At 34.0% G+C, this 72,089-nt stretch overlaps 3 protein-coding genes and 1 long non-coding RNA gene across 9 annotated transcripts in view; 1 reads left to right on the top strand and 3 right to left on the bottom strand.

The window, feature by feature from the left end:
- The window catches only part of LOC120089216 (fatty acyl-CoA reductase 3-like), a 20,920-nt gene extending 14,125 nt beyond the window's left edge, over positions 1-6,795 (top strand). The window contains exons 7-10 of the mRNA XM_039046626.1: positions 4,679-4,760; positions 4,895-5,164; positions 6,086-6,213; positions 6,492-6,795. Of these exons, the coding sequence (XP_038902554.1) occupies positions 4,679-4,760; positions 4,895-5,164; positions 6,086-6,213; positions 6,492-6,645 (634 nt within the window). The 3' untranslated portion in view covers positions 6,646-6,795. The remainder of the gene's footprint in view (positions 1-4,678; positions 4,761-4,894; positions 5,165-6,085; positions 6,214-6,491) is intronic.
- A 23,708-nt stretch (positions 6,796-30,503) lies between these two features.
- LOC120087968 (protein HIRA) lies at positions 30,504-38,495 on the bottom strand. 3 transcript variants are annotated; one of them, XM_039044990.1, is made up of 11 exons: positions 38,342-38,495; positions 37,594-37,766; positions 36,438-36,713; positions 35,880-36,131; positions 35,383-35,780; positions 34,285-35,305; positions 33,333-33,543; positions 32,917-33,157; positions 32,535-32,657; positions 32,003-32,120; positions 31,108-31,464 (listed from the first exon to the last, which is right to left on the bottom strand). In XM_039044990.1, exons 2-11 carry the CDS (start codon positions 37,699-37,701, stop codon positions 31,108-31,110), a joined length of 3,105 nt encoding a protein of 1,034 aa, XP_038900918.1. In that variant the 5' UTR covers positions 37,702-37,766; positions 38,342-38,495. The 3 variants fall into 3 exon arrangements, with proteins under 3 accessions (XP_038900919.1, XP_038900920.1, XP_038900918.1); XM_039044991.1 differs by having other exon boundaries at positions 30,504-31,464; positions 37,594-38,481; XM_039044992.1 differs by lacking the exons at positions 37,594-37,766; positions 38,342-38,495 and having other exon boundaries at positions 30,504-31,464; positions 35,880-36,134; positions 36,438-36,579.
- Positions 38,496-40,707: 2,212 nt separating this feature from the next.
- LOC120087750 (60S ribosomal protein L10a-like) lies at positions 40,708-43,027 on the bottom strand. Its single transcript, XM_039044637.1, has 6 exons — positions 42,922-43,027; positions 42,662-42,702; positions 42,116-42,335; positions 41,571-41,736; positions 41,112-41,317; positions 40,708-40,941 (listed from the first exon to the last, which is right to left on the bottom strand). The coding sequence occupies exons 2-6, from the start codon at positions 42,664-42,666 to the stop codon at positions 40,888-40,890; spliced, it is 651 nt and encodes a 216-aa protein (XP_038900565.1). The 5' UTR covers positions 42,667-42,702; positions 42,922-43,027; the 3' UTR covers positions 40,708-40,887.
- A 2,466-nt stretch (positions 43,028-45,493) lies between these two features.
- LOC120088606 lies at positions 45,494-47,431 on the bottom strand. Of its 4 annotated transcripts, none has more exons than XR_005484981.1 (5): positions 46,938-47,431; positions 46,767-46,843; positions 46,629-46,682; positions 46,434-46,503; positions 45,494-45,666 (listed from the first exon to the last, which is right to left on the bottom strand). It is a non-coding gene; the product is annotated as an uncharacterized LOC120088606 (long non-coding RNA). The 4 variants fall into 4 exon arrangements; XR_005484979.1 differs by lacking the exon at positions 45,494-45,666 and adding an exon at positions 45,976-46,035; XR_005484982.1 differs by lacking the exon at positions 45,494-45,666 and adding an exon at positions 46,051-46,062.
- Between the last annotated feature and the right edge of the window lie 24,658 nt (positions 47,432-72,089).

The following is a 72,089-nucleotide window of genomic DNA, read 5'->3' as shown; positions in this document are numbered from 1 at the left end:
AGTTTTGGAACATACCTTACATTTGTAAGAATTCTAATCATTCCATCATATGTTGTAATTCGAACTGACCCAATTCCTTTACATCACAAGCACCATTATCACCAAGCAAAACTGATCCCCATCATTTTCCTGAAAGTCAATCAAGAAATCTCGATTAGGAGTCATGTGAAACGTGTATCCTGAATCCATGATCCAAGCATTCTGAATGTCCCTGCTAGACACCATCAAGACCTCCGCTGAATCCATTTGTTGCACTAGAATCCCCTGCATGCTTACTACTTGATGTTTCTTTGCTCTTATTCAAAGAGCAATTTTTCTTAAAATGTCCTATGTGACATAGGAAACACTTTTTGGTTTTCCCCTTTGATTTTGACCTGGATCTCGACTCTTTTCCTTTTCCGTTCTTTTTCTCACTTCTGCCTCTAGTCATGAGTAACTCTCCATCTTTGTGCTCCTTTTTAATCTCGAGGTTTCTCGTTCTCAAGCCATCCAACATTATATCCATAAACAATGAATCCCGTCCATATTTAATAGATGCCTTAACTTCTCGATATAATTCAGGCAATGAATTTAGAAGAATAACTGCTTGATTTTCATCCAACATCTTCTCATCGATGTTATTGAGATCAACTATAATCTTCTGGAATTCATCTAGGTTCTCTTCTAAGCCTTTATTAAAGTCCATCTTATATCCAAAAAATTTCTCTTTTAGATATAATTTATTTGGCAAGGACTTAGTCAAATAAAAAACTTTCTAATTTCTTTCATAACTCCGCTGTAGTAGTGGCCTATCTACTAGCCTAAGCAATACAGAATTATCGTCGAATAGGCCATCTCATCCATATCCCTTTTTTCAACTTCTGTAATGGTTGGTGGAAGGTCATTTTCATCTAAGATTTTGGCTACCTTTTGTTGTACCAGAACAGCTCTAATCTTTTTCCTCTATAACCCGAAATCACCTTTCCCATCAAATTTAACAACTTCGAACCGTGTAGACATCGAAGCCATCTGTCAAATTAATCCCAACAAAAAATCCTGAACAAAGAATATGCCAGCACACTACCACACACCCTCCTTAGATCGAATGAAGCTCTGATACCACTTGTGAGATTTTTTTAACCTAACTTAGATGGCCAAACAAAACACAAACAATCAGCAAAATAAATTGAAAGCAATAAAAAACGAACACCAAGATATATAGTGGTTCGACCAATTTTGTCTACATCCACTTTGAGAACCAGCTTAAATTAATTTTCTTATGAGCAATAAGGAATTTACAATTATAGATAATCAATAATAATCACCAATCTATAATTTTAATATCCACTGATACCGAGAGATCCGCACACAACGTCGCCTCTGAAATCGAGAACAACCTGCTGCAAAACTATTAGAGTTAAACAACACGTAGCGGAAGAATCAAGGATTCATAAGCATTCTAGTTCACTAATTTTGACAAAAATTAAAGCATGTTGTTCATAAAAATGGGTTTTCAGAACATACCTTTGAAGAACTCTTCAAGAAAATCGTTTGTATAGCTGTTGTCTTCACTTAATATCAACGTGAACCACCTTAAAGTCTTCCCTGCTATGTTCTTGGAGGTTTAGGCAGAGTTGTGGGACTCAAGAATGGCTTGTAGATGTGAAGAAATAAGGGAAGCTCATAGCAGCAAGTAGAAGAAGACAGCTTCTTCTTCACCACGATTTTTCTCTCAAAAATTATGTATTCATCTTGTATATCATCATCCTTCTCCAACAACTCCAATCTTTTTTATATATCAAGATGAATATGCAAATAGATGGAGTGCATGGCTTGCAGCTCATGCTTGGAGAATCAAGGTAGAGAAGTTCATGGTTTGTGTGTGAGCATAAAAGATGATGATAATGGAAAAACTCTTTTTCCATTATGTGCTAACATGCAAAACGAATTTCATTTCATTTTTAAAATACAAAATGAATTTTAAATCATTTTAATTTAAAAATGAATTTTCTTAAATTAATTTAAAAAATTAATTAATTAAATATTAAATATTAAATTAATTTTTGCACAATAATCATCTTTATATATTTAAATCTTATTTAAATATTTATTCTCTTGTTCCATTTAATTTGAACGTTTCAAATTAATTTCTCAAGTTACCCTAAAGTGTACCCATTTACGAGCTAGTAGGGGATCTCGTAGACCTACAGATTATGGGCTCCAATGATCCGAGATTAATCGGCTAAACTCATTAGACCGATCTAACTCCCATTCGTTAACTAATGAGTGATTCCACTAAAGCCATAGCTGAACTCCTTTCACTGTAGATATATTATGTCCACTCGATATAACCATGATTAGTAAGTTAACCCTTCACAGGTTGCTCATAATAACGGATGGGTCGAATCTCTGTTTTACCCCTAAAATTACCTCTTGTTTCTTAAGTTCCACCGATCCTCTAATGAACAATTGATTTGTAATCCAATCAACAAATCGAATCCCTCTTAGGCCAATGAGAGAGTGAGGCCTCTTGTTCAAGACCCAGAATCAACATTTGAAGGGAACAACTTCTCTACTAACCCTAATCGGGTAAGAGTGAATTCCCTCTTACACCCAATGTTCCCAGCTATTCATCTGGTCTTATCCAGAGGCAATTGGTCTACTCTTACCATTTACAGATCAAAGGATAATCCCGAACAAACAGAAGTTCATAGTTAGCTTAGGATTAAGGTCAAGTTACCTAGGTCATCGCTTTGAAATCGTCAGTCTAAACAGTAAACAACGTTATAAAGTAAGAGTGACAGGTTTCGTGGTCCGATCTCGCACAAAACTCATTTGCACAGGATACCCCCACTCCTCATGTCTCAACATGCACAAATTAGGATCACTTCGTATGTAGCACTTTACAACACTTTATAACAACTACAGAGTAGGTCGCATCCAATAGTGTTACCAGAATAAGGTAGCCAATCTTATTCATATGCTATAGATCATTTTGACTATTTACTCGAACCTAATCCACTTGTATGTCTCTACATAAAGTTCAAGTACTCATATAATAGTCAAGAGAATATTGGATTTCTAAAAAATAATATAGTCAACAATAACTTTATCGAATTCTCAGAATAAGTTCTAATGTTTACAAACTACGAGTTTTAGGACATAAAACCTAACAAAAACAGCCCAAACCAACCTGCATCTGACCGACGAACCACCACACACAGACTCGCAGCGAACTCATGTGCCGAACTAGAACCCACCGAAACCAGCGCTTACTGACCGATGACAGCACGCAGAAACCACTGCAACTTCGAACGACAGCCTGCGAAGTCGATGGACACAAACCCACACCCGCCAACTGTACTGCTGTTGACGTCAAAGCCGGACGAGGTGAACGATCGGTGAACCCCTGCTGCTGACGTTAAAGCTGGACAGAAAAAGGAACGACGACTCCCTCGGTGGTCTGCGTGCGTGAACGACTGTTCTCTCGCTTTTTTCTTCCAGACGGTTACTGCCTATGCTTCTCAAAGAGTCACACGAAAAATTCCAACCCTAATTGGAGAAGATGATATATTTACAAAAATATCATTTGCCCATAATTACCAAAATGCCATTGAACCTTTAATTCACAAAAAAACCCCATAAAACCCACTTAAATACCTTATTATTTTCTATAGTTACGTAAATAGTTGAGTGTCTGTTAATAGCCAGATACGTCCTTTTTGTATTTTACTATTTATTGCTTAGGTAAGTTTTAAGTTGAATTGTGATTTTGGGAATTTTGTGAGATTTTGTAGGATTTTATGTTTTAACTCGAAATTTTAGTTTCTATTTTGTTTGTGAGAACATTAGGGCAAATGGACAAATGAGAGAGAAATGAGAGTATCTTATATGAAAATAAAGATGATACATATATAATTCATTTTAAAATTGGTGCTTTTCGGACTCAAGAAAGCTTAAAACAAACTGATAACTATTCTAACGATATGAGTATCTTTAAACTTTTTTTTTTTTTTTTTTTTTGTAAGACTAAGAGTATCAATACAACTTTTAAAATTTCAATAACATTTTTGAAATGAGTATTAATGTTTGTATTCATAATTAACAATAAAGATATTTTGAAAGAACGTATGTGTTGTTTTAAGTGTTAATTTTTTTTTTAAAAAAAATTAGTCTTTATTTTATATGTATGGTAAATTATGAGAGATCAATACTATTTTGTTGTTTGTGTGTATCATCTCTATCACTTTTTGATTGTGTGGTTTAAAATTGTCTTTTATTTTATTTTATTGTTATCTTTTTAAGTTTAACTATAATATTAACGGTGGAGAAAACTCAACTTTTTCTTGATCCACGTTGTTTAAAGTTCAAAAATATTTTTAAAGTTTAGGGATATTTTTTAAACAAAACATTATCAGATTCCATCCAAAACTAACGATAAATATATTTTTTAATGTTTAAGAATATTTTTTAAACTTCTGAAAGTTCATGAATATTTTTTTATATAAAAACACAAAGTTTAGAAATATTTTGTATAATTTAATATTTTTGTTTTATTGTATTATAAAAGTGGACAACATGGATTAAACTTGACCTAATCATTGCCGTTAATTTCTATCCAAATCATATATAGAAAATATTTTTTTTCGAAACATAAAGAATTCTTCTAACGTCCGAGTTTTTTTTTCCTTTTTTGCAGGACCATCGATAGCTTAATTGTTGGATATGCTAAAGGAAAACTAACATTCTTCTGTTGCGATATTAATTCAATCCTTGATGTGGTAAGATGAAAATTATTTTTTTTTTCTTTTTGAAATTTTGATCTCTCAAATTTATATACATATATATTTTTCTATAATAGAATTTGAAAGAAAAATATTGACAAACTTTAATTAATTAAATATAATGTACTTAGATCCCAGCAGATTTGGTAGTGAATACAATTATCAAGACGATGACAGTGCATAAACTCCAAATATGCAATCAAATAATATATCATGTGGGTTCTTCCATAAGAAATCCAATGAAAATGAGTGATCTACGACGTTTCATGTTTCAATACTTTACTGAAAAACCATGGATTAATGGAGATGGAAATGCCATCAAGGCTAAGAAAGTCAATGTCTTCAACAACTTGGATAGCTTCCATAGATACATCACCATTCGCTACTTATTTTTTCTCAAGGTATGTTGTTCAAATATTCTAAGAAAGTTAAAAAGCCCAACTAAACTAATTAAGAATATTTCAAATATATTTATATTGAAGTATTGATATAATTAACGTTGAAAAAAAAAACTTAGCTTATGTTTGAATTATACCTATCTTTGTACAGTTCAGACAGTTATTCAATAAAAATTTGTCATGTGATATATTTTTAAAAAAAAAAATTAATTGTTTTCCTTTATATGTAAAAGAAAGTGATGCATGCAAATTAGATACAACCTATGTCACACTACTTAATCATTGAAATTATTTAACCCCATCCGTATTTTGGATTCAGTGGTGATTTAAACATGGTATATAAAGATCAAGAAATTTTGTGTTGAAAACACTTTAAAACGTCATTTTTTTTCTTTTATTAATATTAATTTCTACTCCTTGGGTCACCTCTAGTTTTTCAAACCTACAAGTTAGATGAGTACTAAACTATTTTTAGTTTGAATGTAATTTTTCCTAATACTTCTTTTAATGAATTATGACATTTTTGTATTTAAGTTCTTGATAGTTTAACTTTGTTCTCTAAATTCTAACTCCATTTCGTCCATTTAGTCATTTAGCTATAAAAATTTCAATTTCAATCCTATAACTTTGGTTAAAATTTGCATTTGGAATCTACCATAGAATTTTTATGATATCATCCTATGTATGATCTATATTCCTTAGCAATGTTGACACCTTTATAAAATATAAACTAAAAGTGAAATTTAATAGAACTAAAGAAAATATGAAATCTAATAAAACTTTAAAGATTACTTCTAAGACAATGATTTAAAAGGACCAAGATGAAAGGGGAACAAAAATTTTAAAAACAAAAAGTAAATAACACTTTAAGAAACGATATTACAATGAAACTTTTGTTGATCAATGTATTCATAATTTATAAAGGTTTTGGAATGGGTAAACAAAGCATTATGTCACTCTTTTGAAGACAAGTATATTGATCTTAAGAGGAAATTAAGTTGGGTGATGAGACTACTACAACTTTATCGCCCATATCTCTTCTTCAAGGCCAGGTATTTATGTAAAATTATTAGTCCAATTGACTATTTACCCTTCTAATTTCATGGATGTCACACTCTTGAATATTTATATAATTATATTTTTGATAATTTTCCATACTATTATGCCAAACATAAGTAAATTTAGTTCAACGATAATTGACATGATCTTTCTTTCTAAAAGTTGAAGTTTTGATGCATTGATTTAAGCTTTAAAAAGTCTGGAGTATAGGTATCATTCGTAAAATTTGACCAACTTATATTTGTATTATATTTTGTTGTTGTATATACAGATTTGATGACACCAACTTTGAAAAATTGGGAAGGCCTACACGAGACAATGAAACAGATAGAGAGACACTATTTTTGGACCCAAAGGATATCAATTGGGAAAACTACTTCGTCAATGTTCACATTCCTGGTCTCGTTAAATATGTCATCAAATGATTCGATTTAGATCGAAATGGGTAATTTTAACACTTTGGACTATTTTCTCTTGTCATAAAAAAAATTAATAACCATTGATTTTTTTATTAGATCAATCATGACAAAGTGGAGAATCGAAAATTGATTCTTTATCTGAGTAATGTCGAAGAAACCGACAGCAATTGAGATAGAAAGATGTTCTGATTTTAGTTAGTGTAACCTCAAATGAATTGGTTTATATTAATTATTTTGAATCGCTTTGGATTAATTTATAATAACTATCATGAATTTATATTAATACTCTTTTTCTTTGTTATAATATTATTAGAATTAAAACTTCACCCATAATATATGAAGTAAAAGATTTGAATTTCTAGCCTCTTGATCGAAATTCGAAGATATATACCTAAAAAATGGATTAGTAAAAAAATTTATTGGTATATTCTTAGACAAATGCGTGAGTCTCAAAAGTATGATATTTTTTTTAGGCTAAAACACTATTTTGGTCATTGATATTTTGAAATTTGTTCAATATTTTAGTTTTTATATTTTCAAATTTGTATTATTATTGTTTTAGCCTTTTATTCTTAAAAAAAAAAAAAAAAATCCTTTGAAGAAGTAAATTTTAGATTTTTTTATAGTATATAAACTGTTTATTTGTGCTTGAAACACAATCGGAAAAGAGATGAGAGCTTGCTACAGTGCTCTTTCCTCTCCTTCGTTTCCTTTGACATGCGCTGCAGAAGCTCCAAGATTCTTGTGGCAGAGGGTGGGTCCATACAATTCCTTTTGGATATCCCTTACCCCTGAATCTTTGGATTGGCTAAGAACCACCTTCGAAACTTTGATTGCGACACCAAGAATAAATCATTTTTTCCCAGAGAAAAGATATCCAGACCATTGTCTCTGGGTTTGAAAAGCTCACAACAGAAATGCAATATTGCAGAAATTTTTCGTGTTGATGACAGAGGGAGAAAATGTTGCATTCTCAAGGATAGCTTTACTTCTTGCCAAGGCCAAACTAGCAGAGGGTCAAGCTATTCTTCATTTGATAATGACAGCTCCAGGCCCTCCTACGCTAAAGTAGCCTCACCGGGAAGCTCCTCTGGCACAAGCTCTACTAATAGCTCATCCAAAGAAGATGAAATACGCAGAAACAATGCCATCTTGGAGTTGGAAGCAGAAGAGGATTTTGACTGGGATCACTCTATTATCATTACACGGTGTTGTTTTCATGACGATTGGTAGAAGATTTTTGCTAAGCTTAAAGCTCAAGTGGAATCGAACTTCACGTACAAACCTTTTCGTGTTGAAAATGCTTTGATTTCTTTTGATAACGGGGAATGGGTTAAGCTGATCTGCTGCAAAAGATGACGGGTCACAGTTGGCAGATTCTATGTTAAATTTAAAAAATGGCCTCCATGTTTGCATGCAACTCCAAAATTGATACCTAGCTATCGGGGATGGATGTGTTTCAGAGGCATTCCTCTACATGCATGGAACTTAAACACATTCACACAAATTGGTGATGCATGTGGTGGATTCATTGAAGTGGCAAAGGAGACTTGAGAAAGAACTGATCTCATTTAAGCTAAATTGAAGGTACGATACAATTACATAGGTTTCATCCAAGCCACAATAAAGATTATCCAAACAACGACAGAAACAGAAGGTAGGTAGATAACAGAGAGAAATCCCAGAATCCATGGTACATTCCTTAGAAAGGCAGTAACGGAGTTTAATGAATACAACCCTGAATTGGAGCAATACAAGTTCATTGGAAACGTTGCCATTTCACCAAAGAAGTATGAGCAAACTCCAAATAGGAAAACCAGCTCAGCGGAAATGCACAACACGGTTACACGGTTACATGTTCACCAAGGCTCCATTAAGACTCTGACAGTGATATGAAGCTTGAAACCGACACATCAGAAAGGAAAATAATTGACAAAGGGAAAGGAATTATGAAGTGTAATGAGAAGACGACAACCATCAAAGAGGAAAGTTACTTTTCCATCTCCTAAAACAAAACTTTCTATTTTAACCCTGAAAATGCCCCAGATCGACCCATTAAAATTCAAAGTCCAACTGGCCCAAATTCTAGAAGCCCAACTAGGCCTAAAACCTATCAGAATCAGAGGAAGAAGATAGAAGAAAAGCTTGTCTACCGAATTAAAAGCCCAACTCAGACTCCCTTACATGAAAAGACCACCACATCGATCCAAGGAGACAAAGAAACGCCAATTATTGAAAATAAGAAGCAACCTGAATTCACCCTCACGATTGATTTGGGCCACATCTCCCCACTACCTGACACTTTAGTATCCAACCCTGATGTTTTCACCTCTACACCGGTCCAACCCTCCCCAACACAATCTGAAATTGTGAAGGATAGCCTAGGCCCAATGCTTATCAGCGATAAGATGAGAATATAGGGGTTCTGGACTGCAACAAGCGTGAAAAAGCGTTAAAAAAAGAACTCGTAGTCTGACTAAAAGAAAACAATCTCAATCAATGGACCGAGCACTAATTTTGGGAATATCAAAAATGTTGGTGTGGGAAATACAGACTCTTTGTCTCAGGGGCTCCATGTTCTTCAATGAAAGTGCTTATTTGGAATAGTGAAACCTCTACTTCAATTCCTGCCAAACATGGCATGAAAAAAATGCAATTCTTTTGTTAAAAAATGTGGATTGATTGACCCTCCTTTAATGAATGGTAAATACACTTGGTCCAATCTCTGTACTCAACCTTTTCTCTCCAGACTTGATAGGTTCCTGTATACAGGCCAGTAGGAAATAGATTCTCATCCCATTATTCTAGAACTTTTACTAGAATCACTTCAGATCACTTCCATGTTGTCTTGGAAACTTCTAATCTTTGTTGGGGTCCCACTCCTTTTCAATTCAACAATAATCTTTTACATTAGGTAAATTTTGAAAACAATGTAGATGTTTGGTGGGATTCCACAAGCCAAATTAGCCACCCGAGATCCTCTTTCATTCGCAAACTAAAGCAATTATCTCAGTCTATTCATTCTTGGTAGAGAAGGTAAAAGAAGGTAACTAATGAGGATAAAAAGGCTTGGACGAAAGAAATTTGGAGTATTGACTTTGCTTGAAAGTAACAACAACTTGACCGAAATAGACAATGATCGAAGAACTGCCCTGAAAGTTGATCTAAGTACCGAGGCTTTTAGATAGGCCCAATATTGGGCTCAAAGATATGAGAAATTATGGCTTCATGAAGGGGACGAAAATATGGCTCTTTTCCATAAAGTCTATACGGCTAGACAACGACGAAGTTTAATATCCAAAATTTTAGATGAAAATGAGATTAGCTGCAATATAAATGACCCTATTGATAAGGTCATTATTAATCACTTCAACAACATTTACGTTGACAAAAGCAGAGAATTATGATTTATTGAAAATCTTAATTGGGAGCCTATTAACAGATCAAACCAAGAGATGCTTTGTGCTCCTTTCACCGAAGTTGATCTTCTATTTGTCTTGTATTCTTATGATTGCAATAAGGCCCTTGAGCCCGATGGTTTCACCATCAAATTCTTTAAAAATCTCGGAACACCTTTAAACTAACAGTATTGGAAGTATTCCATGATTTTTCTAGAAGCAATATGGTGAAAAAAAAATGTAAATGAAATCTACATTGTGCTTATTGCTAAAAAGGATAAGTGCATTAAAGCCATTGATTATAGGCCTATCACCCTCACCATCTCTTTATACAAGCTGCTTGCAAAAACTCAAGGTGAAAGATTGAAAAAAAGATTTCATCTACTATATCTGATAATCAAATGGCTTTTGTTAAAGAGTGACATATCACTGATGCTATCCTCATGGCAAATGAGGCTGTCGATTTTTGGCCTGTTAAAAAGATGAAAGGCTTTGTGATCAAACTTGATGAGAGAATGTTTTCGACAAGATTAGTTGGAAGTTCATTGGTTACATGTTTTTAAAAAAGAACTACCCAACCAAATGTAGAAGTTGGATTTACGCTTGTATCTCAGATGTTCAGTATTCCATTCTCATCAATGGCAGATCACGTGGACGTCTTACACCTAATAGGGGCGTTCGTTAAGGTGATCCTATGTCCCCTTTTCTGTTCTTGATTGCTACAGATTGCCTAAGCAGGTTACTTCAAAACCTTGAAGAACAAATTTTGATAATTTGATTAAAGGCTTTTTTTTTTAATAATAATTATAATCTGATTCACCTTCTTTTTTTGATGATATATTACTCTTTGTGGAGGACAATGATGAATACCTGACCAATCTGCATAATGTTTTACAAATATTTGAAGTTGCCAACATAAACTTATCCAAATCAACTATTTTCACCATTAATGTTGATAGTGATGAAACCATTGAATGTCCTTGAGCGGAAATGGCGATCAGACCCAAATCTCAATTTTTACAGAATTGAGAATTTTATAGAAACAAGAACCACAAACCATATTCATTTAATTAATTTTTCAGCATGCTAAGGGAAAATAACAAAAGAAAAATGGGTTTAAAAAATTCTTACCTTTGAAGACCAATCTTCAATGGAAATCCCTCAAACGGAACGAACATCACCATCAAAGCTACCTCAGTATTCTCTAGATGAGAATCCAGGAGTTTTGTGGGTTCTGGCTACTTTGGAATAGGGGGATTTTTAGGGAGATGAAAGGAAGAGAAGAATGATGATGAGGAAGAAAATTCAGAACTCTACTGTTCTTCTCCGTCTCCTTTCTATGTAAACATACCAGAAGAAGAAGACCAAAAACAAACTACCCCACTATCACGATTTAGAGAGAAACATGGGAGGGAGTTACAGCTCCCCCTCCCATAAATGATTTTTTAAAATTAAATAAAATAAAATAAATTTATTTTTAATAAATCAATTAATATATATTTATATGATAACTACCTTATCATATAATATAGATATGTTAAAGTGTATGTTATATCAAATATAACATATAACCTATAGTTTCTATATTGTATCAAATACAATAAATCGATAGTTTCAATTCTCTCTCATCAATGGCTTTTAAGATAAATCGCATTTATATTAAATTTATTTATATGAATCCAATTCACATAATCAATATTTGAATCATATTCAAATATTTATTTCCTCTCAAATAAACTCTACCGTTCTTCTCTGCTTCCTTTCTATAAACACACCAGAGAAAGAAGACCAAAAATAAACTACCCTACTATCACGACTTAGAGAGAAAAAGGGGAGGGAGCTCCCATAAATGATTTTTAGAAGTAAATTAAATTAATTTAATTTATTTTTAATAAACCAATTAATATATATTTATATGATTACTACCTTATCATATAATATATATTAAACTATATGTTATATCAAATATAACATGTAACCTCTAGTTTCTATATTGTATCAAATACAATCTAATCTATAGTTTCAATTCTCTTTCACCAATAGTTTTTAATATAGATCACATTTATATTAAATTTAATTTTATGAATCTAATTCACATAATTAATATTTGAATCATATTCAAATATTTACTTCCTCTCAAATAAACGTTATATTATAATGTATCAAATACATTATAGTAATTATATCATATATAATTAGATTAAATTAATTATAACACATGTAATTAATTTCCTCACTTAATTTGAACAATTCAAGTTAAAATTGATTCTCATTAATTCCCATTGAGCTACAGAGAAGACCTCATGACCTGTAACTTAAAGCTTCAACATTACGTGAATACTTAATCAAACTCTTTAATTAAATTATTCACCATTCATTAACTGTTGGGCACTTCACTAAAGAACGATAGTTGCACCCTTCGCACTACAGATATATTTCTGTGTCCATTGGATATAACCAGTCAACAGTACGATGACCCTTCACAAATTACTCGTAAGTACAGTTAGGCCAAAATTACCGTTTTTCCCCTGTAGTTACATCTTACAACTTAAGTACCACTGATCTCTCTAATGAACAATAAATCATAGTCCAACTATGACCAAACCCTCTTGGGCCAAGAGAAGGTGTGGCATGATCATCCTGGTAAAATGTACATCTTCATTATGAACGACGCTATATAATGGGATTAGTCATTTCGTGGTCTGGTCTTATAAAAACTCCTTTGTACAAAATGCCCCCGCTCTTATGTCTTCACATGAATGATCAAGATCAAATCACTTGTAGTACTTTACAACAATTGTAACATCTACAAAGCAGACCGTACTCGTAGTGTCACAAGGATAAAGTATTCAATCATGTTTAAGCTACAAGATAACCTTGGATGTTAGTTTATTAGTTTTTGGATTAATGCAACTAAATGTCAAATAAAACATCACATATTTTATTAAATAAATAAAATATTTGTACAATACAATTACAAACTATATGACCCTACGAGATTTAGGGCATCAACCCCAACTATCTCCCACTTGACCTAAAGCTAGCGGGATGTACAATATAAAAGTCAAACTAATATGTACAATACACAAAATAATAAACTAGGGCATAACACGCTCAGTACAAATCCTCCACTTGCCCTAGTCTAAACGTAGTCTATCCCATAGACCCATATCTGCATGTGGCCCTCAAACACCTTAACCGTGAGGACCTTTATAAACGGATTAGCAATGTTGTGCTCCAAAGCTATCTGTGTGATGATCACATCCCCTTGATGCACAATCTCTCGATGAGATAATACTTCTGCTCTATATGCTTCCCGCGCTTATGACTCATAGGCTCTCGGGAATTAGCCACATCACCACTATTATCATAATAAAGTGTGATGGGTTTTGACATACCTGAAACGACTTCCATACCTGTCAAGAATTTCATGAGCCAAATAGCTTCCTTAGAAGTTTCACAAGCCACTACGTACTTAATCTCCATGGTGGAGTCAATAATGCACTTCTACTTGGTGCTCCTTCGTACTACTGTTCCTTCGTTAAGAGTGAACATTGATCCTAATGTGGAGTTCCTAGAATCCTTATCAGTCTGGAAATCAAAGTCTTTGTATCCTATAACGATCAGATCCTTATAACCATACACGAGCATGTAGTCTTTCGTTCTTCGTAGATACTTGAGGATATTCTTATTGGCGGTTCAGTGATCAAATTCTGGATTAGACTGATATCTACTGATTATCCTCATCGTATAGTAGATGTCAAGTCTAGTACATAACATCGCATACATTAGGCTGCCAACAGTCGACGCATAGAGGATCCGTCTCATTTCCTCAACCTCTTGAGGTGTCTTAGGACACTGTTCTTAGACAATATAACTTCATGCCTGAAAGATAGTAAAGCTCTTTTTGATTTCTGCATCGAATACTTGACAAGTATTTTGTCAATGTACGATGCTTGAGACAGAGATAGTGATTTGTTCTTTCGATCTCTAAAGATTTGAATTCCCATAAATTTAAGTCTCTCCCAAATCTTTCATTTGAAATTGGATCGTTAGCCAGTTCTTAACTTCAGTCAGTAGACCTACATCATTTCCAATGAGTAGGATATCATCTACATACAACACTAGGAAAGCTACTGAACTGTTGATGATCCTCTTGTATACACAAGGCTCATCAACATTCTAATAAAAGCCAAAAGATTTGATTGCATTATAAAATCTTATATTCCAAGATCGAGAAGCTTGTTTCAATCCATATATGGACCGATTAAGTCTACAAATCTTTTGCTCTTGACCTTAGGTTATGAATCCCTCAGGTTACTGCATATAAATAGTCTCCTCAAGATTGCAATTCAGAAAGGCAGTCTTGCGTCCAGTTTTCAGAACTTATAGTCATAATATGAGGCGATGGATAGGAGGATCCAAATAGACTTTAACATAGAAACAGGTGAGAAAGTCTTCTTATAGTCGACTCCCTCAACTTCGATGTAACCCTTTGCCACTAGTCTAGCCTTAAAGGTTTGCACCTTCTTACCAACACCCTGTTTTCTTCTTATAGATTGCAACCTATAGGTTTAATGTTGGGAATGTCTTAAAACTCGCAGTTCATAAATGTTGACAATATAATTTATTTATCATTAAAAATATTATTAAGTTTTTATTGATATTGCATTCTGTTATAAAAATCGAATAAACAAATCCATGACTATAATATGAATACTTTAACTTTATATATGGAGACATAAAAGTGGATCAAGTTTTAGTATATAGCCAAAATTTTCTATAAGTATATGGATGAGATTGGGTACCTCATCCTAGTGACACTATTAAATAAGGCCCACTTTGGATACTGATACAAATGATGTGATCCCAAAATCATTCATATGGAGGCATGCGAGTGGAGGCATCCTATACAATGAGTTTACATAAAGACCAAACCTCGAAATAGTCACTTTTCTTTATAACGACCGTTTACTGTTAAAATCGGCTTTTTCAAATTCAATGACCTAGGGTAATTCGATCTTAATCCTGAGGTAACTATAAACTCTTGTTTAATCGGAATTATCCTCTGATCTGCATAGGTGAGAGTAGTCCAACAACACTGCTCAATAAGTCTCCCATTTGGAGGATAACATCGGATAAATAGTTGGAGACATAATCCTGCAAGATAGAAATCACTCCTACCCAATTTAAGATTAGCAGGCAGGTTGTTCTCTTAAGTACTGATTCCTAGTCTTAAACAACAGGGCCCCGCCCTCTCATGATGAGAGTGTTATGGTTTATTAGTTGGACTATAAACCAATTTTTCAATAGAGGATTAGTGGGAGTTTAAGGAACAAGATAAGATGTATTTACAGGAATAAAATAGTAATTATGACGTAGTTGCAAATACGAACAACCTAGAAGGATCGACTTACTAATTATGATTAAAGTTGACGAAAATATATTTATAGTGAGGAGAGTGCAACTATCGAGCTATAGTGGAGTATCTCGATAGTTAAAAAATATTGATTAATTCGGTCTAAAGAGTTTAGCCAATTAATCTCAAATCGTTGGAACTCATGATCTGTAGGTCCATAAGGTCCCTCAACTAGCTCGTAAAATTATATCTCGGATTAGTGAATTAGGCAGATTTGACATGTTCAAATTCGAAATTAGGATTTTGAATTTGAAGAGTTCAAATTCAATTTAGGATTTGATTAATTGTATTCGATACAATTAAACGTTTAATTTATCGAAATTAAACAAAATTGGAGAGTTCAAAAATATTTAAATAATGATTTAAATATTTGATGAGGTGAAATATAAAATTTAATATTTGATTTTAAATTAAATTAGTTTAATTAATTATCCAATTTAATAAAATTCAATTTTGAAATTTCTATTCAAAATTGTCAATTTGATTAATTGAAATTTTGGTTTTTTTAAAAAAAAATCTAAATTATAAGATTTAATTTTAAAATTGAATTTGAAAATCAATTTTTACATAAATTAAGTTTTACTTAATTTAATCAAATTTCTTTTTAAAATTGGATTAAAACTAGAAAGTGGGAAATTCCAAATTTTGGATTTTTCCCACTCACTAATCCACCTCATGCCACAAGTGGCATCATCTTTGCAAATCTGAATTGCATGGTCTTATACAATAAATTGAAGTAATTGACTTCAATTTGATTTTCATGCAAGTTGAATAGTGGGAGAAATTCTGCTGGTTTTTCTTCTCACAAAAGCCCTCTCCCTTCTCAACCCAATTCACCTTAGAGATTCCACCTTTCAATCCGAGTTAGAGGATAGTAGAGAAGGTTTTTGTGATGGTTTGTTGTGAATTTTAAGATCTAATTCGTAGGGAGAAGCAAGATTTTTAGTGGTTCAACAAATGTATTGTTTTCAGAAACCCTTCTTTTAAAATTTGTATTAATGCATGCATTTAAACTCAAATAAAGTGTAATTAGAGAGCTTATTGATTCCGCTTTCTTCCACTGCATGTTAGTTTATTCTATCATCTAACCCATCAGGTTGATCTACAAGATCCCAAACCGAATTAAAATATATCGAGTCCATTTCGAGGTCCATAGCTTTGATCCATTCATCTTTGTTAACATCCTTCATTGCCTTCTTGTAAGATAATGAATCCTCAACATCTTCGTTCGCTACTATTGCTAGGATTTATGTTAAACCTATGTAACGGACAGACAGGTTCACAACCCTCCCACTGCATTGAGGCTCCCTTAACACTTGACGTGGATTTGACCTACTAGATGATCCAATTTTAACAACTTTTGTTGAGGTGTTGGGTTTTTCAACAACTCTTGTTGAAGTTTTAGTAGTTTCTTTGAAAATTTCATTCAACACTATTTTAGTATGGGGCTTGTGCTCCATTATGTGGTATTCTTTTAGAAAAGTAGCATTTGTCGACACAAACACTCTATTTTCCTTAGAGTCAAAGAAGTAACTACCTCCTGTTCCTTTAGGATAGCTTACAAATAGGTTTGAAAGAGGTTCCAGTTTCTCAAGATTTACCTCAAGCACATATGTTGGGTAACCCCAGATTCTGAAATGACGTAAACTAACTTTACGACCATTCCATAACTCCAAAGGTGCTCTCATAACACTCTTGGATGGAACACAATTCAAAATATACACTACAATCTTTATTGCAAAACCCCAAAACAAATCAAGTAAAGAAGTGTAACTCATCATAGACCAAACCATATCCAATAGGATTCGATTTCTCCTTTCTATACACCATTTTGCTAAGATCTACCAGGTTCTGAGAGTTGGGATACTATTTCATGCTCTATTAAATAGTTTTGAAATGTAAGATCCAAAAACCCTCCACCTCGATCAAATTGAAATGTCTTAATTTTTCTATTTAATGCATTTTCAACTTCCGCCTTAAAGTCTTTGAACTTTTCAAAGGATTCAGACTTATGTTGCATTAAATAAATAATCATCAGTAAAGGTGATGAAATATTCAAACCCTCCTCTTGCTTTTACATTCATCAGACCACAAAGGTCTGAATATACTAGCTCTAAAGGTTCTTTGGCTCTATGATCTTTTTCAGTAAAAGAACTTTTAGTCATTTTGCCTTCAAGGCATGACTCACACAAAGGTAAAAAGTTTTCTTCTAACTCACTTAGAAATCCATTCTTTACCAATTTCTCAATCCTATTAAGATTGATATGCTCTAATCTTAGGTTCCAAAATTAGGCATTTTCTTTTGGAGAAATTTTAAGTCTTTTATTTTGAGTTACCGCAGTTTTAAACATTTCAGTTTCAATGAGGGCTTTAGTTGCTAACGATCTTAGCACAGAAAGATTGTTTTCCAACTTAGCATAATAAATATTAATACCATTCTTTGAAGACACTTTATTTATAGAGAATTGAATACTATAATATTATTTTAATAAACACTTTACAGAAATTAAGTTCCTCCTCAAACCAGAAACAATATATATATTTTCAAGTAAAATATATTTATTCTATAAAGTTAGCCGATAACCTCCCACTATCACAGCTAAGACGACGTGCCTAATTCCAACCCGTATCGTCATCTCTCTAACTTCTAGTTGTCGCCAAGAACTAATTCACTGAAATCAAGAACAAACAAAGTTAGTGGTGCCTAAATCAATTATCCATGCAAAATCATTATTCTTTACTAAACAGGTCTTCAATATAAGTAAATCATATATAGTTTGCTTAGCTTTCTTCTTTTCTGCCAAGTATTTGGTATAGTTCATCTTTCAATGCCTCTCCTGGTTGTAATGAAAACAGATTCCCTTTATAACCTTAACCTTCTTGCCCTTTTGGATAGCAGCTGTGAGTTAGTTTTTTCCCTTTCCACCTTTCTTCTTTTTTCACTTTTGGTGCCAAAAGAAGAAAGCACAGACTTTATCCCAAAGGTCAAACCTCTGAAAAAATTCTTAGAGGATGAAGCAACATTTTTCTCACCCTTTTATTTCTTGGTTTTCATTAAGGACTGAAAGGTCTGTACCTCGTTGAGCATGGTAGTCAGGTTATAGTCAATCATGTTCATAACAGCATTACTATGGAACTGTAGGAAACTTTTAGGTAAAGTTTCCAGGATGAAGCTAACCTGACTGGCTTCATCGATGATGAAGTCATCCATCTCCGCCATGTTGAAGTGGACCATCATGTTAAGAACATGTTCCCTAACAGATGCCCCTTTTTGTATAAGGGCATTGAAGATGAATTTGAGAGTGTCGTGCCTGAGCTATGTGGATGGTTGTCTGAACATTCCCCTCAGAGACTCCATGATCTCACGAGTCGTGAGTATGGGCTCATGCTTCTTGGCAAGACTTCAGAAAGGCTTACCAAGATATATGCTTGGGCCTTCTCATTTGTCTGTGTCCATCATTCATATGCTTCTTGAACATTTTGAGCAGCATTTGGAGCTGGAATAGGAGGACAATCCTCCATTAGGACAAACCGGAGGTCATCGATGATCAAGACAGTGTTGATTGTGTTCAAGTCTTGTAATTATCGTCCGTTAGTTTTTCGGTGACAAGTAAATTAAAAGTCACAAAGTCAAAATGAATAAATTTGCTGAAATCATACAAATTATTTATATTAGTTTATTTACATTAAACCATTAGGAAAAATCAATCAACGTTAGCAAAATAATCTAATGTACCCTAAGTGACATCTATTTTGCAATGATACTTCAATGAGATAGGACAAAAGCCACCATAGGGTGATCAGGTGCCCCTTTCACTGAAATGAGACTATCTCAACAAATAGATAGAACAACTCATTGTTACTATAACTATTAGCCACCATTGTTCGATCCAAATATGATTAAACTAGCTTAACATTTCTTGTAATTGTAACCCCTCGTTTTAGATTCCAGAGTTCCCCCCAATGAGCCGATGTAGGAAAAAATCAATTGGGGCAAAAACTAAAGTAACCCTTATCCATTTTTGGAGTTTGAATAAAGCGTCATGCAAAAATGCCATCCGTAAGGGGGATACTCAAGGTGCCACAAGGTCGTGCATGAGACTTTACTTCAAACTAATGAGAGAGACCGAGGGATGTGTTGTCACACGTCCAGCTCTCACTTACTATAAACACTCTTTCCATTCACCTTGATATTGATCTATACAAACACAATCCATAGAGGGTGCACTCAAGGTGCCTCGAAAATGAGTATGGATCTCATGTTGTGAACTTTTAGGGAGAAACGTGAAAAGGATAAAATGAAATATCATATACCCCATTTTCCTCCTACTGAGCATTTTACCTGGGGTTAATTAACTTAGGAAAATCTGGTTACTGATTTAGCTAAGAAATTATTTAATTTACGCAAAAACAACATTTTTTGGATTGTTAAACAATTTTGATTAAAGTTCATTAAACACTTTAACAAGTTGACCGATAATTGCATGCTTGTAAAAAATCTATTTAATTCACTTTTCCAGGTCAGTTCCCAGGTAGGGTGTTATGTTTTCATCAACTTAAATACCCCAACCTAGGCAAAATTAATCTTAAACAAAAGGTCTCTTATAGATATATTTGTTACAATGTTAATCTTTTAATTAAAACCAATATAATCCTATTAAACCGATTAAAAGATTAAGCTCATTAAAAATGTGATATTAGGTCTATATGATTCAAGTTTTAAAACTATTTTAAAAAATGAATTTAACCTAAGGTTTGCATGCAATTCTGATTTATTGATTTTAATTTCTAATTTCGTTTAGTTATAACTAAGTAAATTAAATAAATTAAAACCATACATTGCATCCACTGACATACTTAGTAAATTATAACAATTATAAATTACCTAAGGTAATGTCATGCTTCATGCAATTTCATTTCATTACTAACATATATAACACTTATATAATAAGGTAATGAAATAGTTAATAACATACTTCAAACATACATTCATACTATATATTATAACCTTTATAATATAAATCATGTATATATATGCTATTAATGCATGTATATATTATTAATGCATGCATAGATATATTATAATATTTATACTATATGATGCATGAGCATGCTATAAAAAAAATCATGCAACTAAACATATATTATAACATTTATAATATAAAATGATGTATGAAATTAAAAGCATAATCTATGATGGGATTTTATACTATATGGTATACATTATGGCATATGATAATAAAATTTAAATCATACATCACATGTATAATTCAAAAGCAATTAATGGACTGGGATTGGACACCTAAAACAAAAAAAAAATCTAACTATTAAAAATTAATAGCCATCTGGTTCGAAATAAGTGAAGCATGCCTTGAACCGCTCGATCCAGACCACGAATTGCTCGAATCAGCCACGAATCGATCAGGACCCAAAAAACTCAAATCAGAGAACACATGAACCAAATCGGACCAGCAAACCTCGAACTAGAACTGGACCGCACGTCTTCTCTATCTCAGAGCGTCATGACGTTGTGGCCTAGCATCGCGACGTTACAGAGATGACTTTCGTCTGTCGCATCGTAGCGTCGCGATGCTACTGTACAGTTGCCTACTGTACAATTTCGAACTCCTTCAAAATGCTTTCGCTTTTTGCCTTGTTTTCTCAAGAAATTGACCAGAAACAGCACGAGCGACTCAAAACTTAAATATACAGACTCGATAACAATTTTATGCCCCAAAACATGGGCCTTTACAAAACAAAAATTGTAAAAGAAAAACGATAAACTAAATGCCCAATCTCGAAAACATCCACAAATGTAAACAATATTCATCAACAATCATCACATGAATTATACATAATGTTGAATGCCACCATTAAACTATAAAACCATTCTGAAAATTTGGAAAGTTTTGGGCCAAAAAACTCCACTCTGATACCAATTGATGGAACTATTGAAGGTTCTAAAGCGGAAACAGGGGATCGGACCCAAATCTCATTTTTTTTTTTTTATAGAATTGAGAATTTTATAGAAACAAGAAACACAAAACCATATGCATTTAATTAATTTTTCAGCATGCTAAGAGAAAATAACAAAAGAAAAATGGGTTTAGAAAATCCGTACCTTTGAAGACCGATCTTCAATGGAAATCCCTCAAACGGAACGAACATCACCATGAAAGCTACCTCAGTATTCTCTGGGTGAAAATCCAAGAGTTTTGTGGGCTCTGGCTACTTTGGAAGAAGGGGATTTTCAAGGAGATGAGAGGAAGAGGAGAATGATGATGGGGAAGAAAATTCAAAACTTTATTGTTCTTCTTTGTCTCCTTTTTGTGTAAACACACCAGAAGAAAAAGACCAAAAACAAACTACCCCACTATCACAATTTAGAGAGAAAAATGAGGAGGGAGTTACGACTCCCTCTCATAAATGATTTTTAAAAATTAAATAAAATAAAATAAATTTATTTTTAATAAATCAATTAATATATATTTATATGATAACTACCTAACATATAACCTATAGCTTTTATACTGTATCAAATACAATATAATTTATAGTTTCAATTCTCTCTCATAAATGATTTTTAAAAATTAAATAAAATAAAATAAATTTATTTTTAATAAATCAATTAATATATATTTATATGATAACTACCTAACATATAACCTATAGCTTTTATACTGTATCAAATACAATATAATTTATAGTTTCAATTCTCTCTCACCAATGGCTTTTAATATAAATCACATTTATATTAAATTTAATTATATGAATTCAATTCACATAATTAATACTTGAATTATATTCAAATATTTACTTCCTCTCAAATAATTAATTCACATAATTAATTCTCATTGAGCTACAGAGGGAAATTCATGGACCTATAACTTGAAGTTCCAACAATACATGAATAATTAATTAAACTTCTTTAATTAAATTATTCACCATCCATTAACTGTCGTTCACTCCACTAAAGACCAGCAACTACACTTTTCACACTACATATATATTTCTGTGTCCATTGGATATAACCAATCAACAGTATGATGATTCTTCACAAGTTGCTCGTAAGTATAGTTAGGCCACATTGTCCAAGCCCAGGAATCAGCTCTTAAGGGAGTAATTTATCTACATTGGGGAAGGAGTGAATTCCTTTTTATGTAGTTATGTTATTAGCGCCCCAATCAGACAAATCCCCAAAATGGTAGGCTTTTTGAGTCGATGATCTGGCCAATCTCAGCCATACAAATCAAAGGATCGCTTTTATAGGCAAGAGTTCACAACTCACTCAGGATTTAGGTCATATTACCTATAGTCATCCTGGTGAAATATAAGTCTCTATTATGAACAGCGTTATATAATGAGACTAGTCATTTCGTGGTCTAGTCTTATACAAACTCGTTTGTATAGAATGCCCACGCTCACATGCCTCCATATGAATGATCAGGATCATATCACTTGTAGCACTTTACAACAATTGTAACATCTACAAAGTGGGTCGTAGTCGTAGTGTCACCAGGAGGAAGGCTCACTCTTATCAATTCTACACTCACTAGTTTTCCCACCTATCAACTGTCTATCTTCAAAGCACCTATTGCTACTTGAAAAACCATTGAAAAGCATTGAGGAGACTTCCTGTGGAAATCCAAAGCACCTTTTGAATCGAGTATTTACAACAACCTGTGGAAATCCAAAATCCTAAAAAAATGAAAATTATTTGTTTGAACTCTTGTTCACGAATGCATTAACACCTTGGAGAATTTACAAAAAAACGATGCCAAATTCTTATCTCAACCCAAGCTAGTGCTCTATTTGTAAAGCTCATGGTGAAACCATGGAACATTTATTCATCTTTACTTCGAGACTTTGGGATAATATAGATAGACAATTGAAATAGTTAAATAGAAATCCCAATATTCACTCTAAGATACCTATATTCTATCAATCAATCCTCTAAGAAGAATGTCATCATCTTCAATACTTCGGTAGCCATCCTTTAGACTACATGGCTTGAGCGAAACAACGGAACTTTCAATGATAAACATGCTAGTGTCATCAACTTATGGGAATATGTGCACTCTTGCGAGCTACTGATCAAGTCGATCAAGGCTTTTCATTGAATACAACGCATCTACCATTGCTTTAAATCTAAATGCTTTTGTTTAATGTTGGTCTTTCTTCTCTACTGGCCTTACCTCTAGCCTTTTTTTTGTTGTCATCTGTCATTTCTTGGACTTATTGATTATATTAATGAAGTGGGGATGATGAGGGTGCTACGAAGGTGTCCATCTAGTGGAGATGTTCCAGTGCACTTGCTGATCCTTATTGTATCTTTTTTTAAAAAAAAATGTGCTTGAAACCATAAAAACTAAAATTGAATAAATCTCAAATCACAAGACCAAAATGATATTGTTATATATATATTATGTAGACATAATTCTACAAATGTATTTTTAGGCTCTATAAAAAGTGGCTTATACCAATAAAACACTATCATTAATTATTTATACTTATATATTCTAAATCTTTAATTCTCACTAGCTCTTACAAAGTACATCCTCATTATATATCTCTTTGAAAATTTTGGTCAACAACAATTTCTTTGTATGTCCGTACTATTTTTGCACCTTTGACCAAATTTCAAATGCAAAATTTTCAAAGAGATAACCTTCTTGAAATCAAATAAGTTTCCAAAAGCAATTCTTTTTTGAAAAAAAAATAATAAATTAAATTTATCATAGCTATATTCAAATCATTTGATAGAATGGGCTTATATATAAAAGAAAATTAGTATAACCAAAACGAGGGTAGGCATGGAGATTTAAATCTTGGACTACAGGGTAAGTAGTATACGCAAATTGCTCACTCTGACATCTCTTTAATTTATGTAATCTCTTAAAGAAAGCAAATGAAAATTCATAAACTATTATTGTGAAGCCTTATTTGATAACCATTTTGTAACGACCCGACTCTTTAAGATGGGTAAAAGACCATTAATACATGTAAGCATAAACCTAAAAGGACTTTTTCGCAGAATCTGTCTAAATCCAATAAAGTTTCATAAATTGAATTTCTAATAACAAATCCAAAGAAAATAATTTCACTATTTGGGGTACCCCTAAAACCAATTGAAAACCAAATTAAATAAATATATGAGTATATCAATCAAGGATTTAAATGTTTAACTTCTAAATTAAAACATGAAAACATGAGAAAAATAAAACATAGGCAGAAGTGTTTGACAAGCTCCAGTGGCTCAGTCACGGATTCTTCTTGTTATTCATCATTCTGTCCTTTTTTTTTACTTGAAAAAAAAAAACATAGATAAAAGATTAAGTATAAAAATATTTACTATTGGAACCACTATATAGCTAACCGCCCTATAGAGACAAAGGTGAGCATCTCGAATATAGGCGTAAGCCTTAGGCATAAGGGGCGAACCCAAAGGCACGATTTTATAGGAAGTGATTTTGAAGAGTCACAATATCATAAACATAGGTGGCGATCCTGATGCCAAAACATACATAGGGGATGTACACAGTCCGATAGGAGTGTTAACAATCACCATCAGTCTAACATGTAACATACAACGTCCAATTCCATCTCAAGCCACAACATATTATAATAATCATGGTGATATAACTCATGAGTTCCCATAATAGGCTCAACAGTCCATACATCAATTAATCATGGCAAGTTATACTATCACAATAGGACATGCTTTTAATGTATTCACAATCTCATCATCAACCTGAGGTTTGAGAGCGAACTGGTAGTAAATCACTTACCTCGAGTTTTAGACACAAAAAACAATCAAGCAGCTAAACCTTCCTCTTAATTTAGCAAAATCTTGAATCGAAGTCCTTAACACCAATTACAAAATGATCTCCAAATAATTTACTCAAATCTTGCCAAAACCACCCTTTTAAAGTGTTGGACAGCATACTAGAAACCAAGGGTGAGCATGGCAGACCGAAAGACCGACCTGACCAACCCAAACCGACCGAAATTAAGTCGGTCGGTCGGTAATCAACAAAATTCGGTCGGAGTCAGTTTGGGTTTTTCTAAACAAACCTTTACATCGGTTGATGAAGATGGTCGGTCGAGTCTCGACTGAGTCGATTGATTTAATATTTTTAAAAAAAACTGCACACGTAAGGTTTATTCATCTTCTTCAATCTTCATTCGTCCGCCTCCGCATTAGCGTCTTCAACCGTCCGCCTTCAGGGTCCTCACTTTTCAGCTTAGGCACATCGATCCGGCGTCCTACGGTGACCGGCGTCTTCAATCCGTAGTACGGTCCATCGTTCACTTTTCAGCCGCATCGATCCAGCATCTTCATCTTCCCCACTCTTCAACCGCAGTCCATTATTCCGTCTGGTGTCCATCGTTGCAACCCAACCCCATCGATCTGTCCATCGAACTTGAAGAACTTGGTAATTTTTGCCTCCCTCATTTTATTACTTTGAGTTTTTTTTTTTCCTTTCTCTATGACAATAAACGAGTTTTTATGGGTTTGTTTGGGTTTTTTTTTCTATTTTTAAGTGTGGGCAAAATGAATCTTGTGTTGGGTTTACTTAATCAAATTTTTGTAAGATTGAAGTTAAGCTTGACTGAAATACTAATTAAGCAAGAAGATTTCTGTTCTATAAGATTTCATGTTCTAGGTTATTGATTTCAATAGAAAAATAGGTATCTTAGAGATTACATACTTCCATCATTCAAATGTTTTTAGAAGAAGATGATCCAAAAATCTGAAGGGACCCAATTATGAATATCTTGTTGGGTCTAAAATTTTGCCTCATTAGTTTCAACAATACTCTATATATAAAAAAGAATCAACAGAAGTTATCTTTTAGTTAATGCAGTTGCTTTCCTATCAGTTGATAACAATAACTTTCAAGTAAGTTTTTATTCTGTAGACTTACATGGATTTAATGGATATGGAGTTTGATAGAACTGCAACTAATATTTCAAAAAATGAACGAGATGCAGAAACAGATGCCAATACAAATATCGTTGATGTTGATTCAACAAATGAGACATCAGATGTTCCAAATCCACCGAAAAGAAGGTTGTAAAAAAATCATGGTTTGGGATCATTTTGAAAGGCTAAAAAGTGATCCTAAAGACCCTCATACTCAATGTAAATACTGTGAAGTTTTCTATGCATGTCATTCTAAACATAATGGTATTAAGACTATGAAGAATCATTTGAAAAATTGTAAAATGTATCCTTACCAAAAAAAGAGAGATCCAACCCAAATGACATTAGCTTTCAAAACTAAAGATAAAGACAATGTCGGGGATAATACTTCACAACTTGTATGTGAGTCATATAGTTTAAAGAGTTGTCGGGAAGCGTTGGTTGAAATGATGATGATGAAGGAAAATCATAGCTTTTGTTTTGTCCTAGTTGGATATCATATTTTCTTCTTTAACCCAAGATTCATAGCATCCAGATGGATTTCGGCATCAAGTACCCATGACAAATAATTATTGTCGTTGATATCAAGGGCGGCAAATTCTAATTTTGTGAGATTTGTCACGGCAGCATTATCATAAAATGTTGTACTTATGTTAGAAACTTAATAGATATTGAATATGTAAAATAACATTAAATTTATTAATTATAACAAAGAGAAAAAAATCGGCATATCTTTAGGACCTACTTTAGCGAAAAAAACGACAAGAGCTTGTGCTGATAACGTGTTATGAAATTAAGGAGTACAAGGAGAATATGGATATGAAAAATATAATATAATAATAATTTTATATAATAATAATAAATAAATAAAAACTAAAATTTTAAAATAAAATAATTAAAAACATAAAATAACCAACGTCATAAAATTGGATAATATGTAGTGGAAGTGGAATTCTCACCAATGTATGTGTGGTTTTAAGATCCATCAAATGCTACTATTTATAAGCAAAATGGCAGGTAGAATGTGGACTTATAAGGACACCAAGCATGAATAAATACAAGTCACATGCACAACATGAATTGTGACATATGGTCTTTGGGACACTAAACAATGGACATTTATTTTATATTATAATATTCATAATAAATCTCAATATATATATAGATATATATACACTATATATATACACACACATAAACAACTTTCCTTTCCTTATTAATTTTCAAATCCTCAAATAAATAAATAAATATATATATATATAAGGAAAGGGAAAGTTGTGTGTATATGTGAATATATTTTTTAATCCTTCTTTTCCATCACCTCAAACCCCAAACAAATAAATCACTTCCCAATAAAATTAAAACCCAAATAAATAACCTCCAAATTAAATTCGAAAAGTCAAATCTCAACCATATATTCCAATTAAAATTATCTTAATCCAATTATTCAATTCCAAATATAAATCCACCAATTAAATTAAATCCAAATAAAATTCAAATAAAATCTAACCCTTCCAATTCCTTCAATTAATTTACAACAAACTGCTAGTCCTCGTCATGTTAATTTACAATTGAATTACTTTAAACTAATAATTAAGTTTCGTCTCAATCTTTGCTTCGTAATTCAAGAAAATTAAATAAAATTTCCCAGAAAACTTGAATTGTCATAATCTACCCTTCTTAAGGAACTTTCATCCTCGAAAGTTCTAATCTTGAAAGAGCTTTGGGTAGTGTGCACTCATCTCATCCTCTCGTTCCCATGTTGCCTCCTCGAATTGTCTGTCATAACACCTTCAATAATGTTATCTCCCTGTTGCGCAAAACTTTCACTTCCTTGGCAAGAATTTGTATAGGCTTCTCTTCATAACTCAAGTTCTCATTCAACTGTAAGGGCTGAAAGTCTACCACATGAGATCTGTCACATATTTCCACAACATCGAGACATGAAAAGCATTATGAATTGGAAAGAGACAGTGGTAATGTTAACCAGTAAGCCACAGGGTTAATTCGCTCCAAAACCTCAAATAGATGGAGAGTGTTTTATCTCTGTCTATCTCAGATAGACAAACCATATCTTTGTCTATCTCAGATAGACGGAGATGGTGTTCTATCAATGTCCTTCTCATCTCTAAAAAAATATAGAGTGCAAACCATATATTAAACAGATATTTGTGTTTACCATTGAAGTCTATTACTGTCTATCTGATATAGACAGAAATAACCTCTATCACTATCTATCTGATATAGACAAAGATAGAACTCTATAATCGTCTATCTCAGATAGTAGAACTCTATAACTGTCTATCTCAGATAGCACTATCTCTGTCTATCTCAATTCAAAGTTATCAATAATAGATCCACTCAACTAAACAATTAAATAAATATAGAATACAAACCATATGAAAATGACAAAAATAGACATCAGATAGACAGAGATAATGCTCTAACACTGTCTATCTCAATTCAAGGTTATCAATAGATCCTTTTGACTAAACAAATATAGAGTGCAAACCATATAGAAACAAATATAAGGGTTTACCATTGAAGTCTATCTTTGTCTACCTGAGATACTACTTTCTCTAGAGATAGTGTTCTACCTCTAGAAAATAGTCAGAGATAACCCTCTATCACTATCTATCTCAAATAAATAGTGATAGAACTCTATCACGGTCTATCTCAGATAGACAGAGATAGACTCTATCTCTGTCTCTCTTAATTTAAATTCATTGTCTATCTCTGAAATAGACATAATGCACAATTAAGTATGTATTGATGTTAAAGCTCTATTGATAGCTTACCTTCTTCTTCCCTTCATGTTTGTTTGTCTTTACTCTGATTATTGATGATTCAGCTTTCATTTTCCTTTGCTTCCATCAACTTCAACTACTTTTTGCTTATCATCTAGTTAAACAAAATTAGGTACAATGATGTTTAACAAGTATGACTAAATAGAAGAAATCAAATTCCATTCACGTCCATGCTAAAAAAAATAAGAGACGAATTAGATTTTTTTTTCATGTGATGCTAAAAATTAAGAGCAAAATAATTTATTTAATTATTTAAATGTAAAACTGCCTAATATATCCCTATTATCATCAACTAAAAAGGACAAAAGGAAAATTGAATATTTTCCTCCAATAGTCGTTTTTAGATAGTATAGATTATTTATTAGAATATTTTTTTAATTCTCCCCATTCCCTTCTAAAATCCCTTGCATGCTTCTTTTATTATTATTATTATTATTAGCACTTTTTTAATAAAATTTGAATAATGACTAAAAAGTAAATTGGACAAGATTTTGTGTAAAATAATAGTCCATTAAACTGCAATTATGTGATTGAGTATATTTGTTTGAGTTGTGTATATAGAAAATTCTAATTTAAATTAGTTAAAGTGACAAAAGTCTATATAACATTTTATTTTAAAACCTAATGAAATCAAAATATCAAAATACTAAAACAATAAATTACATAAAATTATAATTTTCGTCAAATCTCTATTGCAAAATTTAAAAAAAAAAAAAAAAAATATATATATATATATACTCTCCTAAATTTCTTAGATTGTTTTAAACTTAACTATATTAAAATAATTAAGATGATAAATGTAAACTAATCTAAAATCTAGTCACTATTTAAATATAATAAAATATTTCACAACCTCAAGATTTATAAATCTACACTTTATTCCCAAGTTTTATAAACCTACACTTCAAACACAAACTTCCTAAACTTATACTTCACACAATTTTCTTAAACCCAGGTTACCTAAACCTCCCAACCTAACTCCTACCATAACTAAACTTAGCATTTCAAACCTGCACACAAAACGCCCCTAAATTCCAATGATCAAATTTGCCATTTATCCCAAAAGATGTCAAAATTTCCAGTACCTCAACAATGTCTTCCTATGATAATGAGACAGCAATACTGTCTTTCCACCTTCCATTTTGAAGTCTCTTGGAAGTGTTTGGACCGTTTTTGCAAATAACTTCCCTTCCTGCTATATCCTGTCTCTGCTTAAACACATAATGGAAACTGGAAATACAAATTATGCAACGTCGGATGAAAGCCAGAAATAAAAGTAGACAACAAGTAGATTAATGTCTATGCCCTTGTGCTGACCAAAAATATCAAAGCCATTTTCAGATGCAGGGTTCTCGATAAATAGATAGAAATTTTGATATGAACGTACAATCCTTCAATCTACATTTAACACAAATATCATACAAATGTTTGTAGCTAAATCTGTATCAGTTCCAGAGACCTTGCCTATCTAAGGATAGTAAGCTTCCATTGGTTGTACTGATGTAGTACCAATATCTTTAGACTTGGGAATCTACTGACATACTCACATATGGTAATCAAAGTGGCTCTGAGTTATCTAAATGAACACTATGTTTCAACATTTTACAAATGTAGAAAAAGAAGTTAAATGGAAGAAGAAAAAAAAGAAACTCTCACTTCTAGCCATCATTCCTAAGAATCAACTCTTGAACAAGAACTATTACTTCAGATAGAACGGTCCTATGGAGAGAATGACCCTGACAATTAATGGAGACAGCTTTTCTCATGCACATATATTATATGGGGAACTGGCAGGCATGATCTCAAGAATGAACTTGAAGAACATGACTTGGTGTGATACGTTACAAATGCAGCGTAATCTGTCAGTTGCAGAATTTAGTTCTGAATGTGATGTGATTCGTTGGGTCAACTAGAACGTCAGTTTTCCGTTTCAGAAGCTAGCTTCACTAGATCCTTTACAGGATGGCCCAGATCAACTTGATCTACAGGTGGAGCAAAACTTGTTTGATCTGTTACCAACTTGGAGGAATCCTTTAGATGAGGAACAGTAGGGTCAGTTTCCATTTTATCTGCTTGCTGTGGAGTAGACTGTTCATGATCTGGTTCCAGAAGGCTTGATGTTGCAGGGAGGGGAGCTTTTGGCTCAATATTATTTTCTGCATTTTCATACTCGGAGAGGAGATCCATGAATTCGTTAAGCAGTCTCTGGACTTTTCTATTTGATGCCATGGCAGGAAGTATATCTTCTCTTAGAAGTTTGTGCTTTCTCATTCCCTACGTAAATAATAAAAAAGTTTGAGTAAAATAAACTTCTTAAGGCGCAGAAACCTCATCCAGGCAGCCACTTATAAAGCTAAACAGTTATGAGGTGCAAGGAGAGTAATATGAATATCCACAACAATCGGACTTTCACCAACTTTAGACAAATAACAGGATTATAAAAAATGTGACCCTAGTTCAAAGCCCCAAAGATTTTGAGTCGTGGAACTCTTGACATGATCTTAGATTTAAGCATAGGGAAGCTAAACAAGTACTCACTACTCAGAGAGTTTATCAAAGTTAGAAAAATGTAAAAGAATCATCACTACAGACATCTATCATGTGATTCAAACCAATCAGAAGAATTTCCAAAGAAAATTATATTGAGGAAGGGAAACAAAAACTGAATGCGGAAAGACACAATATTAACTAATAAAAGCAAAACAATTCTACATGTTAAAAGACTTGAAGGCAGCAAACAAAATAGGTATTTGTTATTAGGTATAATGCATGTGTGAAATGGCTTTTGCAGGGCAGGTTAACAAAGTCTTACAAGCACACAAGGATCCCAGGCTTGATTCTTTGTATCCGCAGATGCATCTCCAGCCATCCCAGTTGGCGGTCCTAGTAAACTCTCACAAACCTCACGTAGCCGTGATTCATCTGCTTCTCTGTGATCAAGAAAACAAAAACACCAAGTACAGACGTGAACTGAAATGCTGTAAAATTTTCTTAATGAAAATTAAATTACATCATTTAACCAAACAAAACCACAAACTACTAATAAATCCCATCATCAAAGAGGAAAAAGAACGGTAAGCCTCTTATGCCTCCCAAATCAAAGACGTCATGCACCTGTTCTGATGCCCAGAAAATTTGAACTCTAGAACAGAAATGGTGTTTACAACTCATGTATTGGTATCAACATCTTTCTTAGATCTACCTAAAATATCCAAACTCTTCTGATAAATTCAAAACTTTATGCTCCTAAAACAACGTGCAAAAAACACATAGGCACGTTTGCAATAAGAGATGGGCTATAAAAATGTGCTAAAGTAAATCAAGATGTGTTAAATGTGAATCACCTTGCCAAGAAGCGTATGTATGATAGAAGCCATTGGCGATACTCATTAGGTGACTTCAATGCTAGTGCAGATGCCATCTGAGTCTCTAGGTGAGCACGTGTCTGCATCCCATCATCAGTGACCCTAGAATGAAGAAACAGAACTCATAAAATTGACTTCAAAATTAGGTAAATAAGATCTTGAAACTAACTAAGAACCTGTCAGAATGACAGAATAATAAATCATTTAAAAACCCCTCTTCCTTCCAAGTCAATCATGTGACATTAAAAGAACCAAACATGTTGAGATCAATATCATGATCATGAAATTGAATCATCTCTGAAAACTAGTCAGAACTCAAGTTCTTAAAGCTTCAGAACTCTGGTGAAAGGAAAGAACAGACCTGCTCCAACCTGGCTTTCTAGCCAAATATTTCCTGATATCAACCTGCAGTGCAGCAAGCTCTCCGCTCTGGATAGACCCCAAGTTCCAAGAGCTGGAAAAATTTGATGCAGGAAAACAGTCGTCTGCTACTCTCAACCAACACATAAGGCTCATATCAAAGAGAAAAGCGTGGCGAGTAGCCAAAACAACTAGAGGAGAACCAGATTTTGACAGCTTGGCAGAAATAACTTTAATTGTGCCTGAAAGAGTGAAGGTTCAGCCCTCAAATCAGATTGGCAGATTTCTATAGGAAACAAGGAAAACACGATCTCTAGGAAACAACGGAAACATGGGAAAAGAAAAAGAAAAAGAAAGAAAAAGAAATTTGGTATTAGCATCACACTACGATATACTACTTCAAATGTTGAATGTTACCAGAATCTTTCGTGGATGAGTTGGGGTTCAAAGGAATTAGCGATGCCAGCGAGTCATGAAGGAGACAACTGCGGTTAAACAGATCCCAAACATACAAGGATCCTTTCCTTGTCACCAGCAACAATTTCCAGCAATCATCACAATCGATAAATGTAGCAGCAGATCCCATCATCATAGTTGGCATAGACCGTCTACCACACTTGGTATAGACCTACTCGTGAATAAAAACGTATGACAAAATATGAAACTCATAGAAATGCATAATGTTTTATTATTATATCAGACAGAATTTACTTCTGGCAGCCTGGAGTAATACGACTAACATTAACTAATAACTTCATTAAGTATCTGCTCTATTGCCAAGAATGTAAAAACTTCAGTCTCAAATAATAACCATCGCTCCTTGTATCAAGACAGTCTAGCTGTACCATCATAAGACCAGTGTTTTAAAAAGCCCTCTCGGGCGAGCACCTAGGCCCAAAGCACAGGTCTGGCACCTCACCTTGGAAAAGCGAGGCTCACAAAATAAGGCACGCCTTAGGCGCAAGCCTTTTGTGAAGCCCCAAGGATCAAAGCCCTGCACCTTGGGGCTTTTCAATGATTTTTAAAAAATAGTAATAATTAAAGATTTGCCTTATTAACTAAAAGGATCAAGTTTACCAAACCTAAATGTAAAATTTCTTGTGTTTTGGGCCCTTTTCTCCATATTTCCACTTCAATTATACTCTCTTTTTAATGTAATATTTTTATATATAGTGCGCCTCACAAAAAAAAAGTCCGCACTTTTTTGTGCGCCTTGCGCCTAGGCTCCAAAGGGCCATTGCGCCTTAAGGCACCTTGGGCATTTAAAAACATTGCATAAGACATCGTATGCATACCATCCAAGCATACTCCTACTTAATCGTAATGCCTCAAAATAGCTGTAACTAAATATTAGATAGCCAGTAATTACCTGTAGGCATCCATCTTCACACCCTACTGCCCAGAAATTTGCATTTCCAGCCAAAACAGTGACTTTCCCTGAGACTCTATCAGACCACAGATTTCTAGATCCCTTAGTACAAGAAATAACTGTTTCTTTCAACATTGATGCGTTTCCAGCCCCAATAATATCATTAGCAGCATGCTCCTTTGGTCGAGCTTCCAAGCAAATTGGCTCATTATATTCCCCTGCTTTCTTATCAAACACCCTAATTGACAGTACAGAACTACAAGTAGCCAATGAACTTGATGTCTTCAAATTCCCAGAATGATCCATTATGATATTTGCATCTTTACCTGCAGAGGGCGGAACCTTCTCGATGACTAAACTATCACTGATTGTTGCTCGAGCAGTGACCCCTGTGCGTTCCTTTGAATCAGTATGTTTGCTTGGTACTCCCCTCACGGAACTTTCCCTTACACATTCAGGAGCAGTCACACCATTATTATCCTTTTTTTGGTCAGATGACATAGAAGGGAAATCAATCGCATTGCTACTCTGAATCCCACCAGACTTATTTTCCTGCTGAACAGGCACTCCAACTGCTTCTGGAATAATTCTCTTTCTTCCATCAGGTCTTCTATATTCTCTTTGCTTCACAGGACTAGAAATCTTTGGGGGAGCAGAGGAAACCTTATTTAAACCATCCCCACCAGCTCCCCCACTCTTCTTTGAATCGTCAACTTGGGCCTCCAAAGCCTTGGTGGCATCCCTCACATCTATTGAAGGTTTTGCCTGTGTCTGGTTTTGTTGAATTTCTGAAACCACTTTCTTGCTCGAGACTTGCCTTAATGAAGCGGCTTCAAGCATTAGTTGAGCAGGAGTTTCAGCTAAATTCACTTGCCGACCTCTAACATCACCATAACGACTTCTCTTGATCTCATCGAGTTCTGCATCAGGTAACCTCTGTCCAATTTCTTTAACTTCAAAATGGAATGTTGCCACCGACCCATCCAAGGAACATGCAAAGAGTGAATATCCATCGGGGCTCCTGCTCCAATAGGAAAATGTGAAAATTATACGTAGTTACAAATTAAGGTGTAGTAGATGATACATTCAGAGTCATACCAAGATAAATCAACAACACTTTGAGTAAAGAAATGTTTGGCAACAAAAAGAGGGCGAGGACTTGCTGTCGTCCAAACAGTTATAGTGCGATCCTGGCTCCCAATTGCAATCACATTATATGATGGGGACTCTTTGCCTCCAATCTTCGAAGCTCCATTTGTCCACCCAACAGGAACAGCCTTCATCTCATTAGCATTAGTTAAATTCCTCCGAAACATAGAATGATTGAATTTCACAACAATAACAGGAGCATTGTGTCCTAAGAAATCAAATGTGGCAGACCATTCCCCTCTCTCCAAGACTGGTGCAGAATGCCTGGGCTTCTGAAAACCATGAGTGGTGGTGATGAAATGTCCACAAGGTGACCAGCCTAAACGCCGGAAAAATGTAGAACCAAGCTGGAAAAGAAAAACCACAAGAATGTAAATATAGTAAAATTATAAAATCAAGAAACAAAAGCAAATACAAAAAACCATACATAAAATGAACAAACATACAGATTTTGTCCAGTGGCCATCAGTTCGGTGAGCAAGGCTCCAGTCACTTGTTCGCCATATAATAACCGTCTTGTCATCCGATTGACTGGCTATGAAAGAGCCTATGGGATCCCAGGCAACTCCTTTGACAAGGCTAGAGTGGCCCCTTAAAACAGCTGTACAAATACCATTGCTCATATTCCATATGTGAACTGTGTTATCTAAACTCCCACTTGCTAATGTCGAGTCATCCGGAGACCAGTTAAGATCCACCTACTTCATGCATTGAAATATAACTCCCAGGTTAGATGCCATTATAAGTGTGTACATCAGTCAGCATAACAATTAAATATATAAATGAGAAATAATAACCAACCTACAACAAAAAGTAGTTCGATTTTTTAAAAAAGAGACACGAGGGGCTTGATTCTCCCTTATTGGTTCTTATTATTTTGAAAAGTAGTGACCGACAAAAATTTAATCAAATGCATGGCATGTTAAATAAAAAAAAATTTAAAATTTAAAAAAAAAAAAAAAAAAAGAAAAAGAAAAAAGAAAAGTTAGAAGCTAAATCATTACCACATCAGCAGTGTGCCCCCTCAATGTCATAGCAACTTTCCAATTCTCGACGTCTGGTGGCTCCCCACTTCCAAATTCAGTGGTCCCTGAACCAGGTTTCTTTTCATGAACAAGAATTGTTTGATCATCAGACCCTGATGCCACATAACGACCATGCTTAGCCCATCTAACACAATTAACTGACCCAAAGTGATCACGAAGAGTTGCAAGAAGCCTCTGATTCGAATCGTCGTCTTCTAAGCTCCTACCAACAGATTTCACATTCCATATCCGAACCTGCAGGAGTGCAGGAAGTAGAAAGTGATGTAATAGTTTACATAATTGAATATAATCAGAAAATTTTATCAATAACAGAAAAACCAGTTTTTTCATTGATTACGCTACAAGTACAGTAATCACATATGACGACCAATGCCACTACGAAAATGACAAATCCATACTTGCTAACCATGCTTCAACACAATTGTACTCTTGTAAATCATAGCTTGAGGCACATGCTTGTATATATGGAAACTCTCATAATAACTCTCTGACTATTCAACTCAAAATCCTATGACAACCAAAACCAGATTTCAAAGCTAGACTGGAAAAGGGTTTCCATCACCAAACGGGTATCAATAGTTAGCTCAGCAGAAGAGATGCCCATGAAGACAATGACAAGTTGTAAATGGGTGTGCCTCGTGTCGGGATACCTAACAAGATGGCTAGGGGCTCAGACCATCACAAGTCATATGAAGTAAACAAATTACGATGTTTAGGAGAAGGGGAATAGATTTGGATTCAAACGGCCAACCTCTTTTTTAAAACGGTAATGGGAGCTTAAAGATGTGGAAATTTCTACATAAATTGATTCAACCATCCTCAAAAACACGAAATGAGCACTATTCAGGACTATTTTATCATCTTCAACATGTAATATAGTCTTTTCCGGCATAAGTAAGATTACAAGCAAAATGGGAAACAGAATGCAAGAAATTCATACAAGTTTATACAATAAGTCTCAAAAACTATAAAGTAAAAGGGCAGTGATAGTGCCACTGCTATTGCGTTCAATTGGAAAAAAGATGTACATTTTTCTCAGCACCCATTATAAAGAAAAATGGAAGTCGGTTCATGTTATCCACCAACTAGAGTAAAAAATTATTAGAACAAGTACCTTATGGTCACCTCCTCCAGTAGCGAATCTCAGTCCACCAGGTTGGACATCAATCGAGAAAATTTGCATGCCCTCATGCCTAACCCAACTAGGTTTCTCCGCAATCATCTCAAAGTCCAAACCCAGCAACAAACCCTCCCACCACCCTCAGGCTGTTTCTTGTCAACTCATCGCTTTCCAACACAATAAAAAAAACTCAGTACAATTGCGTAAAACAGAGCCCTAAGAAAACCCAAATTTCAAAAACAAAAAGGGCCACAGAATTCGAGTCTGGTAACGTGAAACTGTTGAGAAAAGACTGAATGCCAAGCAACAGAGAGAAAAACAACCAAACCCTTCCAGTTCCAGCTCAGCGTAGAACCCTAGAATGCGGACCAGAAGAGGCCTGGTCCTAAACCCTGAAGTAAAAATCAACGAAAACCCTAGAAGTGGAACAAACCCAGTAAAGTGACGGAGCTAAGAGTAGCGAAAACGAAGGAATAAGTTGAAAGCTCCTGATAGAAGTCAGAAGCGAAGCTAAGAAGTTGGAAAAGGCGAAAAGGCGAAAGTGGGCGGGAGAGAGAATCAGAAATTGAAAATGACAGACAGAAGGGGCCGCCGATGTGCGAGGAAAGAGAAGAAGTGAGCTTAAAGAAAAATGGTAATGTAATCTTGGAATCGAAACAAGAATTGAAAGCAATGAGATGAGAAAACGAAAATCAAAAGCAAGAGAATAGAAGAGAAGAGAAAGAAGGAATTAGCTTTTTACTTTTAAGAGTCGCCTTCTGTTCTTTAATCTTCTTTTTCTTCTTCTTCTTCTTCTTCTTCTTTGGTTTCTATCGCTGCAGATTCTTTGCTTTGCTTACTCTCGCTTTCTTTTGTGCGCTAACAACATCAAATACAACAACAACAAAGCGTGGTCCGTGCCGATATTTTCAATCGTGTTTTTACGGAGTAATGTGGGTAGGTTTTTTTCCTATGATAACGACCGAATTTGTTCCCCTTTTTAATCCTTTTTTTTTTTTTCCAATTCAAGTTGCAAAATAATATTTGCGATCCAAATTTGAAATTCATAAAATGTTTTATGGTCCCGCTTTTTTTTCTTTCCATGTCTTATCATAATTTGCATCGTTTTGAAAAATTTTAACTGGACAAATGTAATTAATTTAATAATCGAACTTTTTTTTTAATGTCGGGAAGAAATTGAAATATTCTTGAAATTTCGAAATTTAGAGATTTTTATGAAATTTTTAAATCATAGACTTCACCAATTTAAAAAATAAAGATTAAGGGAAAAAACTTAATTTTCAAAAAAACAAATTGTCAAATGGATTCTTGATTTTTTTGTTTATGAAGTTAACTTGAAACATTACTTCCACCCATAAATTCTTATATTTGTCATCTCCTTTCTACTAATTTTGAAAAGTCAATTGAAGTTTTAAATTAAAAAAATAGTTTTAAAAAACTTGTTTTTGTTTTAGAATTTACTAGGATTTCAAATAATAGAGATGAAAACCATAATTGAAAAATTCTAAGAAAATACCCATAAATTTTTTAGAAATCAAACTAAAAGTGAAATGGTTATCACCAACATTCTTGGATGGAGTGGGCTATACAGTCCTTTCAATATTTGTATCTTTCATTATAATAGTTGAAATTTAAATTATTGTAACTAACACCTATCTACAATAAAACTAAAACTATTATTAACTCATATTAAAATTACACCTCAAATATAAATTCTTTATAATCCAGACTAATAGATTATTTATACTCAAACAGATACTATTATAATTCGTAGACTAATAGATTGTCTATACTCAAACACATACTATTAACGAAAGTATAACTTAGCTAATTTACCTGTCATCCTCCCTATTAGATTAAAGGTACAAATCATCATAACTACATGGTAGCTTTTTACTTTACAATGTTGTTTTTAACAGCAAATAAATTAAAAGTTAATTAGATTTAGAAATTGTCAACAAATCTTTAAATCTTTAGACATCGCCAAATTAAAGATAAAATGTCTAAACAAACTTCTATTTTTTTAGTATAACAAATATTGCCATGTGCTTTTAATTCAGACCCATAATCAAATGTTGAAAATCTTATTTAAATGTACACTTTTAGTACACAAATAGATACATAGGTGCATTATGTAATTATTGTTATTCCACATAATGACGACATTTTAAATTAGATAAGTAAATTTATAAAAATTGTCTCCTCCCTTTCACAGTCTTAGAATATCACTTAATCACTTGGATTTTTAGCATCTCAAGGGTCAGATCAGAATGACTTTAAAATGTTTTATACTTATAATTGACAAGGTTGAAGCTATTTATTTTATCTAATTATTTTACTAGATAGTTTGGAGGTCGTGGCGACCAAAAGTTATCCTACAAATTAGAAAAAGATTAACATAACAAGTTGATTCCAAATATTTATCCCAACCCAACTTATTTTACAAAACTCACTTTTTAACATTTTGAGCAGTTGGTTAAATATTTTTCAAAATAACTTATTTTTATATTAATCAATTAAAAAGACATTCCAAACACACCCTAATTTTCTTTATTAAGTGTTAGAAACCAAACTCAAAACCTCAAAATTTAAGGATAAACTAAGGACCAAAAGGGGTTTTTTTCCTATCAATCTATCAACTTACGTTGATAACAAATATCACATATCACAAACAAAGAATCGTATGAAGTATGGTCCAATCATAAACAATCGCACCAAACGGATGGTGAACTCAATACTTGCAAGCAACAAATTACATTTAGAATCAACATTTTAGAAGCAAATGACGTATTAATTAAGGCCAACTTGTAAAACATACAGATCATTCTAATTAAAGTTCATCAAGGATGACCATCAATTAATCTAATTCAAAGTTGAAGAAAAGAGTCTTAATCATAATTCTTAACATATATCAACAAAAATAAGATTCAAGGATCAGTATATCTGGAGGCCTAATCAGTAATCCCAAGTTCAATATAAAAATTTTCGTAATATTAATTTTGAATAACTGGAAGAACCTGCGCCAACTGATTTGATGTTCTCCAGTTGAAACTAAACAATACGCAAAAATAAATTAAAACAAAAAATAAAACAAAACAAAGTGAAACAAGAAGATGAACAAAAAACACATTACTCCCATCAGAAGTATTAACGATTGTGCAGAGCTAATAGTTTACTAAAAAAAAACAAACAGGAAAATTTTCATAAATCATAAATATAAAATTTCATCTCAACCTGGTTCTTCTTCAATTTAAGAACAAACGGTAATATCTAAGTTATGAAAATTCCTCAGAAGACTCGATATGCCTTCCCCATTGTACTCTTCAGGTACAAGCACCTCACCTGATGAACAAGAAACATCACATTATTACTTATTATTAGATAAAAAGGGCAGTGAATCATTATTAAGTGTAAAGAGCATTTCTAAGTGAGCCGAGCCTTGAGTATGCTTGGTGCATAAATTTAAAACAGAGCTAAAATAACATAGTGGAAAAATACGGCCCGTGACTTACGTTTTGCCAGTTCTTTTTCAACAAGGAAACAAGGAAATTGACACTCATTTGAACATTCTGAAAAACTTGTTTCTCTTCCATGGCAACATTGCCTACGGCTACACCCATACAAAGAACCTTCTTCAATTGGAACTTAACCATGGCCTTTGTCTCATTTACTTTAGATTCGAGGGATTCTTGCTGAGTGACCAGGGTAGGGAACTTTCCTGTAATGACAATATTAATCTTAGTACAAATTACAAAAACAGTTTCCTCCTTCAAAAGAAAAAATTGAAATTCAAAATTTAAGTGTGCAGCCAATGAAGAGCTTAACCAGAAAGTAGACAATGAAGTACCAAATTATAACATTTACTACCATCACCACTGTAAACAACAATTGATAGAGCTAAGAAAACATTTCTAACTCGAGTCACTAGATCAAGGGTAAATTCCAGATGTCTACTACATAAGAATACTTGCCTGCCTTGTTGAGCCCAGGGCCTAGAAGACGGGGAATTTGCTTGATAACAGCTTCAGATGCTAAAAAGGCATGATACTTCTTGGCAAGTTTCTTCACCAACTTCTTGTTCTTGTTTAGCTTCTTCAGACTTTCAACATCCATATAATCCAGACCAATCTTCTCTGCCTATAATAAGAATAAACACATTCAGCAAAAGACCAGAGCTGAAGTGTAAGTGTCTTTAATTTCAATCTAACTGGAAAGAAATCCCAGAAAAGTACATTATTTTCCAAGATAAGTACAAACACTCTATTGTTATGAATGAAGAATTCAGCACCATACCTATTAAACATTAAATCACAAATAGAAAATGCTGCAAACTATAAACTTCATCCAAATGTTACTGCGGTTGATATTTTTCGTACATTTAGTAAACACAGCACCGTAACCCAAACTCCAACAAGAAAGCAACGTACAAACTAGGAATCTCTTTTAAGGGAAAGAAAACGAGGACAATAATTACTGGACACGACAAGTGAAGATGTGAAGAGTATATAATGTTTACCTCTGCAACGTGGTAAGCATCTCCAAGCATGCAAATCTTCATCTTAGGGCGAGGGATATGGGGCAACTTCACTGATCCACTGAAACGCTTGTCCTTTTGTGGATCATAGTTCTTCAGTCCAATCTGAAGTTCAATGGTCTCAGTAAAGTTGCGCTTCTTTTCACTGCTATCAGCAAAGATAGATGAAATGGCTTCTCTCAACGCATCGCTCTGAAGTTTGCTGCAAATACAAACCAACAAAACAGCATTCAGTAAATACCAAGGAACCCATCTGCAACCAAAGACTCCAAAAAAGCAAGATTTTATCTTAGTATGAACGCACAAACAAGTATTGTCACTCCCGTCGGTAAAACTATAACCCTAAATAAATTCTAGCAGTACCAACTTCATAATTACAAATCTACCTCAATCAAATATTTAGATTATTTGCAGGCATTAATAACAGGACCCAACTTCATGAATCCGGCAAATTTAATCAAAACGACAGACGCGATAGTCAAGTTCGTTCTGGAAAGTAGAATCTAAACCGTAAATAAAACTACATACCTCATTTTCGGAGCTTTATCTTTCCTATGAGCAGCTACAGACTGGTGAGAAAACGAAAACGAATAAACCAAAAATTTAACAAACTAACTAATGGAACCAAATCCAAGGCGTAAGCTAGAAAGAAAAATACAGAGAATCAAGAACTGAAAATCATATTGAAGGAAGAAGAAACAACAGGAAAAATTTCACAAGGATAGAGAAATGAGTAGCAGTTTCAACAAAATAAATTTCGGCTGGAAAGAACAGGGATGAATGTGTACCTGGTGAGAAGACGCGAAGCTAGGGTTTCTCGATTGGTAAACTGAGAATAGATATATAATGGAAGGCCGAAGAGAGGCGGATCCAGAAAGAAGGGCTAATGATAAACCTAGGTCATGTAGTTTTTGCCCCAGTCATGGGCTCAGGCCTTTATTTTCGAGTTGAGATTGGGCCCGTTCGTTGGCCCAAATTGTTGTCAATGGGCCTTAGGCTTGTTAGATGAACGACAATCGATGAGGAAAAACGACATGTTGACTCGTAATTACAAAAATATCAAAACAAACGAATTTATTATAAATATAATATAGCAAAATAGATGTCCATACTTAGCGTCGTAAAAGTCCAAGTGACTTATCTCGTATTGTCTACATGTCTAATGCTAGCTATTCATGTGTCATATAACCACATATCTTTTAGTGTCCAAATAGTGTTATATTCTAATTGTCAAATTGCCAGTAAAATATTTTTTTTTTTTTTTTTTTTTGGATTTTGTTGAGACATTATTTAGAGAAAGAATTCATATTTTCCATAATTTCACTTTGTTATTATTGTTTATTTATTTATTTATAAATATTATATTTTTTCGATATTTGTGTTCTCGTAGTACCTCGTTTTGCTCTCAATCTTACAATAGTATTCATAATTTACTTTTTTTTAATTAAATATTCATAATTAGCTATTTTTTCCTTTTGTGGAGAAACATAATGAACTAGTTTATTGAATATTAAAATTTAAAACCAATTAATGATAGGTAAAATGATAACTTTTGAATTCAAGTAAAGTTGTTCATGAACTGGTTTACATTATGCTTTGTTTGAAAGCTATTCAAAAAGTATATTTCAGATTTTCCTTTTCTCACATCTCTCTGGTCTTAGTTTTTGGTCTCGAACTCTCGTCTCTCTCAATCTAATCTCTCGAGGATCAAACCTCTAATTTCTATAGAAGAAGACCATTACTAATTACCACTAAGCTCACTCTAGCTAAATATTCATAATTTACCAATTTATTAAATATTTAAATTTAAAACCAATGCTGAGAATTAAAGAATGGGTAAAATGATAACTCCAAGTGAAAAGTGTTCATGAGATGGTTTATACCATGCCTTGTTTGGAAGCTATTCTAAAGGTATATTACAAAATAAGGATAATTGTTCGTAAAAAAAATACATTTTTTAAATTAAAAAATTTGAGGAAAAAAAAAGAAACAAAATAAATTAATTGTTAAATAAACTCTTTTTTTTTTTTTTTTTTAAGATGCATTAGTTACTAAATTTTGTATACAGTTTTGCATAAAATAGATAAATATAAAAATTTAGACATTTATGATATTTATAATCGTAAAGCTTAGCTTAAAATATAAAAAGGTGAATTGTGTTTGAGCCTATGTAATAGGTTAGCAAATTTTGTCACTTGAGATTTACAATCAAATGTGAAAATAAAATCAACTTCAATTACATTAATATGGCATGATTCCAATGTGTAAAGTTCTTAAGCAAGGCCTTTGAGAAAAGTGCTCACATTTTTTTAAAATAAGATGAATATAACAAGGTTGTAACAATTTACAAAGTCTTTGGATTTGTTTGGATTGACTTTAAAAATTCATTTTTATTTAAATATTTTTGAAAAAAAATAATTAAAATGTACTTAAAAAACTATTTTGAGTTGTTGTCGAACACTCTAATTTCTTCTTAAATATTTCTTTTAAATTAAACACTTCAAAATATATTCCAAACACATGGTTTATAAATCAAGAAGATTAATATTAGAATCAAATAAAAATAAGGTTATTGGATACTTGACAAATAAAAAATCAATAAATTTATGGATGAACCATAATACTTGTTTACCTAAATTTAGGTAACTTTCACGATCACCATATTAGTACTTAACCATATGACTATACGGGTTATTCTCTAAATTAAATTATCAACTATATTAATGCGTAATGTATTCCTACTGTTAATCCCATCAATGTACGTCTTATATTGCACACAAACTATATTATTAATAGAACTACGCCCGGAATACTCTCAAAATTAGTTCATCATGTGATTCTTACCCTAATACGTAGTTAGCGTGCCCATAAAAAGAATGCATATTAAAAAAAATGGTTGCAAATATAACAATCATGTTAAAAGTATTAACAGATATAACATAATGTAAAAAACAAAAATACAAAAATAATAAAGTTTAAATAGTCTATCGATGATAGACCATATTGCTAGTATGTGTCTATCAATAATAGACTATATCGCTAGTAAAAGTCTATAAATGATAGAAGTCTATCGCTTACAATTTTTTTTAAATATTGTTATATACTTGGTTATTATCTCTAAAATGTTATCCGTTGTAATTACCCATTAAAAAATCTACTAAACCCATATTTGAGATCTTAAATGCAATGACCCGACTGCCTAGGACTCAAGCTAGGTCGTTACTAAATACATTCATGCATAGAACTTAAAATGACACATTTTTTATAGTGAAATAAATGCAAAATAAATAAGGTAAGTTCAAAAGCCCTTCATTAAATTCAAATATTAAAAACAACAATATGGTACCCATAAATCATAAATATTAATAAATAAGTCAAAAAACAATTCTTAATAGTAAGTTTCAAACATCAGAACTGAAAGTTAAGCAAAACATGAAAAGAAATCTAAATCTTATGAGCAAAAGCATAAAACTGGTCCCAGTGGTTCGATCATGAATTTCGCTTGTCAATCGTCGGTGCATCTCTACTTTTACCTGAAACAACAGCATGAGAAAGAATGAGTATAAAATACTCAGTAAGTAACCCCACTACTGGGGTCAGGCTAGACACCTATGTCCTCTAGATGCCTACCTCTGGTGGAACATAAAAACTGCTCTAGTCCTCATGGGACACATACATACATGCAAATCTGGTTTCTATCCTACTGTAGTTAAGTATGCCCACTACCTCTGGTGAATCCTGAAGGAAACACAACCCCTGGTGAATCTCGAAGGAAACACAATCCCTAGTGAATCCTGAAGGAAACACAATCTGGAGAATCCCGAAGGAAACACAATCTCTGGTGAATCCCGGAAGAAACACAATCTCTGGTGAATCCCGAAGGAAACACAATTTGGTGAATCCTGAAGGAAACACAAATTTGGTGAATCCTGAAGTAAACACAATACCTAGTGGGCATCTAACTAATCAGTAAAGACATTATCACGACTTCAATATCACAATGATCACAACATGGTTTCATAACATACATATACACCTCAACATCATGGCTATACAACATGCATATATGCCTCAATATCCTTATATCAAATACAACCTCAGTGAATAAAGTATCATCTCTTACTAGCATGCAAGTATGTACGTGCACAAATAAATCTTTCAAATTCTCATACAAGAACATATATCGGTCATACTATACTATCCGTTTATCATGCTATCGTTCTGTTCTGATATTCGTCTATTATGCTAGCATATATCTAGTGTCTGACCCGTGGACAGTTCCAGTAGTAAGATTACTTACCTCAAATTTGGTCACAAATTAATCCAAGTAATTAACTTTCTTACAACTCTTGGAATGCTTTGAATCCACCCTATAACAACAAATATTAATTTAGCACCCTTGATCCAAAAATAATAAATCCAAAGTTTTAAACTCATCTTTGAGGTCTAAATCCAATTAACCAAATTAAACCAAAAGTCTCCAAATTTAACTTACCAAAGTTGTGGCTTGCCGCAAAATAAATTCTAAAACTCAAACCAAAAAGCCAACCTGAACATAATTTGAGTCCAAAATTAGTAACTCAATTTTTCATAAGTACTCTTAACCCAAAAGACAACCAGCCCAACTACTCACCCAAACTTAACAATTTCTGTCGAAAATTGGTCTCTTTCTCGATGAACAACGTCCCCAAAATCTTTCGAATCTAGCTTCTGAAAATCCAAACATAATGGATTTTAATAAAATGATTTCAAAACAAAATAACACCCAAAACTTCAAGGAAATCACCTAAAACTAAAATCTTACCCAAAACAGATCTGATGGTAACCGCGTCGGCGGTATGGGCTGGGCGGCGGTAGACGAAGAAGCGGCGGTGGACGCCTGGACAGATCTAGCAACGGCATCGAACCCACGAACGACGAAAGACACACATGACTTTAGATCTGGAACCCGCGGATGGCTGGGAGTTGACGACGACCGACGCGATGTGAGCGAAGGCATGCGAAACTACGGTGCGTAGAGTCGGCGACGAGGAGAGGTGCGGACATGCGACTGAGAAGGGAGAGATCGCGTGGTTGGGGCCGGTGGTGGCACGCGTTACTCGTGGACGGAACCGTTAGGCGAGACGCGCGAAGGAGATCGGCTGCTGGGCTCGGGCAGCGGCAGTCTGGACGATGGGCTGAGGAGGACGGGCGGCTGGTCGAGTTCGGCGACGAGCAGGGAAAAAATTGAGGGGGGGGCAGTCGCATGAGGGAGAAGAGAAGGGAATTTGTTTTTTTTTTTTTAATANTTTTTTAATAATAATAATAATAATACAAATAAAAAGTAAAAAGTAAATAAAATAAACTTTATTTTATTTTTTTCCGTATTCCACTTTATTTTATTAACTTCATTTCTTTCCCAAAAATGAAATTAATTCCTGCCATTAATTTTCAAATTGAATAGTTTCAATATTAATAATTAAATTCCCGCAATTACACTTGAAGTCCAAAATTTAAAGAAAAAATGTCCTTAAATAATAAAAATTACTGAAATTACATTATTACTAAAAAAAATGCAGAGTGTTATATTAAAAGTTATCATAAAGTTTCTCAAAGTACTAATCAATGACACAATGCCATGTGATTTTTTTTTTTTTTTGGCGGGGGTTCACATATAGCGAATCAAACCAAACAAACAAATAGTTCAATAATTATTAAAAAAACGGTTGAATATTCTACATTGAAAATATAAAAATATTTGTGAATTACTCCTAACTAATTGACTTTGAGATGGAAATTCATGTTTATATGTTATGGTATCATTATCAAATTTATAAAGCTCAAGTACGTATTAAGTAAAAAAATCACAACAATCGTGAATATAAAGAAACACCATCTTGAGAGAACATTTTGAGGAATATCTCACATGTTTATAAGATACAAATAATCAGTTGAATGATAAATTTCGATTAATCACAAGTTATCATGCCATCATAACGAAAGTCCATGTTCATTGTGAAAAATATAAATTGGATCAAAGGCCAAAGCTCTCACGGAAATATGAAATTTGAAAGATGAAAGCTCTAAAGAATAGTTTTGAGAATCAGGCAAGTTTCAAACCCAAAAAACAGGCTAATCCAACCCAGTCAAAAAGTCCAAAAGTCAACCATCCAAAAAGATCATTAAACCCAAGATCGAGCATCCAAGAAAATCAATCAACTTAGGAATTAAAGTTTATTTTTCAAGTGAAAACATCAAATAATCAAATATTAGATATTGTACTCAATATACAAAAATTAATAAAAATATAAAGTCAACTCAACGAATTAAATTTTTTTTTGAAAATCTCGCCGAATAGAATGATAACTTCAAAAGGTATATACCTCATCTAGAGAGGCACAACGAAAATATCATATTGGACAGAAGATCTATCTTTCCGACAATAATTTGTATTTTAAACAACTTTAAATGTGTAATATAATAGCAAGCCAAATAACCAACCCCAAAATGAGATAAATTAACTGGAAGCTCCAATAATTCAAAGGATTTATTACAAATATTAAACTAAATAAAAGTAAAAGCAAATTAAAACTATAAACCCAACACAATTTAATTTCACACATACAAATGAAATCAACGAAGACCAAAGTATGAATTTTTAAGACGCGTGTTTATGTTTAATCTCTCTATAAATGACATTAATATCAATTCAAAGTTGTTAATTAAACTTAATTAAAAAGTAAAAAGTAATTTAAAACGGGTTTTCTCCATCTCAACACCTACTTTCTACCCTCCGCCGTGAACGGCAACTGGCCCGCTGTCCCTCCGCCACAAGCGACGCCCTCGCCGATGCAATTCTACCTGCCGCCAAGATTCTGTCGAATGCCGAGTAGTCGATCCAATCCTTTAGCAGCTCCTCTTTGCCCCATTTCTCCGGCACAGTCACTTTTCCGGCCACCTCCTCACGGTGCCTCTTCAGCCGCTCTCGAATCCCACAATAACCCTTCAATTTCTCAACTCCACCACCGCCGCTAGATTCTCCGGCCGACGCACCGGCAGGGGATGCTGCAGGGACCGTACCGTTTGGTCCGACGGAAAGACAATCGTCGGAATCGGAGCAATTTGGAGGAATCATAGCGATTGGGTGATTGAATTTTGGGAGTGGGAGATGATAATTAAATAGAAGGGTTGTGTGGGGGTTTAGAGTACACGTCAGAGTTTTTTTTTATTATTTTTTTTCAATTTAATTGTTTAATTTTTATTTTTTTTGGATATTTGAATGGCAAAGGGATTGACAACGTTGGAAAAGGGTGTTTTTGGGTGAAAATTGAGGGATTTTTATTTTATTTGATAGAGGAAAATACATTTTCCCTCCTAAATTTTAGGTTTAGCTTCAATATAAATCGAAATTTTTACTTCTAATCTTTGAGTTTTGAATTTGAATTTTATTTAATTTATAGGTTTCAAAATCTTACAATTTTACTCTTGAAATTTGAGGTTTGCTTCAATTTGATTCTTATGTTTCAAGATTTACACTTTCAATCTTACTTTTTCACTAAATACCCACCCTAAATTTTTGCTTTTAATGTCTATTATTTAACTTAAAACAATAATGCATTAAAATTTTAAAATTAATTTAAAAGTGATGAACATAGTTAAGCCACATTAATTATGATTATTTTAAATTAATACTTTAACAATGAATATGAAAGATAATTATTTAGTGAAAATTGGAAGTTAAAAGTTAAAAATCTTAAAATAGATCAAATTTAAACAAAACTCAAATCTCAATGCTAAAATTTTAACTTGTTAAAAAAAAATGTTAAGATTCTAACCTTTTGAAACATGAAAACTAAATCGAAGCTAAACTCAAAACTTAAACGATTAAAAAAGTAGCATTCTGAAATAAAAAATCTAGAGAACAATTTTTTTTCCTTTTTTGTGTGTGTGGTTATTATATGGCAGAGGAGATGAAAAGTTTGTGAGGCGGACAAAAGACATGGGTTTTTATATATAAAAAAAAGGTATGAAATTAGAGGGGGAAAAAGGTTTGATTTTGATTGGGGAATTTGGACCAATGGGATGGATGCGATTGATTTTGGTGGCGGTGGGTTGTTTTAGGGTTGTGATGTGGAGCCTTTGAGGACATAGGAATTGATATGAGGTGGGACGTTAGAGATGTGGACACCAACCAATTGTCCTACAGATACATATATGTATTTATATATGTATATGTTTTCTCACCACATACTTTTAGATCTCGTGTCTGCTGCACGTTTTATTCAATTTGGTTGCTCTACTGTGTTTTTTACTTTCAAGGAAATCAAGGGATAAGAAGTTAATAAGGTAGGGAATTAATGTTTTTAGTCGTTGGCCTATGGACTCTTGTAGGACCGAACAATGGGTGAAGTTAATAACTCACTTTCCCCAACAAGAGGTCTTTGGGCTAAACACTCTCTTCTCGTAGTTAATAGAATAAGAAGCGGAAGTATACACATTGTATGAGTTTTGGAGAAGTAGTAGATTCATGATGGTGGTATGCCGTTTATTTGTTTATTTAATAATCATGTAATATATAGTTAGGTGATTGTTTTGTGAGATTGGTTAGATGCATGTAAGTTAGTTGACAAATGAAACGTTCGTGAATGTTTAAAAATTGAATCTATAGTTCTAACTAAAGTCACCATCGCGATGATTTAGGATGTTGTTTAGGTTAATAACGAAACTAATAGATTTAAATAGTAGTGGAGCTTATTGTTCTTAATTTTCAATAGGTTTTAGTTATTATTATTATTATTTTAAACCAAAGTGACGCCTCTCACTCACACCCACATTCCCACTCTAAGAAGTACAGATACAGATGCGGATATGGATGTAAGATATTGATAAGATACGATATGAAGATACACCAATTTTTAAAAAACTAAGATACAGATATATTGAAGATACATTATTATATATATAATGTTCAATTAATTATTATAATACTTATTTTAAGTTAGTTTTAAATAGATTCAAGAAGAGAGTGAAAACTTGAAAAAAAAATCCAATAACATCGAGTGATGGTTGAGTGACTAGAGCAGTCGATAGGAAAAAAGTAGAAGATGGAGATTGAAGAATGAAGTTGAGGATGAGGAGAGATGTGAATTTTGATTTAGATAGTGGGAGAGAAAAGAAGAATGAAAATTTAATTACATTTCGGGTTTTTTCTTGTTAACTTTTTATGTTTTTATCATTTTTAATCTATTTTGTTTTGGATTGCTCAATTTAAGTGGACTTTGATGTTTGGAAGTGATTTTAAAATAGTTAAAAATTACTTTTGTCATTTTCAAAATCATCATGAAGCATGTTTAATCCTTCGAAGCTAATTTTGGTGATATGAAAATTGCATTTAAATGAGTAAAATTGGAAACTAAATTAATTTTGAGTAATTAAAAGTGTGTTTTCGAGTTATTTTAAAAGTGACAAATGTGATTTTGACGATTTTAAAATCACTCTCAAACATGTACTAAAATAAAATGGATTGTGGATTGGTATTTTTAAGTGGTTGGGCTTAAATTTGAAAAAAAAAATGATCCAACGTATCTCCTTCACATATCTGGAAGCAGATACATGTATCTGAAAATAAAAAAAAGAATAAAAAAATCAGATACTTCAAATCGCGTATCATACACATATCTATCATGTATCTGGACGTATCCATATCTGATACTGATTCTCTGTATAATTAGAAATATATGTGTTTCCTAGCTCACACTCGTACACATGATTATTTGAAAAATTAAAGATGTGGTATGGAAAGGGAGGGAGGCTAATTAATAAATAGGTTTGGTTGCACACAAATAACAATCATACTCAAAATAATTTTTAAAAAATGTAGAACGAGGATAAACATATTAGGGATATGACATAAAATTAGCGTCAGACATCACTGATAACAGCTATCAACAATAACTATATTGGTAAATGACTAAAAAGCCCACATGCAGCCTAAATATTTCGCGTTTCTTCTTCCGATTTTCTCAAATTGAAAACTATCACTAGATGCTATTAGTGATAGTTTTCAATTTGAGAAATATTAAAACAACCTTAGAATAGAAACACTTGAAATATCACATTTCAATTTACTATCAATTTTCAATGGCTATTATTGATACACTTTGATCAATTGTAATCAAACTTGAAATATTAACACCTAAGGCTATCAATGGATATCAATGATAGACTTTTATAAGTAGTTATCAACTTTTGAAAGGAAACTATCATCTTTCAAAGATTAACATTTAAAGCTAATGGCTATCATTGATACACTTTAATTACACTTAATTTGAGTTATAAAAGTATGTAAAATAGGTTTTTTCAACAAGAGGGTTTCTAGAAATCATACCTTTGAAGAAATCCTCCAATCCAAGCTACCCTTCACGAAATTTCAGCTCCAATACTATAGTGAACCGCCAAGAGATCTTCTATACTATTCTCAACCTTGATTTTGAGCGATGGAACTCAAGATTGAAGTGAATTTTGTGAAGAGAATAAAGTGAGTTTCAGGTGAAGAAGAATTCTTGTGCAGAAACTAATTTCCAACAGCAAGAAGTGATCAAATTTGAGAAAAATAGAGAGTTTTTATTTCATCCTCTCATGCAAGCACTAAAACAAGAGTCCAATTGACACTTCAATTGCATAAAAATACTGGGCTAGGTGGAATTATGGAGGTTAAACCACCTCCTACTTCACAAAATGTGGAAAAATCCACTATCATCCTAATTTCCATTTTTTATCTTTAATTTTAATTTATTCAAAGTTAACTAAAATAAAAAATAATATTTTAATTTCTAAAATTTAAACAAAAATGAAAAATGATTTTAATTTTAATTAATTAAATAATAATTTAATATCAAATATTAAATTAATTACACACCCTATTCATGTTATTAATATTTAAATCGATATTTAAATATTATAAACTTTCTAATTTCGTTTAATTTCGATATTTAAACGTTTAATTATATAGAATATAATTATTCAAACCCGAATTTTGAATTGGAACACTTCAAATTGAGATCATTTCAAATTCACTCAATTTACTAACCCAAGGTGTTCATGTTTTACGAGTTAGTAGAGGGACCTTATGAACTTACAGATCATGAGCTCCAACGATTTGAGATTAATTGGCTAAAACTCTTTAGACTGAATTAATCAATATTCGTTAACTACCGAGTCACACCACTATAGCTTGATAGTTGCACTCTCCTCACTGTATATATATTTGTGTTCACTAGATTTAACCATAATCAGTAAATCAGCCTTTCACAGGTTCTTCGCAATAACAACTGGGTAAAAATGTTGCTTTACCCCCAAAATTATATATTACTCCTTAAGTTTCACTGATCCTCTAATGAACAATTGGTTTGTGATCCAATCACTAAACCAGATCCCTCTCGTACTAATGAGAGGGTAGGGCCCCTTGTTCAAGACAGATTCAACACTTAAAGAGAACAACTTTTCTCCTATCCCTAAATTGGGTAGGCGTGAATTCCATCTTTCACCCTATATCCTCAGCTATTTACCTGGTCTTACCCCTAAAATGGGAGGCTTATTAAGCCGGCGCTGTTGAACCGACCATCACCTATACAAATATAAGGATAATCCTAAATAAACATGAATTCATAGTTAGCTTAGGATTAAGATTGAGTTGCCTAGGTCATTTAAGTGAAATAATCAGTCTTAAACAGTAAATTGTTTTATAAATTAAAAGTGACTTATTTCTTGGTCCGATCTTATGCAAACTCATTGCATAGGATGTCCCGACTCCTCCTGTCAATATATGAGCGAATTAAGATCACTTTGTTTGTAGTACCTTACAACAAATTGTAATAACTACAGAATGGGTCGCATCTGATAGTGTTACTAGAATAAGGCACACAACCTTATTCGTATACTATAGACCGTTTTGGGTATTTACTCAAACTTGATCTATCTTTATATCTCCACAAAATTTCAAGTATTCATATAGTAGCCATGAATCTTAGTTCATTGGATTTAGTCTTTACAAGTGCATTTTACATATTCAACAACAACTTTATTGAATAAATGTCAGATAACATCTTTATTGATAAAAGAAAATTTTTAACTTTACAAACTGCGAGTTTTAGGACATATAACCCAACATATTATTCATTTTATTGATCTATATCTAAGTTATTGTAGGAATGTATCAGCAACAATGGAAGCAACAAGGATCATTTAAGCATTCTAATTCATTAATTTTGGCAAAATATAAAGCATCCTCTTGCACAAAAAAAGTGAGTTTCATGACATACCTCTTGTATAGAACTTCTTCAAAGCTTGTTCTCCAACTGCAATCTTCTCCAAATCTTGTTGCAGACTATCTCAAGATCTTCTCTACTATTTTCTTGGTGCTCTAGATTGAGTTGTGGGACTTAAAACAAGCTTGAATCAAGGGATGAAGGAGAATTGCTCACAACACCAATCTTGTTGAAGAACTCTTTCTTCAGCACGAATTTTCTCTAAAATTCTCTCTTGATTGCCTCCCCGAAATTCACTCAAAACTCTTCAATATATTGCAGATCAACATGCAAGGGAGAGTTGCATGAGTTGCAACTCATGCTTGGAGTAACACAATGCAATGTTAATGGTTTTTGTGTGAGCAAGTAAAAGATGGATAATGGAAAACATGGGTTTTCCATTTTGTGTTTAGTTTTTCAAATTTTCAATTTTATCACATAATCAAAGCTTGATTTTTCCAAAATCCATTTTTATTTTAAAAACTGAAAAATAAAATTAATTTCATGAATTAATTTTTAAATAAAACTCAATTAATTTAAATCAAATATTAAATTAATTTTTACACACATCCATCTTTATATATTTAAATCATATTTAAATATAAATTCTCCTATTTCATTTAATTCTCAAATTAACTTATCACGTTATTCTAGAGTTAGTCCATTACGAGTTAATAGGGGGACCTCGTGGACCTACAGATCATGAGCTCCAACGATTCGAGATTAATTGACTAAACTCATTAGACTAGATTAATCCCCATTCGTTAACTAATGGGTCACTCCACTAAAGCCCATAGTTGCACTCCTCTCACTGTAAATATATTATGTCCACATGATTTAACCATAATCAGCAAGTCGACCCTTCACAAGTTATTCGTAATAATGGTTGGGTCAAATATTTGTTTTACCCCCGAGATTACGTCTGATTTCTTAAGTTCCTACCGATCCTCTAATGAACAACTGGTTTGTGGTCCATTCACTAAACCAAACTCTTTCAGCCTAGTGAGAGGGTGGGACCCCTTGTTCAAGACCTGGATTCAGTACTTGAGAGAACAACCTTTCTCCTATCCTTAAATCGGGTAGGCGTGAACTCCGTCTTGCACTCTATGTCCCCAACTATCTATTAGGTCTTACCCTAAAATGGGAGTCATATTGAGCCAGCGCTGTTAAGCCAACCTTCACCTATGCAAATCTAAGGGTAATCCCGAATAAACAGAAGTTCATAGTTAGCTCAGGATTAAGATCGAGTTACCTAGGTCATCTAGGTGAAATAGTCAGTCTTATACAGTAAATAGCGTTATAAAGTAAGAATGACTTATTTCTTGGTCCGATCTTATGCAAACTCATTGTATAGGATGTTCCCACTTCTCATGTCATAACTGTTGGGATTAGTGTCCTAATTCTTCTGGAGTCTCGTTGTTTTGTAAAGATACACATTGTTTGATTAATAAAATAAGTGTTATTTAATTCTGGCATTTACTCATATCCAATAAAATAAAGCTCCTTGGTTATCTTATGTGAACTTAAGCATATATATGTGATATACAAGTGGATCATGCCTTAAATGATAACCTAAATAGGTCTGTAGTATAAGGATTAAGGTGGGATACTTGATCCTGGTGACACTACGAGCCCGTTTGTAGAGGTTTGAAAGTGTTGTAAACTACTACAGATAGTTGATCCCGACCATTCATATGGAGACGTGCGAGCAGGGTGTACACAGAGTTTGTATAAGACTTGGACCACGAGATGACTAGACTTTGTATATAACGCCGTTGATACTAGAGACTTACATCTCACCTAAACAACCATAGGTGACACGATCTAAATCTTGAGTGTTTTGGGAACTTCTGCATTCAAGGGCGGTTCTTTAATTAGTATGGGTGAGAGTGGTCAGATTTCCAACTTAACATGCTTACCTTTTTGGGGACTTGTCTGATCTGGGAGCTGGGAACTCAATCCACAAGATGGAATTCACTCATTTTCGAAGCAGGGATAAGTAGAGAGATTGCTCCCTTAAGGACTGATTCCGGGGCTTGAACATAGTGGCCACAGTTTCTCTTTGGAAGAGAAGGCTCAGTCATAGTAGAACTATGACTTATGTTCATTAGAGGGATCAGTGGTACTTAAGAAGACAAATGCAACTACATGGGCATAACGGTTATTGGCCCAGCTGTACTTACGAGCAATATGTGAAAGGTTGTCGCACTACTGATTGGTTAAGATGAACACATAATATATCTGTGGTAAGGAGAGTTCAACTGTTGATCTTTAGTGGAGTGTCTGACAGTTAACTGATGGTGGATCCCATGACTAAAGAGTTTAGTCAGTTATTCATGTACCGTTGGAGCTTTGAGTTACAGGTCCATAAGGTCCCCTTGGTAGCTCAATGGATTTAATTGAGGATTAGTTCTTGGTATTGATTTGAAATGTTCAAATTGACAAGAGGTATTTTGATTATATATGATATAATCGTTATAATGTATGAGATACATCTAATGGAGGATTGATGTAAATGACATTTACATTAAGTACCATAGAATAGAAAAAGAACTATGGTTTATATGTTTCATAAGATGAAATATTAAAACTATAGGTTATAAATATAGTATGATAAGTTGGTTTCATTTATATTTATAATAATATTAATTATTGGATAATTAATTCTTTTTCTTTAATAACCAATTGAGTGGGTGGTTATTGGATTTTTATGGTAACCGTGAGATAAAAGGAAAATGGTTTTTCCAATTTTAGTAACGGTTGAAAAGTTTTCATAAAAGTTTTTTTTTAGATTTCTCTCAGCAAAAAGAATCTCACGAAGTTTTCAAGTAAATACAAATTTACTAAATGACAGCTTGGGCAAGCTAAACGATCGTGCAGTGGCGAGCTAAACCATCATACAGTATTTACTAAACGATCGCATAGCTTTTTCTAGATGATTGCTTGCCCAAAATAAACGATTGTGTAGTATATATAGGCGACATACCGAGCTAAACGAAGCATAGCTTTTGCTAGATGATCGCTTAGCTTGAGCTAAATGATTGGGCATTGACCTATACGATAGGTCTCCACCATCTCCCACTTGCCCAGTCGTGTACACGATCGATGTTTCCTCCTTCGTCTGCCTCATTCCAAGTCCGAACAGAGCCCACCCTCTGGATTCTCACACTAAAATACTAAGGTAGCCTTGTTGGTGGTGTCATACTCAACTCGACACTGTCGAGATGTTATGGAGGCCATTCGTGCTGTTGCTGAGGCGTTCGTGGCCGAGGCGATCGTTGAGGACAAGCGCAAAGTGTTCGTGCTGTGTTGCAGTCGTGTAGATCGAGCGTTCAAGGTTGCTGTTGATCTGTCTCTTATACACATCTAGATGTGTATAAGAGACAGGTTTTGGAGTCGTGTAGATCGAGCGTTCAAGGTTGCTGTTGTTCGAGCGATCGTGTGCAAAGGAGCGTGGAGATGCATCTTCAAATGTTTATAGAGTTTTCTCTTTGTTCATTTGTTGTTCATGCTGTAATTTCTATATTAATTGCATAACCGCATGTTTTGTATACGACTGTAATATGTGATGTTCATTCATGATTGTGATTTGGAATAATCTTATTTCCACTGCTCATGGAAATCTCGGAGTCTGATTTCCTTCAATTGGTATCAGAGCCAGGTGGTTAACCGCTGCTCATGATTGTGATTTGGAGTAATCTTATTTTCTTTTTGAACGCATTTTATAGTCGCGGTGGGTTTCTGTATTTGTGGTTAACCGTTTTCTGCATTTGTAGATGAGTTGATGAACGTTTCGGGTTTAAATTACCTTTTGTTAAAGCTTTCTATATTACAAAGTGTTAATTGTAAGGGCCTCTATGTTTTTGGGCGAAATTAACATCGCAATCGAGTATGTAATTCAAAAAGTTTAAGTTAGTTGAGTCGTCCATGATGAAGCTTAGAAGCATGGTGGTGTGGTTCTCAACGAAGAAGAAGACCAAGCATTGGTCGGATTGTGTAGCCTCAGATAAACGATCGTTGGGATTTAACTAAACGATCGTTGGGATTTAACTAAACGATCGTTTAGATTTTTCTAAACGATCGTATAGTATTCTCTAAACAATCACTTAGCTAATGCTAAGCGATGAGGTAAATCGTTTACCATATCACGTAGCATTGATTGCCCGATAGCGTAGGCGCTGAAGGTAGACGATCGTAGAGCTAATGCTAAGCGATGAGGTAAATCGTTTACCATATCACGTAGCATTGATTGCCCGATAGCGTAGGCGCTGAAGGTAGACGATCGTAGAGGGAGCATGCGATGCTCGTCGTTTAGTAGAAGGGGCGCGCTAGACGATCGTGTAGTTAGCAAGCTTCATCCCTTAGTTTATACCTATGCGATCGAGCGTATGCGATACGGAGACGCTTGCTAAGCGATTGCTTAGGTGATGGTGCTTCGCGGCATCGTAGTCGTTTAGACGATCGCGGAAGGCAGGCGTTGTGCGGAGCGCGCTAAGCGATCGTGTACTTCAGGCTTCATCGCTTAGTAACGGTACACGATCGTGTAGTAATAGCTAAATGATCGTTTATATTTTTCTAAATGATCATATAGTAAATGCTAAACGATCATTTAGCTCTGGGAGCATTGGTAAACGATAGAGCAAAGTGTTTGTTTTATCGCGTAGACGATCATAGGGTGCTTAGTACACGATAGTTGGAGAAGCGATGCTTTGCCCGAGCAGTTCAAGACCCGGTTCGCCTTTTGGAACCGGAGACACCTTGTCTTGGTAAGAGTTGGCTTTATTTTTGTGATTTTAAGGAAAATTTATCTGGTTCATCAACATTGGTTGTTTATACATGTGATGTATGGTACTTATATGCCAAAGTGTTTGTCATATAGTTAAAACCCACCTTAGGTTGTGCATTTATTCATGCATCATGTGTTATAAATATTATAATATTGCATGAAGAAATTACTTGAAAGCATGCGCATGCATCATGAAATATTAGAGTTATATTTTGCATGCATTAAGCATTATCATGCATCATCCTTTTATTATGAGTGTTATACTCTAAAGGTGAATGGAAGCATGTTTTGCTTGTTTCATTGTTTTTTTGTATAAGTGTTATATGAAAGAAGTAGCAATGAATGGACAATGCACTGAGTATGACACTTAGGCTATTTATAATTATTATGAATGTCTTGCATGTGTTAGCTTCGCATTGTGGTTGTTTCCGTTTATAAGTGTTATAAAGAAAATTAGACCTAAAATGAATAATTCAGAGTTGCATGCGAACTTAGAGTGAACTCAAGTTTTTGAAAGGGTTTTTAAATTGGATTGAAATAGACCTAAGTTCAAGTAGTTCTAAAGAGTTTGGTAACCTAGATTAATCTTTTAAACTTGGTTTAATAGGATTAGATTGGTGAAATAAAAGATTAAATTTGTTGTAAACCTATCTATAAGGGAACCTGATCCACTCTTATATTTCTACATAAAGTTCAAGTACTCATACAATAGTCATGGGTCTTAATTTATTGGATTTAGACTTTCATACAATTTATGAAACCAATAATAAGTATATTGATTATAGAAAATGTTTATCATTTTACAAACTACGAGTTTTAGGACATAAAACCCAATAATACTCCCACTTGGACTAAAACTTCAGTGGATCAATGTTAAGCTTACATTGAGAGAATAAAATGTATAAATACAATAAACTAGAGCATTACAATACCCATAAATTCTCCCACTTGCCCTAATGATACAAAACTCGTAGACCTAATCCTACCAGGTTACCCTTGAACACTTTAGGCGAGAGGGCCTTTGTAAATGGATCAGCTAAGTTGTCTTAGGAAGCAATCTGGGTGACGATTATGTCTCCTCTGTGTACAATCTCCCTGATGAGATGGTACTTTCGCTCGATATGCTTTTCTCTTTTATGGCTTCGTGGTTCTTTTGAATTTGCAACTGCTCCACTATTGTCACAATAGAGAGTGACAGGCATGGCATATTAGGAACTACTTCCAGATCTGTCAGGAACTTTCTGAGCCATATTGCTTCGTTTTTGCTTCACTTGCAGCTATATACTCAGCTTCCATCGTGGAGTCAGCAATACAACTCTGCTTAATGCTTCTTCATACAATTTCTCCTCCGTTTAGAGTAAATACTGACCCCGAAGTTGATTTCCTCGAATCAATATCGGTATGAAAGTCAGAATCAATGTATCCAGTAAAGATTAAATCCTTAGCACCATACACGAGCATATAATCTCTCGTTCTCCGAAGATACTTGATAATGTTTTTAACAGCAATCCAATGATCATGTCCAAGACTAGACTGAAATCTGCTGACAATTTCTATAACATAGCATATATCGGGATGAGTACACAACATTGCATACATTAAACTCCCTACTGCTGATGCATATGGAATTCAATTCATCTCTTCAAACTCTTGAGGTGACTTAGGACTCTGTTTCTTAGACAGGTGAATTCCATGCTTGAAAGGTAAAAATCCTTTCTTGGAATTTTTCATTTTATACCTAGACAACATCTTGTTTATATAAGATGCTTGAGATAATGCTAATGTTCTGTTCTTGCGATTTCAAACTATTTGGATTCCAAGAACATATTGTGCTTCTCCCAAATATTTAATATGGAATTGCGAAGTCAGCCATCTCTTAACGTCAGTTAGATATTCTACCTCATTCCCAATGAGTAGAATATCATCAACATACAACACCAGAAAAGCGACAGTTTTGTTAACGATCTTCTTGTATACACAGGGTTCGTCAACATTTTGTTCAAAGTCATAAGATTTGATCGCAATGTCAAATCTCATATTCCAGGATCTAGAAGCTTGTTTCAATCCATAAATGGATCGATTAAGTTTGCAAACCTTTTACTCTTGACCCTGTTGTATAAACCTTTCTAGTTGAGACATATAGATACTCTCTTCAATATAGCCATTAAGAAAAGCTGTCTTGACATCCATTTGCCATATTTCATAATCATAAAAAGTGGCTATGGACAAAAGTTTTCTAATAGACTTTATCATGGCAACTAGAGGGAAGGTTTCTTCATAATCTACCCCCTCTCTTTGGGTAAACCCTTTTGCCACAAGTTTAGCTTTGGAGGTATGTATCTTACCAGTTTGGTCTCGTTTTCTCTTATAGATCCATTTGCAACTGATGGGTTTTACCCCTTTAGGTGACCCTTCCACTACGACGAGACATTCTCAACTCTTGAGAATGATGTGAAATCTCAGTTTCATCAACAACTCTTATTGATGGACTTGTTCTATCAATAACTCTTGTTGAAGGACCTGCTCTATCAACAACTCTTATTGATACATTTTTCGTTTCTCTAGACATTTCTTCTATTACTAGCTTACTGTGAGGTTGATGATCCTTTATATAGTCTTCCTCTAGGAAGGTTGCATTTGTTGATACAAATACCTTATCTTCCTGAGGATCATAAAAGAAACCACCTTTTGTTTCTTTTGAGTAGCCCACAAATAGACATACTTTTGAACAGTATTCTAACTTTTGGATTTTACACCAACACATATGCTGAACAACCCCAAATCCTGAAATGACGTAAATTTCCTTTACATCCTATCCATAGCTCGTAAGGTGTTTCAGAAACACTTTCGAGGGAAATATGTTCAAAATATACACCGCAGTCTCAACTGCGTGTCCCCAAAAAGAATTTGATAACTAAGCGTAACTCATCATGGAACGAACCATATCCAACAAGGTTCTGTTTCTCCTTTCTTCCACACCGTTTTGATGAGGTGTGCTAGGGGCTGTGAGTTGAGATTGAATTCCATGTTCTATCAAATAGTTCTGGAATTCTAAGTCCATATACTCACCACATCGATCCGATCGAAGTATTTTAATCTTTTTACCTAATTGGTTTTCAACCTCAGCCTTATACTCTTTGAACTTTTCAAAAGTTTCAGACTTTTGGTGCATAGGTAAATATGGTCATACCTGGAATAATCATCTATAAAACTGATGAAATATTCATACCCTCCTCTCGCTCTAGCATTTAGAGGCCCACAAAGGTCTGAGTGAATCAGCTCTAGGGGTTCTTTGGCTCTAAGACCTTTTCTAAAAAAATATCTTTTTGTCATTTTACCCTTGAGACAAGACTCACATGGTGGTAATGAACTGTCTTCTAACTTATTTAGATGACCATTCTTAACCAATCTCTCAATCCTGTTGAGATTTATGTGACCCAATCTTAAGTGTCAAAGATAGGCATTTGGAGAAATCTTCATTTTCTTATGAGTCCCAATAGTTTTAAACATCTCTATGTTCATAACGACTTTGACCTCAGTTGGTTTTAACATATACAAGTTATTTTCTAATTTTGCACACAAATCTGTTTACTTCCTATAACAATTCATCATTTTCGAAATAAACTTTATAATTTTATTCTAGCAAACAAGAGACAGGTATTAGATTCCTTTTCATAGAAGGAATATAATATACATTTTTCAAATAAATGTACTTATCTCCTATAAATAACTTTATATCTCCTACTGCTTTGGAATAGGAAGAAAAGCCTCCATGAGAGCGAACATGAGATCCTCGATGATCAGAATCGTCATGATCATGTGATTTCATGTTGCGAAATTATCGCTAGTAAGTTTTTCAGCGCTTAACAATGCTAATGTGGCTGTTGCCATTTTGAAAATGTTGCTGAAAATACGAACAAAACTTTATTAGATTTGCTAAACCACTTTTAAACCAATCAGTTTTGCAAAACAGTTTCAAGTAGCCTAAGATATAGACTTCTATTTTGCAATGATGCCCTAGTGAGTCAGGAAAAACGTCACCGGTGGGGTGATCAGTTGCCCTTTCGCTGGGATGAGACATTCTCAACCATTAAGCAGAACCGACTCTTTGAATTGAACCTAACAGCCACCATCGTCCAGAATCGTTAACCTTTAACTATTTCGCATAAGTGTAACTCCTCGCTTTCGGTGCCAGAGTCCCGCCCTAATGAGCCCACCGTAGAGAAGAAGCAGATTAGGACAAGAGACTAAGTTACCTTATTCTCTTACACGAGATCAAATAAAGAAACGCGCAAAACTGTCATCCTTTAGGGGGACACTCTCAAGGTGCCTCGAGGTGATGCGTAGTAACTTTATTCAACCTAACGAGGGAGACCATGGGATATGATGTCGCACTTCCCGCTCCCACTTATTTTGAACACTCTCTCCATCCACCTTGATATTGACTTACCCAAACACCATCCGTTGGGAGGACACGCCAAAGGTGCCGCGAGGCCGAGGGTAGATCTCACGGTGTGGACTATTTAGGAGAAACGTGAAAGGTTTAGTGAAGCATTTTATGCCCCAAGTACTCCCACTGAATTTTCTACCTAGGGATTCATTAACCTAAACAATCTGGCTACTGATTTTAGTCTAAGTCATCTTTTTAATCTCTGCTCATAAACAACGTTTGTCTAATAAAATATGAACAAGTTCAAGTAGTCACATTTAAACACTTTGATGAACTGTCTTTAACTTGTAACATGCATCAAATCTATCTAATTCACCTTTTCAAGTAAGTTCCTAGGTAGAGGTGCTACGTTTCTGTCAACTTAAAACCCCAGTCTAGACATAACCCGCCTTAGACAAAAGGTCCCTTATAGATAGATTTGCTACACTTTAACCTTTTATTAGCCAATTTAATCCTATTAAACTGATTAAAAGATTAAAGCCTTAGGGTTGCTAATCGTATTACAATCGTGATCTTAGGTCTATGTGATCCAAGTTTTAAACACTTTAAAACCATTAATTAAACCTAAGTGAGCATGCATGTATTTATTATTTCTTTTAGTTCTAATTTCTCTTTAACTTTTAAAAGAAACAACTAAAAACATTGCACACAACGAGGCATTTATAACATTTATAAAATAACCTATGTGTCATGCTTCAACAATTTCTTGTCATTACTACATATAACTTTTATATAACGCGTAACAACCAAGCAAATATGTTATCATTCACCCTTATACTATAACAATTATAATATAAAGATGATGCATGTCAATGTTTTTTATGCATGCATAAATATAACTCTTATGTTATATGATGTATGAGCATGCTCTTACATAATTACATTACACTTCTCTAAATTATAATAATTACAATAAAGAGATGATGCATGACCATTGCATGACCTAAAGTGGGATTTACTATATGTGCATACCATATGACATATAAAAAGCATACATCGCATGTCATAAACAAAAGGATTAATGGATCGGGATGAGCCTTTACAAAAAATCGGAATGAAAAAAAAAACCCTATCTATTACATTTTTCATCAAGCAAACTGGTTCACAGGTGAACCGGGTCTTGAACCGCCAGAAGGTCTTCATCGTGTAGTAAATTCCAGTACATAGACGATCGTTCAGTGCACTATACGGTAGGAGCATAATTAAACGATCGCGTAGATGACGACGAGGTTGTGAAGCCTGATCATCCATGCGATCGTGTAGCGCGACGATAGGTAAACGATTTACCGTGCATTACTAAGCGATCGTTTAGTCAGTTACTAAGCGATGAAGCTTGCTGACCTAAACGATCATCTAGCACGCGCGTTAAACAATACTCAGCGATCGCGTACCAGATCGTTAAAACGATATGATCAACTCTTGATCGCATACCCCATCGTTTAAACGATGCGTTCATTAGCAATCGCGTACCACATCTTCTGTACGATGCGATCAACCCTAGATCGCCTCTTTCTTTGAAGAACTGCAACGCTTGCCCAGAACTTCTTCGACGAACGACTCAAAACTTCAAACAAACTTTGAATACAGACTCAATAACAATTATTAATGCCCGAAAACGCAGGGGCCTTTACAAACAATCGCAAATGTAAAAGGATCTAAATCAAACCGAGGCTAATCATCCCGAAAACATCCATTAATCCGCACATCCACAGCAACTTTAACCATTAAATCAGTGTAGAAATGTACCCACCATGAATGTAAATCTCATTTCGTTGCAATAGATGAAATCAGAGTATCAAAACCTGGCTCTGATACCAATTGAAGGATCTTTTATCGAAGAGTTCCATGAGCGCGTTCGGATCGCTCCGATCTCACAATGATCGAAATACAACATTATACATTCATACGAACAGTTATGCAAACAAACACTAATTATCGGCATGCTATGAACAACAAAATAACAATAGAGAAAGTTCCATACCAATTGAAGACAATCTTCAATATTCGGAACTCAATGCAATGGAACCCTCCAAGCGATCTACCAATGCCCACTAGCAACGTCAACAACAGCAGCACAAACAACTGCAAACTCACGACCGCAACGGGGACGACACCACCAGTAAAGATCCCCAGGTATTCTCGGAGTGAAAACCCAAAAGGTGGTTTTTGGTGATTGATAGAGGAAAGAGGAAAACTAGATCGTGTAGGCGATAAGCAAGGGGAGGGAAGAAGACGTTATCGCATAACAGACTGCTTATCGTTTAGGAGAAGCTACACGATCGTGTCGGATTTACTGAACGATCGTTTAAGAAAAGGTATACGACCGTTTAGCAAAATCGACATACTGTACGATCGTTTAGAGAGGCTATGCGATCGTGTAAGCAACAGTGTGCGATCATTTAGGCGTGAAGTGGATGATCGTTTATGCAGAGAGAAGCTATCGTATAGTCTCTCAATTTTCTTAAGCGATCGTTTAGGAAAAACTAGCGCGCTTTCGATTTCTTTTTGGACGACCTCAAAAAAAATGAAAACTGTTTTCATTTTAATTCATCAGTTACAATAACCGATGTTGCCCCACTAACTCACATCCGAACGTGAATTTTGGATTAATTATCATATAATTAATCAATTAAAATATTAATAAATATAATCATATTATATTTTTAACCTATAGTTTGATATCACATATCTACTATAGTATTTTCTCCTCTACTTGATATAAATCATATTTATATCTAATTTCCTCCAAAATAATGTATCTCATACATTTAGCCAATTATATCATATATAATTAACCGATCAAATTATATCATATTTCGAATTTTCTTTTGTCAATTTGAACATTTCAAATTAACCCAAATACTGGTTCTCGACTTTATCTAAGCTACCCAAGAAACCTAATGGACCTATGGCTTGAAGCTCTAACAGTCTGTGAATGGCTGACTAAACTCATTAGCTACGAGATCCATCATCCGTTAACTGTCAGGCATTCCACTAAAGACCAACAGTTGAACTCTTCTTACCACAGATATATTTCTGTGTCCATCGGATATAACCAATCATGAATACGATGACCCTTCACAGATGCTCGTAAGTACAGCTGGGCCAAATTATCATTTTTCCCCTATAGTTACATCTCACTCCTTAAGTACAATTGATTCCTCTAACGAACAATACAACATAGTCCAACTATGTGTGAACACCTCTTGGGCCAAGAGAAGGTGTGTGACGCCATATCGTTCAAACCCTGGAATCAGCCCTTAAGGGAGTTATATATCTACTTACCCCTGCCTTAGAGAAGAAGTGAATTCCATCTTGTGTAGTTGAGTTTCCAGCTCCCAAATCAGATGAATCTCTAAAATGGTAGGTTTTAATCGGCGATCTGGCCACTCGCACCCATACAAATCAAAGGATCGCCCTCAATGGTAGGAGTTCCCAACTCACTCAGGATTAAGGTCATGTTACCTATGGTTATCCTAGTGAAGTGAAGTCTCTATCATTAACGGTGTTATATAACGAGACGTCAACACTTCTTGGTCAGGTCTTATACAAACTCTTTGTATAGGGTGCCCCTGCTCGCATGTCCTCAACACTAATGATCAGGATCAGACCATCTGTGACAAGTCACATCACTTGTGACCATTCCACAAAGCGGGCCACATCCGTAGCATTGCCAGGATAAGGTTTCCCTCCTATATCCAATAGACCATTTTAGTTATCACTCAAGATATGATCCACTTATATGTCACCACATACATGCTTGAGTCACATACAGATAACCAGAGATTTTATGTTTATTGGTTTGTGGTAAAGCAAATAAAACAAGTAATTGAGCAAAATATAAGATGTGAAGTAAATATCATATATTAACAACACAAGTGTTCGTAAAAACTATTTACAAACTATAGGACACGAGACTTTAGGGCATCAACCTCAATAGTTTCACCTTCTGTCAACTGTCTCCAGGAACTTGTTTCCTGTGAGATAGAACAAACATGATTAGCAGCACCTGAATCAATTATTTAGATTTTATCGTTTTCCACTAAACATGATTCGATAACAAGTAAATCATATTTATCTTGTTGTTTGAATTCTGCACTCTCATCTACATAATTCAAAATTTCAGATGAGTTGGGAGATAGAGGACAATCCTCTATTAAAATTCTTTTGGTGTAATCAACCGCTAGTAATTTGTTTGTTGATTTGATTTTACCGTTAATAAATCGGAAGTGAGTTTTCTAGAAGAATTCGGCATGATGATAAAATTGAAACAAATTCTAACTAGCAAATTGTAACTAGATCCAAAATCAAGTTTTAGCAAAAAGTAATAATGTACCCATAACCATTATTTATTTACAACCTACGATGGTTTATCTAGTATGACACTTATAAATGGATTTTAAACTTACGATGTCTAGGTGATAAACTGTTTTTATTACCTCACATCGCTCACGAATGCTCATAAAATCGATTACCAACATTCAATTATTCGGCTATAATCCCCAGGTAGGTGGTGTTCCGTAAACCGTCAACTTAAATACTCCCAGCCTTCGACAGGATTGTATACCGGTTGAGTTTGTAATCTTAGTTTTACAATTTTAACGAGTTATTTTAACTATTAAAACAAGTGGTTAAGCTAAGTGAGTATGCAATTGTTCTTTGTTATGGATTTTAAACGCCTAGCCCAATTTTATAACAACTTACAAAATTTTAGACATGATAAACATCCACGACAAACAACAAAGGCATTCAATATCTAATATAACTATTATATTAAATAAAAGAAACCTTAACATGCATACTATATATTATAACATTTTATAACATACTTTCAATACATGTAGCATGCTTCCTATGGTGGGGTTTTAAATCTACATAGCATACTGTATGCACATACAAGATTTATTTAATTATAACATACATCACATGCATAAATAATTAAACACTAATTGATATGACTTTAGTTTTGGCAAAACAAGCAAACAAAACCTAATTATTACAAAACAACTTTTGAACCGCTCCAAAACGAACTCAAGTAGCTTGAACTGGACCCGAACGTTTGAACCAAACCAGCCAAGAACCATTCGAAGCTGAACTGGACCGAACCTCAAGAGAACCAGTCGAACCGGCAACTCTTGCTAGTGTTCAACATTTTGCTAAGTCTCATCGTTTAGCAATGACGACCATCGTCTTGCATTTTGCCTGATTGTTTAACAAAGCTACACGATGTATAGTATTTTTCTTCTATCGCATAGTGTCATCGTCTACTACCGAAGGAAGCTACACGATCGCTTAGTTTCTAACACTATCGCCCAACTCCATCGTTTAGCACAGACAATTTACTACAAGGCCACTTAGCTGCATTGTCTAACGCCTAAAGCCAATCGTTTAGCGTGGGCAAAAGGTACGCAATTGCTTAACGCCATCGTATAGCATTCAACGCATCACCCAGCTGCCACACATAGGTAAGCAATCGTGTAGTGCTATCGCTTAGAAACTCAACGCATCGCTTTGCTGCCGCATAGAGGTAAATGATCACGTAGTGCTGTCGCTTAGCAACTCGATGCATCGTTTAGCTCCAGATCAAAGGTAAATGATCGTAGTAAGCGATCACTCAGTGCTATCGTATAACTCTTCATCGCATCGTTTAGCTCCCACTCGAAGCTACACGATCGTGTAGTGCCATCGCATAGCAATACAACCTATCGCTTAGATCCAGCAGGTACACGATCGTCTAGTGCACAACAATTCAACGATCAATGCTCAAAGCTGCACGATTGCTTAGCTTTTCTTCACATCGTCTAACGCATGAAGCTAAACAATCGCTTAGCTACTGATGCTCAACGACGATAAGAACAAAACCTGATTTTCTGAAATCTGCAACTCGGCCTCTTCGCTTGTTTCTTCAATTTACAGCTTAATTTCAACTCTAATGACTCCAAATAAATTACAGACTCTTGGAAACACATTAAAGCTCATCAAGCAAGAACCAATTTACAAATTTAAATGAGAAATTAAAGAGAAATTAAAGGCCAAAGCTGAAAGAACCATATCAGTACAACAGTTTCATATTTTTCATATAAAACACCCACCAAACCAAAATTAAACCGAATTGAATGCTTATTGATGCTCTGATACCAGTTGTTGGAAGGTACCAATGCACTGTGGAAGAAACTAGGATCCATTAGCACTCTAATTCATTAATTTTGGCTGAAAAGAAAACATGCTTCAACAGAAATAAATGGGTTTCATGACATACCTTTGAAGAACTTCCTCTAAGCTTTGAACCAGTTGCAAATCTCCACATAATAGTATTGTAGACCACCCCAAGATCTTCCCTACTATCTTCTTGGAGCTCAAGATTGAGTAGTGGGACTCAAAATAAGTTGGAACTAAGGGAATTTGGAGAAGCTCACAGCAGTAACCGAGTAGAATAATAGTCTTCTTCTCTCAAATTTTTCTAAAAAAATTATTTAGTTGGAAATCCTTCAAAACACTAAAATCTGTTCAATATATTGCAGACATTCATGTAAAGGGATTTGTTGTATGAGATGCAGCTTATGCTTAGAGTTAATGAAGAGTTAATGTGGGTTGTTGGTGAGCTAGTAGAAGAAGACAATGGAAAATCTATTTTCCAATTTTTGTGTTTATCTTTTCTTTTTCAATTTTATCAAAATTGATTTCATAAATAAATTTTATTAATAAAACAGAAAAATATTATTAATTTTACAAAATTAATTTCATAAATTATTTTTCTTTAATAAAATTAATAAATAATTATTTAAACAATTTAAATAATTCTAATTAATTTAATATCAAATATTAAATTAATTTTTAACACAATTACATCTTCAAATATTTAAATCATATTTAAATATTATTTCTCAAAATTCATTTAATTCTAATTTGAATACTTCAAATTAACTTATCACGCTATTCAAGAGCTTATCCATTTACGAGCTAGTAGAGGACCTCGCGGACCTACAGATCATGGGCTCCAACGATTTGAGATTAATCGGCTAAACTCATTAGACCGATCTAACTCCCATTCGTTAACTAATGGGTGATTCTACTAAAGCCCATAGCTGAACTCCCCTCACTGTAGACATATTATGTCCACTCGATATAACCATGATTAGTAAGTTAACCCTTCACAGGTTGCTCGTAATAACGGCTGAGTCGAATCTCTGTTTTACCCCCGAAATTACCTCTTGTTCCTTGTGTTCCACTGATCCCCTAATGAACAATTGATTTGATATCCAATCAACAAATCGAATCCTTTCAAGCCAATGAGAAGGTGAGGCCTCTTGTTCAAGACCCAGAATCAACAATTGAAGGGAACAATCTCTCTACTAACCCTAATCGGGTAGGAGTGAATTCCCTCTTGCACCCTATGTTCCCAGCTATTCATCTGGTCTTATCCCTAAAATTATAAGCTTATTGAGCAGAGGCAATTGGTCTACTCTCACCGTTTGCAGATCAAAGGATAATGTCGAACAAACAGGAGTTCATAGTTAGCTCAGGATTAAGATTAAGTTACCTAGGTCATCGCTTTGAAATAGTCAGTCTTAAACAGTAAACAACGTTATAAAGTAAGAGTGACTGGTTTCGTGGTTCGATCCTGCACAAAACTCATTTGCACAGGACACCCCCACTTCTCATGTCCCAACATGAACGAATTAGGATCACTTCGTTTGTAGCACTTTACAACTCTTTGTAACAACTACAGAATAGGCCGTATCCAATAGTATTACCAGAATAAGGTACCTAATCTTATCCATATACTATAGATCTTTTTGACTATTTACTCGAACCTGATCCACTTGTATGTCTCCATATAAAGTTCAAGTACTCATATAATAGTCAAGTGACTTAGGTTTATTGGATTTCTAAAAAAACAATATATTAAATAAGCACTTTATTGAATTCTCAGAATAAGTTCTAATGTTTACAAACCACGAGTTTTAGGATATAAAACCAAAAAGTAACATACTTCCTATGGTGGGATTTTTAAACCTAAATGGCAAATTATATGCACATACAAGATTTATTTAATTATAACATACATCAAATGCATAAATAATTAAACACAGACTAATATTGTTTTAGTTTTGTCATAAACAAGCAAACAGAAGCCTAACTATTACAAACAACTTCAAAATCGTCTTTGAACTACTCCAAACCGAACCCAAGCATCTTGAACCGGACTGGATAAGTCTGAACCAGACCAACAAAGTCTGAACTGGATCAGCTAAAAACCCTTTGAGGTTGAACCAGATTGGACCTTGAGAAAACCGGTCGAACCGGCTGCTCTCGGTCCAACCTCAAAGTCTTTCTAAGGCCGATCGTGTAGCGCTGAAGGTAATCGTCTAACTTCATCGCCTTGTGTTGAGAAGAGGTACACGATTGCTTAGTGTCTACCGCAATTAAATGATC

This window comes from Benincasa hispida, chromosome 10 (assembly GCF_009727055.1).
Source record: "Benincasa hispida cultivar B227 chromosome 10, ASM972705v1, whole genome shotgun sequence".
Lineage (NCBI taxonomy): Eukaryota > Viridiplantae > Streptophyta > Magnoliopsida > Cucurbitales > Cucurbitaceae > Benincasa > Benincasa hispida.
This window is presented reverse-complemented; position numbering and strand designations above follow the sequence as displayed.

Bases quoted from the DNA above. Each gene is read 5' to 3' on its own strand.
- LOC120087968 (XM_039044990.1), bottom strand. From the start codon at position 37,701: ATGATTGCGGAGAAACCTAGTTGGGTTAGGCATGAGGGCATGCAAATT. The intron at 32,121-32,534 runs GTGATTCACATT...TCTTGATCACAG, and splicing joins TACATACGCTTCTTGGCAAG to AGAAGCAGATGAATCACGGC. The intron at 31,465-32,002 runs GTAAGACTTTGT...TTATTTACGTAG, and splicing joins CCTGGGATCCTTGTGTGCTT to GGAATGAGAAAGCACAAACT.
- LOC120087750 (XM_039044637.1), bottom strand. The intron at 41,737-42,115 runs GTAAACATTATA...TTCTTATTATAG, and splicing joins ATGCTTACCACGTTGCAGAG to GCAGAGAAGATTGGTCTGGA. The intron at 40,942-41,111 runs GTAAGTCACGGG...CTTGTTCATCAG, and splicing joins TGAAAAAGAACTGGCAAAAC to GTGAGGTGCTTGTACCTGAA.